This window comes from Centroberyx affinis, unplaced genomic scaffold (assembly GCF_046629955.1).
Source record: "Centroberyx affinis isolate AG114_WGS23_722 - 3 ecotype Tasmania unplaced genomic scaffold, CSIRO-AGI_Caff_v1 ptg001550l_1, whole genome shotgun sequence".
Lineage (NCBI taxonomy): Eukaryota > Metazoa > Chordata > Actinopteri > Beryciformes > Berycidae > Centroberyx > Centroberyx affinis.
In genome coordinates this window covers 168,398-240,486 of record NW_027280005.1, presented here as the reverse complement: position 1 = coordinate 240,486, position 72,089 = coordinate 168,398, and the positions used below count along the sequence as shown (strand labels likewise).

Here is a 72,089-nt window from a genome sequence, read left to right as displayed (position 1 = left end):
CCGAAGGAAAACAGAGGTGTGAGGCAGAGGGATGTTAAACAAACAGAGTGCATGAAGAGAAAGAGAGTTTCTGTGGGGAGCAACAGCAAAATGTAATGAGAGCGACATCCATAATAAACCACAAAGCATTCTTCTAGAACAACCATTGCTGCCACAGAGAATAATATGTAGCCTTTCTATCTTTGTGGTTAACAGACAAACATTCATAAACACATTCTCTTTAATGAGCCTCTGCAATTTGACTGGTAGATTTTGCCCTCTCAAAAAGCCTAGACCTAATGTGCCTCCATTTGGGGTGCAATGCAAGTGTAGAGGCCTTGCAAAGATAGTTTTACAAGGCATTTGGGAGAGGCAGTGGGAGAGATTAATTAACTGCCCTATGTGTGTGTGCATGTGCATGCTTGTGCGTAAATCCCGTCTTAGCTGTTGCTTAGTGCTTCATTGTAGGACAAGCCATGGACTCCTGCCAAACCTAAACCCTTCCTTCATTTAATGAAGGAAGACAATAGGCCTTGTTTTCACTGTGCTCCTTTAACATCTCGGCCCTATTCCTATTGCTCCTCACAGACACACACACACACACACACACACACACACACACGCACACACACACACACTCAATAAAATGGGTTGTGGCAGGAAGTGCACACTTCGACAAAATGAACAATCTTGAAGCATCCAGGGGGCCCAATGTGTCATGACATGCAATTAGCAATAAATCTGAGGGCAATTTGAATCTCATCCAGAATTGCACCATTTATAGATGAACAGGGATACCCTAGGTCATGCTACTGAGAAGAATGCAACTCATGTGTGTAACATTAAGATCATTGTGTAAGCTACCCCAGCAAAAGGGTCTAGGAAGGTGGTGGAAGGTAAATGCATGATTCTCACGATGTATGCATATGCTCAGAAAAAAACAGAGACGAAAGGAACAATAGAACATCCATTACAAAGGTCCAAGGTGGACGGGTACTTGGCATTCCTCATGGGCTCAATCAGTTCGTTGACCAGAGGCACGGGGTATACGTCGAAGGTTTGAAACTGCATTCAACTTTGAGAAGTTGACGGTGACCCTTAATCTTGAATGTTTTTGGGCACTAGCAACACAGGGCTGCACCACTGGGCTGCATCACTGTGAAAGGGTCCAATGACTCCCATGGGTAGCAAATCCTCCACCTGCTCCTTGAGTGCAGGCATGAGTTTAGCTAGAACCCTAGAAGAGGTTTCCCTGATGGGTTGCTGTAGAGAGAGGAGACAGATTTCATGCTTGATAAGGTCTATACAACAAGGCATGAAACATCAGGACTTCAGCCAAGGAGGGGAAATTCTGCTCTTGCAGCAATTCCTTATCGACAACAATGTATGCCCACTACTGCTCTGATGAAACTCTTTCAAGAAGTGCACATGAAAAACGTGCTTTTTCCGTTGTATCAGGCAAGTGCCATTCATAGATCACAGGACCCACTTTCTTGGTAATTTCAAATGGCAATATGTAATGTGTTCCTCCTTGTGGTATTCTGGACACCTCAACAGTTTCTAGATGTCTGACAGCTGTCTTGCTCGAAGGCAACACTGGGCAGTCTGCCTTGAAATGCCCTAGCTGACCACACTCTTGTATCACTTGAGGAGTTTCTGAACTCCTAGACATTGGTACATTCCAGGGCAGAAGGGGTTTGCCTGTCAGAAGTCCTAGCCCTAAGCCCATTCCCACGAACAGTCGTGCCAGAGGATGGGATGATGAACTGGGTTTGGTGCTATGGTATCTTTTGGAGTTGAACCCCGCGGCAAGAAAGGCTTCAGACATTTCTGGTGTGCAGAGCCCAGGGTTTAGAATTCCTCAAGAGCTGTTCCAAGCCAACTGCATCTCATATCTGCTTGTTTTCTCTTTGTGGTGCATCCTCTTGTCATACAAGTCCTTGAGGTGAGCCTGCAACTCTTTGATGTTTCTTAATTCCCCACCAGGGAACTGAAGCTAAACCTTGTGTGTCATTCTTTTACCCACTCAGTTAACATGAAATGCACTGATGGAAAATGCAACAAACATTGCTAAATACAAACAGACCGAGGATAGAATGTGTAGCAGATTAACTGAAGAGAGGTAACAGAACAAAACCAAACATGTTTTGCATGAGAGGGTTTTGTCTGTGACTGCCCATTTACTGGTCACTATATATTAACTATATGTATCTCACAAACTCAAATAATAAAAATGTTTTTTAATGTTTTATGTGTATGTATGTTCTATGTGTATTTTTCAAAAAAGTTTGTGGGATTGTAACTTGTATTATCTTCAGCAGGCATAAGCACATCCCAATTATTCCATGGAAAATGGAAACAAAAGTGACATTAAGCTGTCCGATTAAATTAACCAAATTAGCTTTAAATAAATTAGCTTTATCCAATTAGGTGATAACTTTTTGAACCAATGATGAATGAAATTAAATGATGAGGTACAATTTAACTGTTCTGTAAATATAAAGGGGCAGATGCTAACAGCCAGCCAATTGATTAGATTAGATGAAACTTCAGTGACTTCCATGGGGAAATTAGTTTATTCTGTGCAGCTGCAGGGAATAGCATATGCAAGTACAAATCGGCTGTTTAATCTTAGTGATTTACCACTATAGACACTTAGAAACACACACACACACACAAAAATTCAACACATAAACAGATACCAACTCTATGACCCTAAGCCTGTTAGGGGAATGCATTATTTAAGTTAGAATATAGTCTTGTTTGCTCTGCTTCCTCAGCCTCTCTCCAAAGCAAACATACTATACTTTGGCACACACACTCAAACAATGCACTTACATCAGCACTTTCACCCCCTCATGAAAAAAACATAAAAACATGGCCACAAAATAATCTCGCAAACCCACTATTAAAACAAATGCTTATATACTGCAAACAAAGAGAAACAGCCTCTCTACTGCCTCATCCCCTGTGGCAGTTATCTGTGTGGCAATCAATTATTGATGATAAATGCAATGTAATGTAAACTCAAAAAAATCAGCATCATCAGCCTTCTGTTGAATCAAGGACATTTATACTGATGAAGGGTCAGGCAAAAGACCTCTAGACGTGGATCTTATGGATGCTGACTCTCTGCCAGGACCGTGGGCTAAATTAAAGGCAGCTTCCATGCAAACAACAAGACCAGGGGCTAAAGTAGTGACAGCTCCCCCACTGAGCATCACTCAGTCAGGGGCAGCTGTTGCACAAGTCCCCCTGGCTGACCCCCATGACATCAAGCTACAGCCAGCGTTTTTTCCTCTCGTGGGCTGCGGGATTGAATGTCAGCATCCATTTATTACACCCTCCTCTCCATCATCATCTTTCTCCCTCCCTGCTGTTCTCGTCTCACCTGATTGTTTTCGAGTGACAGAAAGGTTGCTTCTATTTTTGAGGGATGAATGAAGGGAGGGAGAGAGAGGGAGCGAGGGAGGATTGTGGGTAAGCGTATTTTGCTTATCTACTGCAGTCTCATGTGATCTGAAGTGGTCTGATCAGACTTGTAGAAGAAATTCTATTAAACAACTCTCCTTTTAATGTGGTTTCTGAGTCCCATTAAGCAACGGAATAGCGACCAAATGTGTACTTTAGAATCTTTTTCATGTAACACTTTCATAGTATCTGCTTCCTCTCTAGCCCACCCAAGGGTTTCCTGAGTGATGTCATATGGTGGATAAATAAACAGTGCCTTTGTCATCAGGCAAGGCTACCAGTCAGTCAGTGAGGTCAGTTTTGCCTTGACTAACCTCTGCTCATTGTTTAAGAAACGAGGACTTCTGGAATCATGGCATCATATGGCAGATCCTGTTTCAGCACTTATGAGAGCAGAACTGACTCCATTTCGTCGTTGTTCTTAAAGGAACAGTTCACCACAAAACAAAAATGAACTGTCATCATCAAACTTTATTGTACAACCACCAAACAAGCGAGTTCTATCTCAGCCTTCTCCTAAACAATTGAAGTGAATGGGGTCTGGATGTTTAAAGTCCAAAAAGGACAAATCTAATTTCTCTAAAAACTCCTGCAGCATAATACATTCAAATGACCGCACAGTGAGTCCAAAAGGCCTACATTTACTTCATTATGCAGTGTTATTCAAGGTAGAGGAAACAGAAACTTCTTCTTCATGTGTAGTATGGCAACCACTGCACTGCCCCCAACCTCTCCTATTGGCTGGCAGGTTGTAAACAAGACCATTTCCTTGTTTCAGAAGAAGAAGAAGTTACTGTTTCCTCTACCTCAAATAAAGCTACATAATGAAGTGAACCTAGGCCTTTTGGACTCACAGTGCAATTGTTTTGCTACAAAACACTTAGATTATGCTTCATGTCTTGTTTGGAGAAATTTGATGCCTTGTTGGAAAGCTACCACCTTACATCTCAATGATGCTGGATTGGAACTTTGGACCCTATCAAACTCGCTCAAATGACTTGCTTATGCTTAAGGTCCCTCGAGCACGGTCTAAATTTGGAAAGTCAGCCTTTTATTTTAGTGCCCCTAATTCTTGGAATGACCTTCAACACACACTAAAAATACTCTACTAACCTATGGACAATTTAAAACCATGATCACAAACCTCCCTGCCTCAATGTGTAACTGTTTTAACTGATTTTCTTTATTCTCATCTATGTCTTGTCCTATTTATTTTTAACTTTTAACTTGTCTGTAACTCGATATCATTGTAAATCAGGGCAACCTCAATGGTTCTTCGAGTTTAAATAAAGGTTTGAATGAATGGTCATCTCATGCGCATTTTGGAACCAAACCAATACTGTTCACTTCAAGTGTTACAGAAAACTGAGATGGAACCTCAATGGAGTTTCCACTGACATTGGGTTAAGTAGATAATGACAGAATCATCTTGGGGTGAACTATTCCTTTAATATGAGGCATTGTTGAGCAAATCTAGTTTAACCTACTAATATGCATTATTGATTAGAGTAACTGGGTGATAAAACTACGCTTCCTGTGACCCAGCGCCTGTTCTTACCAGGGGCACAGTTGTCCACCAGGGCTCCCAGGGCCTTGCCATCCCTCCAGTCCCGGTGGAAGTTGTTGATCGGAAGCTGGGGCACCTTGTTCTGGATCCAGCCGAGCAGACGCTGCTTGGGGGTGAGCTTCTTCGCGTCCTCGTCGTCCTCATCCTCCCACATGGGCATGGAGATGGAGTAGTGGAGGATGAGGGTCCAGATCAGACCCAGGATGAGCTTCAGGTTCCCATCCACAATGGCTTTAGAGTCTGGGGAAGAGGAGAGGGGAAGGGGTTAAGCGTTTAGCCAGAGAGACAGAAAGCTACTGCTGGAGCCAGTATGGGTGCTTTAAGTTTGTCTAGGTTAGTTTTGTTGTTTTGGATCCTAACACCCCCAAACCATTGGGAGAAGTTGAATTGCACTAGTGGTGATTCACACAATTAGTCATAAATATGCACAGCTGCACAGGTTTGATGTTGTTTGGATAGCAGGAGAGTAAATGGTTCTTACTGCAAGTGAGCACACACACATTTATGTAAAACAACAAACTGAGATTTATCAAGAAAGAAATCAAGTTCCCAGGCGCCACAAGATCATCCATCAGTCATCGGGCTCCTGTTCTGTATGGAAAGACCCAAGACCTCATTCACCACTGTGGCTAACTGTCTCGCCTATTGGACCTTTTGAACTTACTGTATGTTAACAGTTAATGCCAGACTCGCACAGATCTCGCCTGCTAACATTTTGCTTGTGTCTCAACGTTCTGTACCCCAAGTGAACTAGAGCAGCGGTTCTCAACGTGGGGTCCGGGGACCACCAGGGGTCCTTGAGGGGGGTTCCGGGGGGTCCCCAGCAAATTGATGGATTGTTAAACTTCACCATTATTTCATTTACAAGAAGTTAACACAATTAGAGAATGCAGAAGAATGACTGTTTTGATCATAGTTTCTCTGTTATCTCTCTACCTACAATAGAGATAGTCATGGAATTCTGGACAAAATCATATCTAACAATAAAAATATTCTCAGATTTGGGTCAGAGAGAAAATATATCATCAAATTGGGGTGCGTGGCCCTAATGTTTACTAAATTAGGGGTCCTTGATATGAAAAAGTTTGAGAATCACTTAACTAGAGCAGCCTTAGCCTTCACTTATTAAGGGAAACCAGTGTGCTTTAAAGCCAGAGCAGAGCTGTGGGATCAGGTCTTCAGCCCCAGTCTGCCTGGCACAACCTCACACATCTGTATTTACTCTGCTGTTGCTGCCCCCCCCACCCCCCACCCCCCACCCCCACCCCCCGGCCGGCCCTGCTGCTTGTGATCAGTGTGGCAAAAGTACAAGATTGAAAACACACACAGACAGCTCACACACAATCACTCACAGCGTTGAGTGCTTCATTCATCTTCTACTCATGATCACACTGTTTACCCTCCATAGTCTGCACACAATCTCTCTCTCTCACACATACACACACACATGCAGATCATTGCGTCCGGTCTGTATGGATTTGCTTGGCCTCCATTTTGGTAAGTGTGGGGTTTACATCAAGTGTTTTGTGTCTGTTCCCTGATTGTGTGCATCTAACACAGTTTAAAGCAGTCATTCTCAACTTTTTTTATATCAAGGACCCCTCATGTAGTCCACATTAGGCCCACGGACCCCCATTTGAGCCAACTAATATTTTTATTGTTAGATACGATCTTGTCCAGAATTCCATGACTATCTGTATTGTAGGTAGAGAGATAACAGTGGAACTATGATCAAAACAGTCTATATTTCTTCTACCTTCTCTAATTGTGGTAACTTCTTGTAAATTAAACATGAAGTTTGATAATTCATCATGCTTGCTGGGGACCACTGGAACCCCCTCAAGGACCCCTGGTGGTCCCCGGACCCCACGCTGAGAACCACTGGTTTAAAGTATGTGTATTGTAAGTGGTTTTAAAATAGTGCTCAGCCTGCAATTGAACCCAGGCTGCATTAGCATGATTCTCAACCTTTTTTATATCAAGGACCCCAAATGTAGTACATATTAGACCCCCATTTGATGAGATTTTGTCTCTCGGACTCAAATCTGGGAATATTTTTATTGTCAGATATGATTTTGTCCAGAATTCCATGACTATCTGTATTGTAGGTAGAGAGATAACAGAGAAACTATGATCAGAATAGTCATTTTTCTACATTCTCTAATTGGGTTAACTTCTTGTAAATGAAATAATGCTGAAGTTTAACAATTCATCAATTTGCTGGGGACCCCCTGGAACCGCCTCAAGGACCCCTGGTGGTCCCCGGACCCCACGCTGAGAACCACTGGTTTAAAGTATGTGTATTGTAAGTGGTTTTAAAATAGTGCTCAACCTGCAATTGAACCCAGGCTGCATTAGCATGTCGTAAACTCAGCTGTTCTTTGCTAATTAGCTAAACTTAAAGCTGCACTAGGCAAATCACAAACATGAGCGTACTGAGTGCAGTTTACTGACGTCACCTTACAGGATTTCTGGGTATTGAAGTCCTTAAAATTCAAATGTACTGTATTCAACTAGGGCTGGGCGATATGGTTGAAATCAATATCATGATAATCATAAGGATTTTTCTCAATATCAGTATATATCACGATATGGTTCATGTATGCAAAATCATGTTAAATAATCAAATGAATGTTCATCTCATTGAACCGAATGGTAATGTTAGGTGTGATGTCAAACAAAACAGAAATATTCAAATAATAATTCTACCATACCTCATTTTATGAGAGTTTTTATGTAAAATTTGCTTGTCATCATCAATTTAGACAGCAGAAATGTGTGTCACGATATCAAAATATCTTCATATCACCACGATATGATTCCACTGAAAGACAATAAACGATAATATTGAATTATCGCCCAGCCCTATATTCAACTAATTTGATTTCAATTGATAGAGGTTTTTTTATCACGCTCCAGGCTCAAAGCTAAAGCAGTCTAAGGAGCCGCTCAGCAGTGCATTGCGAGTTCTCTTGTTCTGTGATCATACATGATGTCGTGGCGCAATTTCAATAAATCATATAAGCTGGTTTCCCAACTCCTCTGTTTTGCTCAAGTGTGCCTTGGCACCAGAAAGGCCGGGAACCGCTCGCCAAGAGAGCTCGGCTTCAGATGTCAAGAGAGACTTTCTCCCACAGAGCTGTAACGCGAGGTATCCATTGAGCCGGACAGCAAAGTAGAACTGCAGCAGCACTACAGGATGATGTCATTCAACCCTAGGTCTCTGGAATGAGGTCAGTTTAAATAAGAAACACACACACACACATACACACTCACACACCTCAATCTTCGCCAAACCTCTGCAACATGACCCTACACTGCCAATCCTGTTTCCCTATGTCTCCTATCTATTTTTTTTCTCTTCCTTTCTTCTCTCCCCAACACTGGATCTGGGTTGTTATGTTTTCACCATATGGAACAGTGATATCCTTAATCGGAACGCTCAGAACACGCGTGATGAAAACCTCATGTTCTCCCTATGAGGCATGTTACAGGAATACATTGTGTTTTTTTTGGTAGATTGTCCCGTTGGTCAACTTGCGGTTAAGTGATGGAGACATAGACACCAAAGTCATCCATGTGTTCCCGGTAGGTCGTTGGCTCCGGTGCCCCATGCTGACACAGCAACACACACACTTGTCCCACACATGGATCGGACAATGGATGCAGTAAGAGACAGCATTATTCAGTTATATACTATTGGTTTACACATTATAGAGTCAGTGGTGTAAGACTGCATCAGAGTAGTGGTCAGTCCGTGTGAGTGTGTGTGTGTGTGTGTGTGTGTGTATGTATGAGTGAGAGAGAGAGAGAGAGAGAGAGAGAGAGAGAGAGAGAGAGAGAGACTTAGACTTGTTCATGTGTTAACGCACATTTGCACACCATTTATATTGTAAATTCCCATATCTGCTTTCTTCAGACTCCCGCATCCCCCTCATTGTTACATACATACATTTTTGTTACACTACATATATCTATATCTATAACTATATTTCATATTTTGTCCTATTTTTCATATAAATATTACGCTCTCATTTCTTCTTTACCTTAATAAGTGCTACTCCTTTTTTTCCCACACCTTATTAATGCTGTAATCCAAACTTTTTCTCATATTACATTACATTCATATTAACATGTTGTTAAAATTTTTGGATGGATATGTTAATATAATAATAATAATAAACTTTATTTATAGAGCACTTTTCATACAAACGATGCAGTTCAAAGTGCTTTACATAAAAAAAATGCTTGATATTAAAAGAAATACAAATTGAACACATACAAATTAAAACAAAGCAAATGGAAAGGAGTAGCAATAAATAGATCAGTAGATGGTAAAAGGGACAGTAAAAACAGAAACTGGTAAAAACGATATAATATGTAAAAAAAAAAAAAAAAAAAGTAAAATGACTTCAATTAAAAGCCAAGTTAAATAAACAGGTTTTTAGCTGTCGTTTAAAAATGTTCACTGAGCTTGAATCTCTTATGGCTTTAGGTATGGTATTCCATAATTTTTGAGCATAGTTAAAAAAGGCTGCGCTGCCTATATTTACTATATTCTTGTTAATATTCTATTTTTTGTTTTATATTACATTTTTCCTTGCTGTATTCTGTTACTATTCGCTGCTGCAATAACCCGATTTTTATCTCACCCAGGCTCAGGTAATTCAAATTCATTCATCCGGACACAGCTGACCACTCCAGGCAGCAGACCTGCACACTTCCCACTTGCCAAACCATAATTGACTGAAGGAGTTGCTTCCTCGCGCTCAGCTTCACGCTGACCTCAGACAGCACAAACAAACCGCTTTCAAACAACAGCCCATGTTAATAACCATGGGGTCCTGGAATTCAGTTTGGATCAAACACAGCAGGCGGGCGTGGAGGAAGGCAAGTCAGCCTAGAACAACAAACAGCGATGGAGTGACGGCTTGGGAACCAGGAACCACTCCAAGACAGGGAGACAGGATTTCAAACAGAATCAGAAAGAGAGAAAGAGTGGATACATGGAAATAGTGGATATAATGACTTGGTGTGAAGTTCTGATATCAGTTTTTAAAGGCCAATATCAATATTTTTAAACTGATAGCTGATATTTTGTGCTGACATTCCATATCTTTAACTGGATTTTTCATGCCAAAAAATCATGTATATTAGGCCTTTAAATGAAGAATTATTTTACAAAAATATTATTGAACAATCAAATTAATATATAAAAAAAAAACAACTTAATGTCAGGATTTTCAGGATGAACCATACTGACAGGCCAATATCTGATATTTAATAAAAGTTCAATGTCAGCCCAATATAGCAGTCTAACCCTTGTTTCTATCATACACATCTATACACCTAGCCACTCTCTATACATATGTATGGCCTTCTGCAGACCTATTTATATAAACGCACACACATTTTGCACATCATGTATGTTTACTGTAAATTAATGTTTTTCTTCATATTCCCATATCCTTCTCATTGTTATACTATATTGCATATATTTTGATATTTTTGCATTGCATTCATTCTCTGTAGCATACTCTGATAATGCTGTAATCCATACTTTCCCCTCTTACTTTTCATTCATTGGCTAAATTTTAGTTCATATTTAGCTTTTCTTGGCTGTATCTTATTACCATTTGCTGCTGCAGTGGCCCAATTTCCCCATGGGGATCATTAAAGTTTCATCTTAACAGGACCAATAGCAGTGACTTTCATCTTCCTCGAAGGGGCCAGAAACAGGTAGAGCAGAGTAGAGAAGCTGGGTGTTTCTGACATTAAAGGATACATCTTTTTCCACACACTGCGAGTCAAAATGTCCATCTGAGTTTGAAAGCTTAGTCGACTCTCTCCGGGTTCCGCGGCACACGTCTCTGACCTCGGGATTGCCTGGTGAGCAGATAAGAAGAACCTCCCACGCTGATGTTAACCATGCTGTACCGCTCTGTGCTAGGCTCTGATCAACACACCCTGCCAAGAAAGACTACAACACACACACACACACCCCACCTCTGGAGACATCTGGAGTCTCTCAGTCTGTCAAAAGCTTTTCAAGGACTTCTTACATTCATCCATCTACAGCTTTTCATTGTTCCCCACAATGAAATCGTCTATGGATCGGTGCCCGTCAGTTTGTTTGTTTGTTCATTTGTCAAGGAGACACTGCTGATCACATTTTGACGCTACTTTGACAGGAGATGATGCATCTCACCGCTGCCTTCAGCCAATTTCAAAATGACACTGATGGACATACCTGTCAGCATTGGGCTTTGAAAATAAGGGAGATTTTCCGGGACCCTCACCCGACCATAATTTTTTCATTATGAAAGGGATTTCCTCTCTCGGTTCCAGAGATCTACCAACTAGCATGCTGGTTGACATTTTTTTTCCCACCGTGACCAATACTAAACTCGCCCTAAACCTTGCAAAACGCATGGTTGTTTCCCAACATACTTCTGGTCAGGAATGGATACTTTTTTTTTTGCTTTTTTTTTGCTGGCGTCTGCTTCAGGGACGGCCTGGGACAAGAAAATGGCCCTGGACTTTTTGACCCAGACCAGCCCACATCCAGCCTGCAAATATTCCACTATCCCCATCCCATTGATGCATACATGAATACAGCAAGACTTAGTGTCACTACTTATACGGTATATATAAATTAGTAAATTAGTTTGTCGCTAGCAGACCATCACTGTGAGGAGACCATAACATTGAGCATTTAGTGCATCATGATAAAGGGCTATATTTGAAAAGGCAATATAATCTATATCAATACAGATGAAATCAGTCAGGGATTGCCATTGCCATTTTTAGCACTTTAATTTGGTAACTTTCAACAACTACATTGTTCGTTCTTAATCTATATGTCACACGCAGTATCTCGGACACCGCTAAGCTGATTTTGAAGAAACTTGCGAAAATGATGCATCTCACCACTGCGTTCAGCCAATTTCAAAATGATGCAGATTGACCCAAAGGGAGTGTTACATTGTTTGTTCATTCACCTCTGTCTCATGCACAATATATCACATACCACAAATCGGACTTTGACAAAACTTTGGGGAATGATGCATCTCACCACTTTCTGACATTTTCTAAATTGTTCTGATTATCCCAAGGTGGGGGAAACGCTACAATTACAGCTAAAAAAAAAGGTGACTTCTTAATCTATGTCACACACAATAACTCAGGCACCGCTATGCAGATTTTGAAGACACTTGCGAAAATTATGCATCTCACCACTGCGTTTTGACATTTTCAAAAACATGCTGATTGACCTAAGGGGGCTGCTACATTATTTGTTCATTCACCTATGTGTCATGCGCAATGTATCACATACCACAAATCGGATTTTGACAAAACTCTGGGGAATGATGCATCTCACCACTTTCTGACATTTTCTAAAAATCTGATTAACCCAAGGGAGTACAATTACAGGTCAAAACAAGGTTTGTTTCTAATTGGCCCAGAAGGGGTCTACTTCATTCGCGGGGGACAGCATGTTTACCGATGCCTTGCTCTTCAAAAATTCTTTCCCTCCCTCATCATCCTTCTGGTACTTTCTCGAACTCCGTCAGCTCCCTCTTCCTCTTTCCTGCTCTCCCACCAACTCCGTTCTCCCTCCATCTTTTCCGCTTTCTACTCCACAGTCCCATAAAGCCCTGCTTTCAAAACGTCACACATTACACATTTTCTCCAGTCACCCTGAGGGACAGAGGCATGGAGGGGGGGGGGGGGGGTGACGATGAAGGGAGCTTGTTTTCCAAAGACAATGCGGCCTTTCTATCCGGAGGCCATTGTTTTGCCCCGCCGTCTTGTAGCGAGGCGACCTTTAAGTTTCTCGTTTGGGTCGGTTGTTTGTTTGGTAACCCTGGGCGACTGGCGAATGTCACCCGTCCGCTGTAACCGTCAGTGGGTGTCGGACCCTAATGGGTGAACAGCATTCACAGGACGTGCTGTGTTCAAACAAACCTCTTGTTGTGGAGCTGAGAGGGTGTCTGGCAGAACACCAGCTCCCATTCTTTCTTCAACAGCTCTCTCTCTCTCTCTCTCTCTCTCTCTCTGCTTTCCACTGCCTGTCTTGCTTCTGACTGTTGAAGTGGATAATGTCTGTGTTGCTACAATAATGGTCTTATACAACTGGCATGCTATCAACAAGTTATAGCCCGCTAAGTATTTTTAAATCTTTGTTGACTGAGCTCCATACTCTTTTCCCGCAACACCCTGCTTGACATTCATACAGCTTCACACAGTCATACTTCATACTGGGAGCTGCCCAGGATAACCACAGTCGTCTACTGGTGACCACTTGACAGTAGTTAAGGGAGAGTGTACACATTCACTTTCCTCATCCACATTTTTCCAGCTGGTCTGGGGATTCAAACTGGCAACCTTTCAGTCACAAGCCCTCTTCTTTAACCAAGGCTACCACCACACCAGACTGCACAGGAAGGATCAAATAATTTTCAAGCATTCTCATAACCTTGTCTAAACCGCATATAACCTCTTCAAACACATACATGGTCATGTTAACTTCACTCATTTCTTACATGTGTAAAGTGTAACAGCAGAACTCCTGGATTTGACTGGATTAGCCCGGTCTAGGCACACATAGAGTCATTTAGTCATTTAGTATCTTGCCCTGTGTAATGAGGGTCTTGCACCATTAGGTGGCTATTGTCTTGTCATGCCACATCTTTGTATGTATTTACAACAAACAAATGCAGCATATGACACATTTACAACTCTCCGTAAAATTCACAAAACTGCATTTTTTTTTCCCAAATATGTAAATAATGATGCCAATTCAGTAAAAGTTTGCTTGTGGTAAATGTGTACAAAGTCAGTCAACAGCCAATCAAACTGGTGTGCTTTCTTCCTTGTTTCCCTACCAGCAGGTGCAAAATGGTTGGTTCCAGCCATTCAAAGCTTCCCAGTTCATACTTTTCTTTGAAAGACTACAGGAATAAATGTGCAAAAAATGCTTGGAAAACGGTTAAATCCATCTTATTTTCTGTTTATTTTTGATGAATGCTAATTAGCACTTGCCAACTAGCTATGTTAAACCGTTAAAACGGTACACAACATTACCGGCAATACCAGAGCAGCAAGAACACATGAGGACTCCATGAGGAAACCACGCATTCTGTAGCAACTCCTGTTTCCTGCCGACTGGGGGAGGATTAGATATAAAACATATTTGCAGACTAGCACTTTGTAATCACTGGACATCGGGTTTTCCTGTAGTGTAAGTGTTTGTGTGTGTGTCCTTGTCTATGTGTGCTTCTCCCCTTACACTCATGTCAACATGAATAAAGGAAAGGACAAAGTGAATAATAGACATTTGAGCCAAGAAAAGGAAAATGTGATTCCATGATTGTATCCACAACAGGGAAAGGACAATGGAAAAACAACGGGTAGTGTGTGTGAACTAGAGTTTCACACCCACACACACACACATATGTTCCACAGGATTTCCCAAAGTCAGCGCAAGCATGTCCAAATATGAAAACACACATGCGCGCACACACACACACACGCACATACACACATACACACCTACTGTACACACACTACAGCTGGAGGCAATTTCAAACAGTTGCTAAAGTGAGATCGCACACACGCGCCCACACACACACACACACACATAACTCTGTTTTTAACAGCAAAAGCAGGATGATTAGTGACTGTAGTGACTCATAATGTAACAACTACTGGATAATGTAAAATGCTCCTGTAAATTAGTCAAAACGTAATAAAAACCTGTTAATGTAATAACTTGCCAGATAATGTAATAACATCTTTAGACTTCAGATTTGTCACAACTTATAATGTAACAACTTATAATAACAATAAAACGGAATAAAACGTCCCTCTAAAACCTGACATTACATTTTTTTTGTATCATATATTGTTTTTACATTTTTATTATGCTTTCAAACAATTTAGAGGGAAATTTTATTACAATTTGACAAGTTATTACTATTATCTGACAGTTATAACAGTTAGTTGCTGCAGTCACAAATCAGACAAAGCCTGAACTCCAAGAGAAGACACACACACTTGAATAGTTCATTCATATACACATTATTTCAAAATATACAGACATAGTACATCTCCCATTAGCCATTCTGCTTTGCTCCATACACACACACACATACGTGCACACACACACACACACACACACACACACAGATGCAGGCCAGCTGACGACCTGTTGCCTCCCAAAGACGCACACAATAAGTGAATAGGTGGCAGCAGCAGCTGGATAAATGTGTGTGTGTTGTTTATCCTGACCAGCCATGAGAGTGTATGGCTTTAAAATACCCGTGGCTATTTAAAGAACAGGGGATCACACACACACACACTAACACACACATGCGCGCATCACCTGTGACCTATAAAAGACTTAAGAGTGCAGTTCCAGCCAACAGCTGGAGGGGTCAATATCCTCGAGAGAGTGACAGACACTGACACACACACATGCACACACACACACACACACACACACACACACACACGCACACACACACACACACACACACACACACACACACACACACACACACAGACACACACACATCACCTGTGACTTATCAAAGTCATGTCATAAAAACAATCTCTGAATCTAATGTAAGAATTGTGCATATATTTAAAATACAGTTATGATCGCAATATGTTTCAAGGAAAGTGTTATCAATTGATTTAGTATTGAATTGTATACCTGTCTACACTGCACTGTGAGTAAAAAAGCCAAAAAAGCTATTCTTATATAGTGCATTTTCTAACTGGGATCATTTCTAGTAAATTAAATTATAGTGAAATTAAATATTCCTGGGGACCCCCGGAACCCCCTCAAGGACCCCTGGAACCCTCTCAAGGACCCCCGGAACCCCCTCAAGAACTTATGGAACCCCCTCAAGGACCCATTGAACCCCCTCAAGGACTCATGGAACCCCCTCAAGGACCCATTGAACCCCCTCAAGAAGCCATGGAATCCCTCAAGGACCCATAACCCCTGAAACCCCCTCAAGCCCTCAAGGACCCGTGGAACCCTTCAAGGATGCCCTGGAACACCTTCAAGGACCCCGGGGACCCCCTCAAGACCCCCTAAAACACCCTTAAGGACCGGTGGAACCCCTCAAGGACCCATGGAACCGCCTCACAGAGCCCTAAAATCCATCAAGCCCTCAAGGACCCATTGAACCCCCTCAAGGACCCATGGAACCCCCTCAAGCACTCATGGAACCCCCTCAAGGACCCATTGAACCCCCTCAAGGAGCCATGGAACCCCTCAAGGACCCATAACCCCTAAAACCCCCTCAAGCCCTCAAGGACCCATGGAACCCTTCAAGGACCCCCCTGGAACACCTTCAAGGACCCCTGGGACCCCCTCAAGACCCCCTAAAACACCCTTAAGGACCCGTGGAACCCCTCAAGGATCCTCTGGAACCCCCTTAAGGTCCCCTGATGATCCCCGGACCCCACTTTGAGAGCCACTACTCAAATCCCTGACTCCCCCTCAGGACGCTGAGTGTTTGCCCTGACGCCGACTCCAAAGTAAATGCTATATAACACTTAGCAATAATCCTGTCACAGAGAGATTTTAACTCTCTTTCTGGGGCCAAAGCACTCCCAACCCGCCCGCAGGAAACCAGAAGTGTGTCTAAAACAGCCGCGGTACCGACACAAAAGCGGAGTGGAAAAACAGATCGCTGTCTTTCCTGCTTTTCTTCGGTCTGATTTAGCGGCAGAGACTCGTCACCTGTCTGGCCACAGAGGGAAGAGATTTGATTCTTGAAGGTTTAGCCAAAGTCAGCAGTGGCTTCAAAACAGAGTGACAGCGTGGTAGACATTTGTATGTAGACTTGGAGGGAGAAAAGGGAACAGGTCGCCCTCAACTTTAGGAAAAGGATGATTTGTCACCCTCTGATTATTTCTGCCTCAAATGCATGTAATCTATTTTTACTGCGTTTTTAGTTGATTTCCAAAGGACATCAGAGACTCTTCCTCACTCTCCACATTCATAAAATCCCTTAAAACACACAAAAAAAACTTAAAACTGCTTTTAATCTCTAACTTTCTTTCGGCCCCCTGGTCTTTTAATTTTAACTTTCTTGTCTTTCTCCCTATCTGAAATGTTCTATACTCTGTCTTATTCATTGATATTGTCTGTTATGTGTTGCGTATCTCCTTTACTATGTAAAGTGTCTGTGAGTATTTAGAAAAGCACTATACAAATAAAATGTATTATTATTATTATTATCATTGATTTGAGTTGTACCAAAGCACATTCTGTGATCGACTTTGGACACAAGCACAAACACCCCTTCCCCTTTAAAAATTGAGCCCTTCCCCTTTAAAGGCAACAGTTTACTTGAAGTGCACTGTGATGCATTACAAATTATGTATTTAATTATAAGCCCATTAGAAGCACAGATAAACGTTTCTTGCAGTAAAATTGTGAGACAAACATCAGAAAATTACAAATTTAACATCACGTCATTAACTACACTGTTGCCCCATAAAGTATTCAACCCACTTAATATTTTGCACATTGTGTTTAATACATCATGCTCTGATTATAACAATTATCATGCACTCACAAGGTGCTTATGAAGTGCTTATGATGCGTTATGCGTACGTGGTATGTGTGTGTGTGTGTGTGTGTGTGTGTGTGTGTGTTCGGTGGTGTGTTAGAACAGTGACCCTCCCATGCAGTGTCAGCTGCCATCACAGTTGCTCATAGGCATTTCCAGCCAACAGCTGGAGGGGTCAACAAATCCTAGAGAGGGTGACAGACAGTGACACACACACATACACACATACACACACACACACACGCTGTCTTCTCGACCATTCGCCCCTCCACTCCTCCCTTTGACTCCCACACACAGGCAGCATTGTCTCGCCCCTCCCTGCCACCCCCCACCCCCCTCCATGCGGTCTGGCCTGGACCGGCGGCCATGACGGTTTCTGCAGCAACGCGTTCAGCCGACAGCGACTAAACGAGCAAACTGAATCATGCTATTAGCCTCGCGCTCCTTTGACCGCTTTGTGAGAGCCAAACACACAGTAATGCTGGAAGAGATGAGCTGCTAGGTCAGCAGTGTGACAGTCAGCAGACAGTAGAGCGGGTAAACACACACACACACACACACACACACATACACACACAAACACACACACACATCCACTGGCTATGTTTACATGCAGGGAGAATCTAGCTCATCACCCTGTTACTCAAGTTAAGCCTGGTTCACACTACAAGACGTTTCTGCTTGCCGTCATTCACAAACATTTCCCATTTGTCCAGAACAGTTTGATGTAAATATAATTACAAAATAGCCGTTTTATCATTTCTTGCTTCATGGTAGAGAAGCTACAGTTTACATTTATATTACAAATGTATTTTGAAGCGACATTAGTGTATTGCAACAATAACATTGATGAAGAATTTTGTATGAGACTTTTTTCACTTAATTTGTAATTGCAGACTTATGTGGATTGATCCAGGCATGTTGGTATTTTATACCAATTTTATATGAGATTTGGTCCTCCAAATAAATAGCAGCTCATCAAGAGTGGAGCAAGTGGAGTTGGGAATCTCTACAGATGTAGGCTATCTACGTCAATGGGAGTTGTTAAACATGACTTCTATTCTTTTTTTCTTCCTTCTTGAGCTAAATCCCAATTGGCTGTTGCCAGAATCACTGCCAGATTTCAGTCTTGGACCACCTCAGCGAGACTTGACCAAACGAATCAAACACGCTGGAAAAAATCTTGTCTGGTCTGGAGTTGTCGGGAATGTTGAATCTATTCTCACCACAGGAGAATCTGACTGACTGTCAGGCCCAAGTTGGGATGGCTTAGAGTCAACGTAAAAAAATCGTCTAGTGTGACATGGCGTTAACCTGATTTTGGATGTTGCATGTTAACATCATTACTTGGTTAGAATAACCTGGTTTAGCTCATTCTTTCATTCACTCTGATTATGAGAAGCCTGGTTGACTTTCTCCCATATCAAACAGTTTATTTTGGCATGAAACATCTTTGTGGTTATAGCAACTTATAATGTAACAACTTGTCAAAATGTAATAAAATATCCCTCTAAACGGGTTGAAAATAAAAAAAAAACCTTTTAGCGTAAAACGTAATGTAACGGTTATTACTGTCATACGGGGTATAACACATTTTTAGAGATGATGTTATAATAATACTGACTAATGCAATAACACAAATGTAATAGCTCAAGGTATGTTAATAGTCAATATTATTACATCATCAGTTCAACATATGTTACACCCTTTATAAAGTAATAATCACCAGATAATGTTATAATGTGATGTTATAACATTTTTGACCCATTTAGAGGGACATTTTGCATTTTGACAAGTTATTACATTATCCTGTTGCTACACTCCTTCCAGCTTTGTTTTTTACATGGTTTTTACACGGCATTATGGGTACATTTTGATGTCAACAAACAACATGGCAGCAAGCAGTACTACTATTACTATTACCTATTACTATTATCATTTCTTTCCCTTGTATTAGCAGTAAGCTACTACTGCTCAGTCAAAGAGGGAGGGAGAATATTCTGTTAACTGGTTTATTCATGGTAACAGAGACTCAATCACTGGGTATCAAAGGTTCATGTAAACAGATTAACTTGAATAAGACCTTAACCAGAGTATGAATAATAGCCGGGTTACTCTCTGCATGTAAACATAGTCAGTGACTAAGAGAAAGAGAGAGAGAAACAGAGGGGGAGACTCAGGCAGCCACTCACTCCAGCCACATTACATACAGTGACATAACGCATTACAACATAAAGATCAGATCTTAGGAATTCATCAGCCGTTCATCCAGGAAACATTTTGAGGTCGTTAGAATGTGTCGTTAGAGGGGGAATAGGAGGGACCATTAAACACCGCACCTCTGCAACAGGAAACACATGGCAGCCCTTAGGCCTGGTGTGTGTGTGTGTGTGTGTGTGTCGTTGCTCGCGTCCACACATGCATGCGTGTGTCCATGTGCTTTTTTTTCTAGGTCACTTGCGTTTACAGGCCCTTAAACGAAATATATTTTGAGTGGCAAAGCTTCATTCATTCAAACACCCCCCATCCCCCCACCCCCTCCCCTCCCCCCCCCTCCCTCCCCACCACCCAGACCTAACAGCTATTCATCAGAGGCAAGCAAAGTCTGTCAGCTCTTCAGAAAGCACAGTGGGACACCAGCTGACAGGAGCAACAGATGGAGCGAGAGGGTTTCCAATATCAACTCCCTCTACACTTCCCCACAACTCGAAGCCAGCTGTTTTGGAAAGCTTCAAAGGAAGCGGGACTATGGGGCGAATATGGGACATGAATTACTGAACAACTATTACGTGGACTGATGGAATACGTGATTTCCCTGCGTCTCTCGGAGGGGTTTGATGACAGTAGGACAAAAGAGAGAGAACGCTCATAACTAAAACATAAGCCGCAGCGCTTAGTCACCACTAATAAACAAGGCAACGGTAAACATGTCGTCTCCCACGAATGATGCAGTCCCCCTCTGGGCGAATGTAAGAAACATGCCGCCTCGTTTTTTGGCCTGGAATTGTAGCGCCCGCGTTGGACCAATCAGTGTCACTTTGACAACACCATAACCCAGAGGTGAGATGCATCATTCCCCCAGGTTTCATCAAAATCCGATCAATGTCTGAGATATCGCGTGCAAAGGAATGAACGAGAGCGATCCTCCTGCAACTGTAGCGCCCCGCTTGGGTCAATCACTGTAATTTTGGAAATGCTGCAACCCAGTGGTGAGATGCATCATTCGCCCAAGTTTCATCAAAATCCGATCAGAGGTGTCTGCGATATCACGTGTGACGAATGAACAAACAAACAAATGAATAAAGATTGGTCCATCTGCAACTGTAGCACCCCCTTAGGCCAATCAGTGTACTTTAATGCTGCAACCCAGTGGTGAGATGCATCATTCGCCCAAGTTTCATCAAAATCTGGTCAATGTCTGAGATATCATGTGTGACAGATGAACATACAAACAAACGAATGAATAGAGACCGGTCCATCTGCAACTGTAGCGCCCCCTTGGGCCAATCAGTGTAAGTTAATGCTGCAACCCAGTGGTGAGATGCATCATTCGGCCCAAGTTTCGTCAAAATCCAGTCAGCGGTGTCTGAGATATCAAGTGAGGAACAAATAAACAACTGAATGAACAAATGAATAAATGAACAAACAAACTGACAAACGAATAGAGGCCGATCCATTGCCTTTCCCCCTGATTTCATTGCGTGGGACAGCTGATGACAGCTACTGCGCCTGATACCAGCTACCCAGAATGAATTTTGACATGCGGTTCAGTTCTGGGATGCAGCAAAGGCTGTTTAGACAAGGCTAGCGGACTGCCATCAAAGCCGGGACGTCTTATCTTTACTTGAGCTGCATCCTGCGTAAACAAAGACAGGCAGCTACAAAGCAGAAAGCGACAGCTAACCCAATGCCCTCATTAAAAGTGAGCGAGACGAAAACCAGAGGGAAAAGGGGGAGGACGAGAGAGAGAGATAAAGTAAGAAGAGCAAGACCCTTCCAGTAAAAGATCACAAAGTGTCTCCTGTCAGCTATTGGCACAGCAGCTATTGGCCATACTCTGGTTAAAGTCTTATTCAGGTTTAGATGTCGACTTGAGGTTTACTTCAAACTGTATCTATAATGAGTCTGAGTATTTGCTGATGCTGAAAACAAAAAATGAAAGCAGTAAGATGTTTCCGTGCCACAATAACCAGTTTAATATGGGACTAAGCCAGGCATCTTAACCAGGTTTCTCATCATCACAGTATGAACTTATTAACCCAGTTATGATGTTTACATGCGTCGACCCAAAACCAGGTTACTGGGGTTAAGAAGGGACTTCCCCATGTATGGAGACGCAGCCAGTGATGTCACCTTTCACACTGTCCAGATGGAAGTGACTCATTTTTGATGTAACACACACATACACGCACACACGCAAGCGCATACTTCTACATCCCCTCCTCCAGACAACCGTCGCCAGGTCAGCTTAACTCCATCTCCGGTTCCACTTACCACGGAGCCACCATGAACCTGACCCCATGACCTTTGACCTCTGAGCCCCATAGGCTGCTCTAGTCTATGTTGTACCACAGTATTCATCACTCCTCTGCTATGACCGCCCACAGTGACCAGTCACTCTCCGATCCGCTCGGGCCAGCACCTACTGTGCTGTCTCTGAAGTCCAAAAACCTTATTCCCTGAACATGTAACACACAGGTTGTAACTTAACATAAACTCCTAGATGACCTTTGCTTTTTTTTATATATATACGGGTGTTATGGACAAAAGGACACTATTATATTTAACACTAGAAAGACCAAGGGATTTGGGGGTTAAGAGAAGGCCAGCAAGGTTTATACAGATAGCGTGTCTAGAAAAGTCATACAGGGACATTTTGAAAGCTGAGATATTTCAGCTGTAAGATTCAAAACATCTGGCATATACTACTTGTCCAGATAATAGTTGTTCAGTAATACATGTCCAAAACTTCTTGATTTGATTGAAATGCAAGGGTGCTATGAAGAGCAGGACGGGACGCATCCATTGTCCTGTTTCTCTCCATCTCCATCTCCATATCCATCCATTCCTCCATACCATAACGCTACGTCACCTTCTCATCATTAATAACCAGTGTCTAAGGCTGTCCTGAGGCCCCGCATGGATTCCCCCCCCCCCCCCCCCCCCCCCGATACCCCGTTTCCTCCAGGAACCATGAAGTCATCCCATCTGTCCGGAGCTGAGAAGGAGGGGCGGGGGGGGGGAACTGGAAAATCTGGCAACCCTCCTGATGCCCCGGAGACTCCGGTAACAGCATTTGTGCAAGGGTAATTTGGAAAGAGCAACAAACTAATAGGTATGCGGTGCGCGGTAAAGACTGTCGAGGGAGCGGATAAGAGAGAGCGCTGAAGACACTATCATCCATTTTACCTATAAGAATGAATGCCAGACTCTGTGACTCAGCAAAACAAACCGGAAATGACAGTTCATAGCGATGAATGACTGGACCCAAAAGAGCTTGAGCTTGTTTAACACCTTTAGAATCAATCAAACATGGTATATGTACAGTATGTCATTCTTGTTTCTGTTTGTCCAGCCTCACTCCCTCTCCTGATAAATATGTCCAGGTACTTGGCCTGACCATGTTCGTGGTTCTGGTAGTAATAAAGTTTAACAAGGATAGCTGTTTGGAACATTTAACCTGCGGAAATGCCTGTTTAGCCCTTGCATGTCAATCCACACACTTTAAAAAATCAGAGACAATTCACCTTATTCACCCTGCAAACGTATTTACATCATACCTGGAAGGCAGTGAAGCAGATCTAAACAGAGGCAAACACAACTGGTCTTTGGAAAATAACAGTTATCCTTCAATATCGTTTAGAGGTGAGCAGAGCTGGAGAATCTAAGATTGAAGGAACACCCATGATGTTCATAACATTAACCGATGTTAGGTATAACATAATAGATAATGTCAGCTACTTCATATTATTAACGATTTTATTTCCATCCCAAAAAAGTTGAATTTTTCTTAATTATTAGCATTAACAGCAGGGATAGGAGGATACGATTTGATATGTGATATGGGATTCACAATTCAATACAACCACGATACGATGTAATAAATAAAAGTTCAGTGACAACAAAGTCTGACGGTGCAGAATGATTGTTTCTGAGCCACAAATTGTTCTAGCGATGCCATTGGCTCGCTAGAATGTAAACAACAATTTAAAAATGTCATTACAAAGAGCAAATAATATATTTTGGATGAAGAGCTTGCGAAATTGTGATGGGCAAGTCATCTCATCTGTGATTACTACAACAGAATAAAATGGAACTGATATCACTATTCATTTTTTCCCCCCACATTTTCACATTGCAATATATTGAATTTCAATTAATTAATTAACAGCGTTTATCTTTACTATTAGTAATATGCTAACATCAAGCTGCATTTCCTTTGTGGCACTTCTTCGACAGTCAAATTGTTTATGTTATGCTGCCTTCAAGTACTCCTAAGTAGTTAGTACTTATGAGTTCAGAAGTTTAAAGTACGACTTGCTATGCATTCAAGTGATTTTGTTTTTTAGCAATGGAAAATCAAGAGCAGAGAAAGAATGCCTCCTGTTCCCTCCAAGCTCAAGCATTTACACCTCATTCTGAATCTGAAACTAGAGAAAGCATGAGTAATGAGAAATAGTCTCAGTCAAGACGTAGGCCTTTCCCTTCTCACTGTGCACACAGCAACACTAAACACCAGGCTCAGTAATGATGGGACATTTTCAACTATGTAGGTGCTGAAAGCCTTTTTCCTCAGTTTATAGCAGTTCAGTTTACATCGACACGTGTGCTGAAAACTGAAAGTGCGGGGGGACGTCCAGTATAAAGAAACAGATTCATAAAGAAATACCGCAGGGGTAGAGGTGTTTTGATTGAAGTCATGCTGTGGCAAATGACTGGTCACTCTGCTTTGTCGCTGCTGGGGGGGAGTGGTGTGTATGTGTGTGTGTGGTAGGGTTCGACTGATACAGGTTTTTGAAGGCTGATACTGATTCCGATACTTTTACATTAAATAGCCAATAGCTAATATGTTGTGTTAATATTCAATAGCTTTAAAAAATCCCTAAAAATTGCAAGTATTTAGTGTTTCCCTCAGACTTTTATTCTTGGCAGGAGAGAATAAAAATAAAAATAACTCATGCATTCTTGTGTGGAATCTTATCAAAATATCGCACTAGAATCATTCAGGTTAAGGACAACCATTGCAATATTGATCTAATCCTACATGATATCCATCATATCAGAGGTGGACGATGCTGACTGTCTGGTGCCTGATTTTTAATAAAAGGCCAATATCGGCCTGATATATTGGCAATATATCGGTAAACTGATATATCGGCAATATATTGGCAAACTGATACATCGGCAATATATCGACAAACTGATACATCGGCAAACTGATATATCGGCAATATATTGTCAAACTGCTTTATCGACAACATATCTCCAAACTGATATATTGGCAAACTGATACATCGGCAAACTGATATATTGCCAATATATCGGCAAACTGATATATATCGGCAAACTGATATATCGGCAATGTATCTGCAAACTGACATATCGGCAAACTGATATATCGCCAAACTGATATATCGCCAAACTGATATCTGCAATATATTGGCAAACTGATATATCGGTCTAACCCAGTGTGTAGTGCATGTGCGTGTGCGTACAGAGAGGGGGTCCTGGCATTGCTCGAACATTCTTCTGTGCTGACTGCCTACGACACATGGTAATAATTAGGTATACTGCTAGAGAGAGAGAGAGAGAGAGGGAGAGAGAGAGAAGGAGGGGGGGCGCAGCTTGTGGAGAGCGAGTGGAAGAAGGATCCAGAATATTGGTCCATCGAGACTCACATATTTCAAAGACTGGAGAAGTTGCTTTGGAGAGGTCGTTACATTGCTTCGCTGTGTCATTACACAGATAATGTTTAGCGCTCGCATGGGAGAGTGACCTTCAAACTGACAGTCTCGCTCGACCCCCATCCTCTCTCTCTCTCTCTCTCTCTCTCTCTCTCTCTCTGTCTCCTGCTGGTTTTGTCCCTCACAATGAAATTCCATTCGTTCCTTCATCCGTTTGTTCGGTTGTCCGTCGATCACACGCAATATCTCAGACACTGCTGAATGTTTTTTGACGAAACTTGGGGGAATGATGCATCTCACCACCATACTCTGGTATATTAAATATTACACTGATTGGCCTAAGGGGGCGCTACAGTTACAGGTCAAACCCAGGTGAAATATTTGTTAGAGAACTGCATCACCTTATTCTTCTTTTCTTTGCCATTGCTCTCCACCACATAACAGCCACTGCTGAGGCCCTTTGCACAACCACAGACATTTAGCCCCTGAGTAGTGATCCAGGAAAATGGGTGCTAAAACACACACATACACACACACACACATTACCACCGGAGCATAACCTGGAGATTCATCAACTTTCCTCTGTTAAAATCACAGCCGCGGTGCGAGCCAAAAAAGCGGCGAATGTGAGCCGTAAGAAAATGCCAAGATCACTCGGTTTGCTGTTTCCCTCATCACTGAGTCAGGCGGATGGAGAGACAGGAAGAGAGAGAGACAGAGAGAGGGAGAGGAGACGATGCAGCATCCTATTGTTACTGTCAATCTCGTGACACAGTTGTTTCAGCTGCTGCTCCGGTCCAGCAGGACAGGAATGATATGATCCTACCAGAGAAAACTGACGGACAGGGGACTGACTCTTAGTATTTGACTTATTATTGTTGAATTACTGTTATTACTATTACTGATGTTGTTGTTGTATGTTGACTCACCCACAGTACCTCTGAGTACCACCTGTCTATACTGTTGGATAGGTTCAGGCATGGAGTTTCAGGATTCAGGTACCCACTTGCAGGTACATTCTACGCAAGATTCCCCAAACTTTATGTCTTTGTTGCTGTGTCATATAGCACTTCCTGTACCGCAGCAGTCTCTAAACCAGTGGCTCTCAAAGTAGGGTCCAGGGACCCCCAGAGGTCCTTGAGGGGGTTCCAGTGGGTCCCACAGCAACACAAGGAATAGTTCAATTTCACTATAATTTAATTGACAAGAAATTATCCTGGTCAGAGAATAACTATAGTAATTACAGGTTTTGCTCTCATCACTATTACCTCCCCCACCTATGGTATAGACAGTTATACAAAATCTTCCCATATGCATCCCAGGGACAAAATCATAATGGGGGTGCATGGGGTCTAATGTGTGTCTCTGTGGGGGTCCGGGACATGAAAACATTCGAGAACCCCGGGTCTAAACCCTCTCCAGTTCCCCGACACGTCTCTTCCTCCTCACTCCCCTAAGCATTTTGCTAATGGTTTACCCCCCTACTCTCTCTCTCCCTCTGTTCCACAGCCACTCCAGGCCTTTGGGGTCTATTTTAAGCAGCTGTTAGCGGAGGGAGACCAGAGCTCAGCTGTCTTGCCATCAATCAGCCCCACCAGCCCGACCCCCTCCCCCCCACCCTCACCCACCCAGCCACCCACCCAAGTCCTCCCCCATCCCCACGTCTGGACCGGCCCCTACATGTGTACATGTAATTACACTAGTAGTTCAATTGCAGTTTGCAGCGGCTTAGTGGTAGTTCAAGTAGATTTGGATAGTATTTTTAGTAGTTTATTTTCTTTTTTTGTCATTTTGAGGTACTGCAAAGACTTTAAAGCCCCACACTATATCCCACACTGCCACTACTCATCAAGAACCCTAACCCTAACCCTAGTTGTTACTGTCCTGTAATGCAAGTGCCATGAAACGCCTGTGACTTGGGGAAGGGGAGGCCGGGGCGGCGAGTGACGTACGGGACGATGAAGGGGAATCGGAGAGAGAGCGTACGGAAACTCTAGCCTGGCTTTCCCCTGGCAGAGCGCGGAGATTGGAAAGAACGTGACCATGTGTTAAACGTTCACTTCCAACTCTCACTTCGCCTACTTCCTGGATCAGCGCTGTGTGTGTGTTTAAGTGTGTGTGTGTTTTCCTGTTCCTCTGTTATTCGACACTCTGCCACAGACAGACGTCGCCCTTCTGGAAGGATCCGCTCTCATCAGCCTGGGTTACCAACCTGCGCTGCCCTCACCACTTCACCCCATTTGTTTGGAAAAGACTTCAGCCAGTGTTAGTTAACCCTACAAGAACTACAGTCCTACCTTCCTCTACCCTAACTACAAGAATTACAGAGGAGCCATGAAAAAAAAAAGTGTAATATTTGTTGTTTTGACAAATGGACCATGTTGTAAAATGATGTATTTCCTTCATATTTCCACCATTTCTGTAGACCTCTGTCACATCTATGCTACTTGATTTATTTTATTCTGCTGTAGCTCAAGATTTATGAACAAACATGACAGATTTGTAAAGAGACTATAAAATGACATCCAAGCAATATTTGCAGCTTACAATGGACACCGACAGGCTGAATTTATGCTCTGAACACACAAAAATGAAACAAATGCAAACAAAGGCAAACTAATGACTAGGGTTATAATGATGATCACAGCATTTCTTTCAGTTAAAAGGTGTCTCAAACCAATCTTGTGTATAGATTTGCCTATTGTCTGATTGTATATTTTGTTTCCTTAGTTATATGTTATTGTCATTTGTCAATATGATTCTTAATTAACCATAGATTGAGTATTTCACTACAGCGGAGGTCTTCAAGAGCCAAATTCAGTCAGAGCAACCAGAAAGTGCAACACTCCTCTAGCTGCTATGAAATTTCGAAATTTCAATTTCAAATCAACCCTGTTCTTTATTGAGCAGTATATAATTAATAAAACAAAATATAAGTTGTTTTAATGTGAAAATTTAACTTAAACTACAACGTCACACCTTAGCTGTGATTGTAATCTCCTATAATCCTCTTCATATCCAACTGAGTTTGAGAGAGGTGAACTTACTTCTAGGTTCTTTGTCTTGGACTGTTGCCATATAGTTATCTATATTGTGATATCTTTTTATGATTGTAAGACAACACATACACTAGCATTTTATAACAAAACACATTGTGGTATAAGCCGTGTTTCTATGTATTTATGTAATGTGCTATATGTCTGCTAACAGTTCAGTTCCTAATGTTAGCTAACAAGCTAAGTAGCTTAACGTTACTGTTTTTTCCATAGAAGAGATGATGGCAGCTGCTCAACGGGAGCTAGAGAGTTGAAATCACTTTCAAAACTGATAGTTAAGAAGGTCTATGTCATCACCACAGTTTCACTGTGGGACTGTAGAGAATCTGTACTATTGTAGGAGGAAAGTCCAACTTAGCCACCAACTCAGTGCTGAGTTAGCAAGGAAAAAGGACCACAGCTAGCGGAAGAAAGGGATTGAAGTCAACCAAAGTGCTTCAATGGACAACTGAGACCTTCCTCTTCACAAATAAGTCAGAAAATGAGTAAAAATAGATTAGCTTGAAGGTGCGCGAGGCAAAAGTAAATATGGCAACACCATGCCGTAAAGGGTTGTTGAGTTATTTCCAATTCTAATATCACTTCTACCCATGGATTTCATATTTACTATTGTAGTGTAGAATAAGACTCATTGTGTCCATCAATTCTGATATGTCTTTAAGTGATTAAAGTGATTATCCTTAAGTAAAAGTACATGTAAAACTAGAATATGCAGCATTGATTTGTCTCCACAAAAATGCACTTACTGCACATAAGTGGTAGCAAATCATTCAGTAGATTATTGATCCATATTGATTTTGTTATACTGTTACAGTCCCACTATTTCCTTATTGATTGGAAATTGGAACTCGTGACTGCAGCATCTCTCCATGTGTTTACAGGCTAATATTCCACCTAATCATCCAACTGACAACAGACATGCGACCGACATGAAAGCAACATAATGGAGAGGTGATGAGATGGGATGAGTATGTACACACACCCACACACATACGGACATCAGTGGCATGGGGTTCAGAGAGGCTGCAATGTGAAGACTCTGCTGATAACAAGATCAAACGTTGCATTTAAGTCATATGGGAAATGGGAATAACCATATGAGCAACAACTTGGAAATGTTCACACGAGACTGACTCCATGATTGAAGTTTTCTGTAGACTTTGGATGCTCCTAATCAGCTTTTTCACACATAACACACATTTTTTCTGTTCTGATCACAAAATGACTTATGTGTCATTCTGCTGGTTTTGGCTGAAATGAGTATATCATTCCCTACACCTGACTATCAGAGTCCATCACCAAAAGCCTCACAAACCGAGTTCCCAAGTTAGTATTTGCCATCTGAAAGCTGAGGTGAACAGTATTTTCTTGCTTGTATCTATCAGCTTTCCCACATGATGTGAATGCAGCAACAGAATCAGAATATAAAATACAAATGTCAGTTCAACATAGTCAATAATAAACAGGTAGAAACAAACAGATGAGGACAAACAATATAAGACTGTCTGATTATTTTTAAGTCATGCCTCATACTGAATAAGTTATTTGATTACTGACTGATTGCCAATGCCTGTCTATTGCCTGTTCCTATTGTCACTGTTATTTTGACCCTTGTTGTGCTGCTGATGCAGGAATTCACTACTGATGATTTTTTGTAATTAACACTATATAAACACAACCCATTAAAGGACCCTATCCTCAAATGACCTAGATCAATTTGACACTATTTACTATTATCTATGCTTTGAATTTATGTTATTAATATTGATATTGGCCTAAAAAGTTGGGTAAACTTTCTGCAAATAGAAAAGTGGGTCAACTGAGTAGTTCACCACTACAACCAACAAGTGTTTTGAATTCAATTAAAGACACGACCATGAGACCAGCATTATTTCCTCTAAAAATGAAAGTATCAGTGTTCCATATACTCTCCAATCACTCTGTTCTGATTAAATGACACAACAAAACTTTGGTCAAAGTTCATCATCAAGAGACTGACAGGATCCCATGAAGTTTTCCTCCCAAAGTCAACACAAACTTCAGGGACAAAACAGCACCCCGATTTCATTATCATAAATCCAAATGGGCTTCATCTGACATCATCCTCTGTAATACAGTTGTATGAATTCCAAGAGTCTCTTAGAACATGGTAAAGAGCGCCAGATATAATTATGCGGGAAATTGTGTTATATCTGTTCACTGATTCATCCTTCCATCCCAAATCACATTAGCAGCACTGGGAAAACCCATTTTTAAACTGCTGCCATTGATTCATGCAGTCAGAAAGTCAGCAATCCATTAACTCATGTACAAACTGGAATCTGTCCCTTCCCTCTAAGATCACCAAGCTGTTTACACACAAGGAGGTTTAAACTTGAGGTTGCATTGGGTCTCTATTGGCAGAACCAGGTCTAATGGGTCTATGTATTGCATGGAGCAGCGCCATGAGACTCTTCCCAGACTAATAATATAGTAATATAGATGACTTCACCTACTGCTTGCATAGCACTCTGCTTCAGATAAATGAACTATAAAACTTTTGAGAAACCTTACTGCAATCTCTACATGTTGTTTTTCAGCCAGGCGCATGACCGTACCTGAATTGTTTATGAAAGTATATTTAAAGTATATTTCATGTATTGTACGCAGTTGAATCTCTGCCTCTCACTCGGCTCACACACGCCCTCTAACCATTCGCTCATAGTGTCCGTGCAGAGTTGGGCAAAATAACTTTTTTTTATCGCTGCCTGTTCCGGGAAATGCGGTGCGTAATGTTTGCGTAAAGTGTCCAAACACGGTGCACCGTTGCGCCACTTACCTATCGATACCAGTTTTATGTGTTCCCGCTCCAGGAATTCCAACGCGACGGACACATTTTCCAGCTTCATCTGTCTGAAGTTGGGTCTGGCGTGATACTTTCTGTACATTTTCTTCTGGCTGAGAACCTCCAGCAGCCCGATCAGCTTGAGCCCGTCGCTCAGGTCTTTCTGCAGGTCGTTGATCCGCTTGTTGATGCACTTGAGATGCTCGTTGCACCACCTGGTGAAGGTGTTCTGTTGGATCTTCTTCCAGGGCGCATCCTCGGCCAGGTCCTTCTCGGTGGCCGGCATCTCCTCCTCTTCCTCCCCGTTGTTGGTGCCCTGGTAGTACTGCGGCTGCGGCTGCAGCTGCTGCTCGTAGTAACTGTTATTGCTCATCATGTCGCCGCTTCCCGTGCCCCCTTTTATACCACAATCAGTGGGACGAAAAGAAAGGAAGAGAGAGAGAGAGAGAGAGAGAGAGAGAGAGAGAGAAAAGAAAAAAAAACGTGTTGCGGGGCAGTGCCAAGCCCGCTGGGAGTGACAAACTTCAACGAGGAGAGAAGTGAATAAGAAAAGATGGGAAAGTTGTGCGGCTACCAAACTTGCGCGGCGGGGTGAAGCGGTGAAACCATGCGCTCCGGTTAGTGTCCTGGCCAATGAAGGAATCAGTTTATCCTTTCTTCTGGGCGGCTCATCGGCTCGTTTGCTGGTAAAAGTAGTAGTAGTAGAAGAAAAGTGGTTTTCCCCGGACAGACGCCTTGGTCCGGGATGACAGATGCGCGCTCTAGCAGCGCCTTGGAGGCCTGGTGAGGACGGGGACACTGGGTGGATAAATGAAGCTCCGGGCCAGGCTGGGGTTTAAAAAGCTCGGCGTCACTCTCCTGGACTCCCAGGAATGCCCCTGTCATGACCATATACAACTACAGCGGGGGTATTCTCTAATCCTACGGAGATAGGGAGGCCGGTGCCCATTGGGTAACACCGGAGCAGGGGGGCGGTGACTGGCCTGACCCGGGGCTCCGGAGCACAGTGACACCTCCGCTTATTTTTAGGCTCTCCAAAGTGGGAGAGCTGGGCCGGTTGTAAAACGGTCCCATGAAGCCGGTAATAATCGGTCTACGAGAGAGAAAACATGACCTCATCTCTGGATGTCCAATCAGAATATCCAGTATTTTATCAATGTTGTTAATCAGAGAAATACTCACCTAATATTGTGTTGTGTACAAATATAATGGTCAGCTTAATACAAATCACACGACTGTTTATTGATGGGATTGGCCAATATATGAGATGAACATAATTGATACACATTTATCTCTCTAAACTTCAAAATGTTTGATATTTAAAATAATTGTCTAATATCATTACTACTAAAGATAAAGTTGAGATAAGGTAAGAGTTTTAAAGGAATATATCTGGGCTAGAATTGCCAAATTGTAACCTTAAATGAAATCTTGTGGCTTCAAAATGCAAAAAGATAATGTGCATGATGGAAAAAATCATCCCATTTGAACACCTTGAAGTCAAAAACTACATATAATTACTCTTATTCCAGAAAATCTGACACCCTAAATTACATACTAAAGATTTTTAAAATTTCACTCGCCTCGAGAATTTGACCCTAATGCCACACAGTGCCCCCCTAATTAATAGAATTTCCCCATTACAGAATCTTGACCTGATAGGCCTGTTTGAATTGGAGGGTGGGCTCCCTGTTATATACATATATATATATATACAGTGAAAGCTATAAAGATAGGCTCTGAATCAGGGCGATGAACAGAAAAAGAAAGGAGATGATTCAGAGGAGTGCCTATACTAAGTTTCCATTTTGTTATATTGACAATATTTGTTTGATGTTTTTTTCCAATTTAATTTTGAATATACATATTGAATATTGAATATACATTTTTCTCTAGGATTTTTCTTTTCTTTTGTGATGGGCTAACGTCAATAAATTTCTACCTTGATTTGACAAAGCTCTTGTCCTGGACATTGTTTGGTCTGACCAAAAGACTGCCAGACTACCACTCACCCCGACTGATAACGAGAGCAAGACATCTTGAATTGTTAAAATTAAATTATAATAATTGTAATATAATTATATCATAAATAATAGTCTACATCATCACCAATATGCTAGCACTGATGGTGTTGTTTTGAGCGCCACCTAGTGGATCGCTCTCTATGTCTTTTAAAAGTGCAGGCTCTTCTCAGCGGTGGCCTTTTCTCTTGGTGGATCTAGCAGAGCTGGAACTGGTGGAGCACCATCCAGGCTGGACTCGGACGACCTCTGCTGACTCTGCTTTCACCATGAATCCAGCCAGTGGGGAGGAACACCACCCCCCACCCCCTCCATTCACTGGCTTTCGTCTCCATTTGTATTCCACGCTGTCTTCACCCCTTTGTCTTCTTGCACGTTGGGGCAAAAGATCTTGGTGACAGTGTCTGGGCACAGAGAGCTCTCCAGGTTGGTGGTCTCCAAGCCCGCAATCAGCCACTCATTGACTGGAACAACCAAACAGAGAGCTGGGAATATATTCAACACACCTACTGAATTAAGTTTAAACCACATGGGGATACATACACTGAAGGTACACAATAGTAGAGACATCTTCCTGAGTTTTTAAGTCTGTTTTTTAATCTTAGTCTTTTTATTCCTTTGTCATTTGTTTTCAATTGACCTACGCACCAAAAGAACTTCTTGCAACTTTGAATGGTACAGCTTCTTTTTCTGTGATGTTCAACAGTCCTAGGCTACAGGAGCCTTGTTTCTGGTGGGATTCAGGGCGAATGGTGAGAAGTCATTCATGATGTATGGGGGAGTCCTGGACATCAGAGAGCCCAAACATCATAAGGCAGAAAGGCAATAAGGCTTCTAGTCCGCTGGTCTTTACCATCTCTGTTCCAGATGACCTCAGGCCCAGAGGAGCATGAGGACCAGAGATCAATGGAGATCAGAAGACAGAGAGGACACGCTATGCAGCTGATATTACCTTTACATACAGTACATGCCTTATTAGTCCAGGTGAAATAGACCAGAAATAGGCTCATATTTGTGTAAAAGCAACAAGACTGTAAAGAAGACATCAATTAATTTGTATCATAGATATCATATCATATATTATTGAATGTATCGTTGAATTTGCCATTATATGATGACCAGTTTTTCTTAGTACTGTACCATTGTTTAAGTGAGAGTGCACTGTAATTGCAAGGACTGTCATAAAGACTGTGTGGTAGCACTTTATGGACAGCAGGGGATCAGAGCACGTGCACACACACACACACACACACACACACACCACATACGAGTCTGAAAATATACCCATCTTACCCCCTCTTGTGGGTGATCTCACATTTCTGTCATCAAGTGAGGAAAAACATGTTACTGAGCTCTCAGATACACAGCTAGGGAAGGACTCCTATAGTGAGGAACTAAATTTACTGAACTACTACTTGGATGATGCTAATAAACTATGGTTATACCCCTCAGGTGTTCTGAGTATGATTCATAGTGGAAATGTGTGTATCCAGTCCTTTGATCAGTGACCTCCTTCATAATAATAATAATAACTCGTACAAGAATAACCTGCAACTCATGCGAGGATTGTATTACTACAGTTAAGAATAATTGCGCTCTAACACACTAAACTTAAGGTGTGAGCGGCTGTTTTAAATCGGTCAGGATGTTCATTTAATGGCAGGAGTTCTCAAACATTTTCATGTCACACATATCTCCAAATAGACACATATTGGAATAGAAATCCCAGGGAGCCATATGAGAAGATTGTCGTTGTCGATTCAGTATTGATTTGTAGAACTGTCTACGCCAGTGGTTCTCAACGTGGGGTCCGGGGACCACCAGGGGTCCTTGAGGGTGTTCCAGGGGGTCCCCAGCAAATTGATCAATTGTCAAACTTCAGCATTATTTTGTTTACGAGAAGTGAACACAATTAGAGAATGGAGAAGAATTACTATTTTGATCATAGTTTCACTGTTATCTCTCTAGATAGTTATGGAATTCTGGACAAAATCATATCTAACAATAAAAATATGATCATATTTGGGTTTGAGAGACAAAATCTCATCAATTGGGGGTCCATGGCCCTAATGTGGACTAAATAAGCGGTCCTTGATATATGAAAAAGGTTGAGAATCACTGGTCTACACTGTATGTGGGGGGATAACAGTGGTGGGAGTGAAATCTGACTGCAATAGTCATTCTTATACATTCCACGATTGGGATGATTGATAGTGAATTGAATTGCAACCGTATTTCCAATGCAATTGTGTTGTTACCATCGGTAAAGTGTGCCAGTCCTATCCTGTAATGTGTCTGTATGAGAGGCTTTGACACTGAGCCCTCCATCTATATATATTCATGCAGATAAAAGCAGTGAAGGAGAGAGGGACAGACTGAGGAGGAGACCATGCAGCATCTGAGCATCTTTCCCTAGACAGTGTCCACAGAAGCTCTGGGCTGCAACAACCTGCCACTTCTTAAGGCTGGGGACACACTACAGGATTATCGGGCTGACTAACACCAGATTTGTCCATCACAGACCGATCTGATCACACCTCAAACATATCGTGTGATATTTATGAACCGACATTTGCATGGGTCCTGAGGGGAGGTGAGTGGGAATCACAGACCACAGAGGAACCTGCATGCTGATTGGCTAGAGCAAAAAAGAGAAAAGCTCAGAAAAGTAAATCAGGGAGCTGAGATAGCAAAAAGAGTTCATTAACCCCTTGCATCCTGAGTTTCCCCTGAAATTTCCTCTAGCTTCAAAGTTCGAAAATGTATTTATTTATTTATTTTCAAACTGTATGACAATGTCCAACCTGGTCTCTTTTCGGTTAGGGTTAGGCTTATATTGAATGAAATATTCAAACCCAAGTCACCATATTTTTATGGCTGCACCATTACATCAAATGGAAAAAATCTAGATGATTGTGCTCCATTTTATACACATTTCTGTGCAATTGAGCATGACACATTTGGTGTCTTTGGAAACCTCGGGACCTTGACTAGAATTTAAAATAAAGTCCTGTGGGTATGAACAATGCCTGGTTGCGAAAAAATGTGTTTGTAATGATAGTCCCGCATGCAGGACCGGCAGGGTAGACGTGGTTTTACAGTTTTTCTCGATCGCTTACACACTTTAACTGGGCCTATTAAGTAAACGTCCCAAACCATGACGCCATCTACCAAAAGACAGACCCATTTCCCAAAACTATAAACACTATTCCCCTGTTTCCAGACATGATTCACATTTTGTTGAACTTTTCGTGAAAAGCTCTACATTTGGAAAGCACTGGCATTCAATATCGTTAACTCAAGTCATCACAGCTTGAACCCAATTAACACACAATTACCCAGGTGCAAACACTAAGAGTCAAAATTGCTCACACACCAATCAGAACCTCAGGATAGATAGATAGATAGATAGATAGATAGATAGATAGATAGATAGATAGATAGATAGATAGATAGATAAAAGGGCCATGGGATGACCCAGACCAGAGACAGGATGCTGAGGCAGAGTAAATGTGATTTCTTTCTTTATGTACAATTTTTTTTTTTTGTCATTGGTTTATATTGGTAAATACATGGAAATTATTTTACTATATTCTACGTTCTTTGTTTGGGGAAATGGAGCATAATTTCAAGAAATGTGTCTTGGCAATCAGGAAAAACTGTAATCTAGAATAATGCTTAGACAGAAGGGAACCCGCAGAGTGAATGCTATACAGATTACTGGAAAGTCCATTTGCTTCAGCATTTGAAGTCTTTGCTCTGGTTTTTGTGTCTTTGTTTCATGTTTATTCTGTCAATGCCACATAATGAAAATATTGAAACTGGATGATTTGCAATTGATTTGGATCATTTGGGATCAGAGACCACCAACAGCAAATGAGAGCCCAGTTTACAGTGAGGCGGAAGTGTTATATCAGAACGTTATATTACACTGCATACCTATTTAAAGCCCTTGAAATGTAAAGTTTCTACCTTCTTCTGTAAGTATCTTTTCTTAGTGTTTTTTAGCGCATGTTAATGCATATTAAGACATGCTGGATGACGCAAATTCCTGTGAGATTCAAGGTCCTGGCGTTGGGAGTCAGCAGGATAATCTCAGCTATATGATTAAGTGTGCGATATTCCGTCTTTGCCTAATTGTCTGGTGTGAGGAGATTTACAACTGAGAGACAAAAACATCTGTGAAATCCATCGTTATGGGTGTGATGCAATGCGTTTTCAAAATCGGTGAGAGAAAGTATTCAACCCACTTGACTTTTTCCACATTTTGTGGTGTTCCAGCCTCTGTTCAGAATGGACTAAATTAGGAAATGTTCTTGCTGATCTACACACAATAACCCATAATGTAATAATCAAAGTTGATATTTTTATTTACAATTTCTTTCCAAATGCAACACCACAAAATGCGAAAAAGTCAAAGTAAGAGTGCCGTACATACACACACATATGCACATAAACAAACCCGCAGATACATCATACATATGAAAAAAACACATTTCGCATACAGTATTAACACATACAAGGGACATGAAAGGCAAGGATAAACTACTTTAATTTCTCTGTTCATTTACAAAATGTACAGACCTGTTTAACAAAATCGTCACAAAATAAAAGCCCAGAGAGACGTTAGCGTGGTGCTGAGAATGCAGAAACATCAGAAGTACTGTTCGGTACAGTCCTTTAGAGAAGTAGAGAACAGACACACACACACACAGAAACACACAGAAGAACAACTTTTTAGCATATGCGTCATTTCAAACAATAGCAATAACAGCGAGCAGCAGCCGGGTGACATGCCAGTCTCCTTGACATATCCCGAAAGTTTGGAAGTCTAAGTGAAAGCAGAGTTCATATACATTCCCTGACAGTGACTGCTACAGTGTTTGAAGTGCAACGGAAAAGCCAATACAGATATGCCACAAATATGCAACCATTATAGAATAGAATAGAAGAGCAATCTGAGGTGGAATTTGTGGATTTAACTACAGAATGGTAATAAAACAGTCTATTTGCAAAAGAAACTTATGGAAGAGTTTGATTACAGTACACATGCATGCTTCCACTTATTCAGTGTGCATTGTCTAACTCTAATGCTGCTACAGTTGACTGAAACTACCCGTCTATTTGCATGCAACATCACTAATTCTCATTCTCTAAATCTAACATGCAACACGTCGGTCTATACAAGTAGCTACCCTTCGTCAAGACACTACTATATCTACTGCTACATTGTTTTGCAAACATCTCAGAAATGCTTAAAAACTACAGTCATCAGCTATATGCAAACAATTCAAAAATAACCAATGACTGAAATTTGAACTCTATGCTATTTACAATACAGTACAAATCATACCACACGTCGGTACAAAATACGTAAGTACAGATATATGTACATAATCACATCAGCATGCATTGCCCTTCCGGGAAGGTTTTGTATTTTTACTGACATGGAAAAAAGACAGAAGACTTAAGAACTGGCTGGTTACTGTCACTTGAAATGAGCACGAAACGCAGATTACGTGTTGCGGACACGAATAATGCGATGATTACGTTCCTCCACTAAGAATTATTATTTTTATTATATGACATTATATATTATATGGATTATATGACAATAGCATGATTTTGGACATGCTATTTTCTCCTGTTCGTTATGTGAAATGGTTAGCTCACGGTTAAGTTTAGGCAAGTAAAACAAGTTCAGTTGAGGTTAGAGTTACAATTTGGTTAGGGTTCGGGTAAAGGTTTTGGTCATGGTAAAATTAGAAAATAAAAACTTCCACTCTGTCTCCTCCACCTAATCCTTTCCTGGTGGAGAAACGGATTTCACTTTATTCGCATCTTAAGACATGGTGCTCATTTCGCAAAATTTCAGACTAGAGACTAGACTGGAATTTCAGGTTAGCTGAAGTGATTCAAGTCACAAATGAAATTAAATAACCATGTTTTTACACACATATATCAACATGTCAACACATAGGGTACAGTATACGGAGACTGCAATAGTGCACAGAAAAGTGTTAAACACGGGGCACCAATAAAGCACTTCAGAGCTTCGGCTCAACTAAACCTCCACAGAATAGATGTCAATCATTTCACATTGTATGGTACGAGCGAAACACCTCCTTCTATTTCTATAAAGCCACATTACCCAAAACATCAAACATGGTGTGACATTAAATACAGTATCTCTCTCTAGTTGTCCGTCAACAATAATCTAATCAAAGAAAGTACATTTCTAACAGCTAGATTCATGTCATGTCATGCAAAAAACTACACAATAACATGCTTTTTCTCATTTGTAACAATACAGAACCTGTCATAGTATGTAATGTGTGCAGCTCACATACTAAACAGTGTCCTGGTATTACGACAGATACTGTAATAAGGTCAAATACCCACAGTGTTAAATACAGTAATACAGTAATAAATAGGTTAATCATCAAAATAATAATAATATTCTAATTCAAATTCCTACAGTTTGTTAGGAAAGGCCTGCTTCCTCACCTTATTGTCACTTCAGAAGGCTTGGACACAGTTCATGACCACACAAATGTTCTCATTCAATGCATTGTGTATTTCAGATAGTGTGTCCATACATGACTAGTAGGCTAATGTGAAAGATTTTTTTGTCTTTGTGTGGCTGTTTACACTCCACCATGCCAAAGCTTGAGGAACAATCGGGAGAATTTTACTCAGAAACGGAGGTGGTAGGAAAAGGTTCGACTTATTGTCATTCTCGATAGCGTCGTATTGCTGGTGCTTGTAAACAAGCTGGAATGTCTTTTATTTTGAAGCTCACAATGATTTGATAAAGGTCCCATGCATCCCTGGAAATCAGGGCAAGCAGGCAACAGTGGGTTTTAATTATGTTATTAGCTAGTTAATTGTGCAAGTTGTGTAACCGACTCTAAATGCCTCATGCCAACCCAATCGCGATCACTGTCATTTGAGAATCACAGTCACTACTGAGTACAAGCCAAACAAGGACAAAGAGTTAACAGACAAGGGGAAGAGACTCCTACGTCTTATTTTATTCTATGATTATTTGGTCACCATATTGATTGCATTCACTTAAAAACCCATAAAGCATTCTCCCATAAAACATAAACATGAATTACACCAGAATCCACTGAAAACTAAAACTTGTCTATGTACAAAAATATCCCTCTGAATCTTAAAGCAACTCTGGCACAGTCGTGAGCTTGAACCAGACACAGTGAAATCAGTCATCACGAACAATCTCTAACTGGAAATTATTTTGCCTAACAAATACCTTTCTGCATTTATAAAAGTGTTATTTAGTAGTAGCATACTCGTGTAGTACTATAAACATACAAATACAGTGAAAGAGCTGAGAAAGGAGGTGGAAATTTAAGGGTTAAAAATCACAGACATTTACAACACTTGAATCTGATCCGTAAAGGGCTAGGTAGTTAAAATATAGCTGACTGAATGAATTTTGTCGGGTTTTTTTTTTTTTTTTTGCTTTGACATCACTCAACCCATGCTACAAAATGAACTGTATCTGTTAAATAAAGTTAATTGTAAGCTGAGGACACACAAGCGTGCAGGACATGGTAATAGAGCAGTAAGCGGGACTGAAGCAGAGTGTATTAAGAATAAGGCTAAGCAAGCATTTACCATGGCATTTGGGGTAACTTTATCTGCTACCATTATTTCTCTAAACAAACCATTCTCTCCATCATCGGTGTGACTCAATGAGTGCAAAATATCGTTAATTTAAAGAGGAAGAATAAGGCAAAGCATTTGTCAATAAGCTAATCCAGTGGTTCTCGACTTTGTGCCATCATGACCCAAGAGCCTGCAGGTTTTCATTCCAACCAAACTCTACAGTAGCTGATTTCACTAATTATTTTCTCCTCTCTGTTTGAAAGTGTGCAAATCAATCATCTGACATTAGCTGGTTTAGCGTTTGGTTGGAATAGAGAGGTGACATTCCCGCCATTTGCTGTGTAGTCCAAAATCCCTATGGAAAATATGAATGGGATTTGCAAGAAACACCAAAAATAAAGTGTATGCTACACAGAGGCTTACTGGCTATAGGCCTACATTTTGTTCAATGAAATAAAAATACATTAATATAATTTGTGAATTTTCATCATTCTATTACTTGTAATATTGATTTTTGCTAGCGAAATGCTAATCGTTTTTTTAGAGTCTGTAGCTCGCAACAACCAACAACTGGAATAAAACTAGCTAACTAGTTAACTAAAGAGAACAAGGCAACTAGAACTAACAACTATAATAACTATTCAATGGGACATTATGAAAATCTTAATAATTTGATTGTACAACACAGTCAGGAAGAGACGAGAGGTAAAGGAAGTTGCTCATGACTTCCTTCGCGCTGTTGTAGTCTGCTTTCCCTGATGATTAGCATTTCGTTAGCATAACCTGATATTAAAACTAGCTAAAAGATCAAAATTCACAAAGCCGATGCTACAGGATGTATTTTAACCCCAAGAACAAAACATCATATATCTCGTGGGTATGCTTTTTTTTTCTTTTCCGAAAAGACCATTTATATTTTCCATAGGGTTGGACTACACACCCAATGGCAGAGATGCTAAGCTATGGCATAAAAAATGAAAACTTCCGCTAACAGCCTCGACAAAAACCTGCAGACACTTGGGTCACAAAGGCAAAAGGTTGCCACAGAGCTAACCAATCAATCAACTGAACTGCAATGATGACCTGCAAGATTGTGCAGAGCAAGAGCAAAGAGAGTCTTTGTGTTCAACTTTGTATATCCAACCATCTTATTGCCTTTCCCTCTGGCTCACTATCACTGATGTGTGTAGTGTATAGGTGGAAAATTTTACTGTGTGATGCCGTCCACTAAACAGGGGAACGCGACAAGCAGACACCGGGACAGCGACGGCATGGAGCCACATGTGTGTATGGGGTGGCACTGGATGGGCGATGGCAATCCCAGAGTTCTCGGGGTCACTGTGAGGTCACTTCCTGTGTAGTCCTCAGGCCTTGATGAGGCTGGGGACAACCAGAACTACTATGGCTGCCATGGCAACCGCCGCCAACAGGTTCCAGCCTTCAGTGTCACTCTCCTGAGAAAGAGGGTATAGTTATGTTAGTAGGGTTGCATGGGGCTGCATGGAGTTACATTTCACACACATACACACACAAACATACACACACACACACACACACACACACACACACAGCTCCCCGCAGCTCAGGAATTTTGGCACTTTCATTGACCCTACACAGGTTTCAGACACTAGAACTGTGTCATTTTATCGCAGCATTTCTGTGTGTGTGTGTGTGTGTGTGTGTGTGTGTGTGTGTGCGTGGGTGTGTGTGTGTGTGATTTTAGCTGTGACGCCATCTTGGAACTCGCCCAGTAAGTGTGAACTTTGATAATGCTGACAGCCTCCCAGCCACACTCAAACACACCGTCACCACACAGGCCTCATGACTGAGTCACCAAAATGGAGGCCTCACACACTCATCAACCTCACACACTCGTCAGCCTCACTCACATCAACCTCACACACACACCACCACTTGGCAAACACTTGAATAGGCTGCCCAAATCCCCCAAACCAAAGATCTTTAACATAGCTCTGTGTTTAGCTAAACAGCTGTCAGCTACACTCAGCTGGGGTTGTGAGGAAGTCGGTATGATATGTTCCACTCAGAAGTCTGAAATTCCCAGCTGGTAGGTGGTAATTACAACCTCCGTGCATTCCAGTGGTCCAGCTCGGAAAAACCAGAGGAGAAACATGGAGATTTAATTTGCCCAATGTAAAATACTGTTCCTCATGCAACAGCTAAATCAATGATATTTGGCAACGATAGCTAGCTAGAACGTTAACAGAGAACATTAGTGCAACTTTATATTTTCAATTTACAATTTTTAGTAGAAAGAATCCAGCACACTGTTCTTGCAACATATCACCTTAATACTTTGTCGCAAGAACAGTGTGCAGGATTCTTTCTACTAAGAACTGTTAACCTTCATCTGAGGCACCTGCACAAAGAAGTTTTTGGAGGTGCAAATATCTTTATAAGTAAATTTATATGTTTAACCATTGACAACACGGGTATTTTGATGGATTTAAGGTCATGCAATGCTGAAAATTGAACTTTAGTGTATTTTGATGATTATACCCTGCTAGAAAATCCAGCTAGCTGGTAGTTGGTCACCAGCTTGACCAGCTCATGACCAGCTTGTCCAGCTCATAGGTTCCAAGATAGTCGTAGCTGGTTTTTACATCAGGGTAAGCATTTTTAAAGTAATGCTAGGTAGAGCCGCCGTGTCTGCATCTTGTAATTCCGATTTGTACGGCTGTTCAACTGCATTTAGGAAGTGAGAATTTCTGACTTTCAGAAATCTCTGGAAAGCAGCATGAGTCTCAAGCCTCATCAGACATGAGACTCACCCCAGTTGGCTGCATTTGGGCGAGGGAGTGAGTCAATCTAAGGCCAAGTTCTTTAAGTGTCTGGCGGGGTTGCGGACTGGCTACTGCTCTGCCTCTGGACCCTGACAGTGGTGTTGAAATCAGAACTGGGTCATCCATCCTGGCACAAGCCACAATCTCTGCACAATCCCAATGGAGATATTAATGGAGCCTCACGTCACTGTCTTCCCCTGGACACTTGAATAAAAGCAGCCTTTGAGAACATATATGGGAAACAGACAAGCCAGTGTTTTGTTCTTCTTTTTTGCCTTTTTTCTCATGGCTATCAAATCACAAGTGAAGAGGTTGTTTAGCACTTACTTCCAAGTCTTTATCATAGAGGCATGACTAAGCCATTCTTCACAGTGGAGTCACACTGTGTATGATGATGTATTTGGAAACTACTGTGAGTCTATGACTTATTTCACTGTCCGCCTCAATTAGCTTACAAATTGGGTGGAGGAAAAAGCTGATGGCTTTAGGCAAAAAAATCTAATTATTATTATTATTGGGGGTTTTTTCTGGTCAAATATTTCTGCAACCCACCGCTACCATTTTGTTTCCACCCCATTTGGTGCCAGCATCACTGAGGTGGGACGTTTTCCTTGCTGTTATGGTTTTGTTGAAGAGCATTCGTGTGAGATGTGTGATGGTGACATTGTTCTTGGCAAGAAATATTACACTGGCAGAACATATCTAATACAAATGGTATTGGAGACATGATTTTCGTCTTCAATTCATGTATCAGGGTTCCCATCGTGGCCCTGATGTAAAATTCCATGACTTTCCATGACAAAGTCAGAGCATTTCCATGTTCTTCCTTCCAGACTTGTAAATGTTGTTTTTTTTAATGGGGTGAACAGTCTGGTTTCCACTCCAGTTGGGCTGAAAAACCATCTAATGAAATGAGTGTTGAAATGAGTGTGAAACAAGGTGGAAAATACATTCTGCTATATTCTTTGTAAAATTCCCTGATATTTCCTGACTTCCCCAGAGACTTTATCAAATCCCCTGACTTTCCCTGTCTGGAATACACCTCTCCAGATATTCCATGATCAGTGGGATCCCTGATTTAGTCTGAAAATCCTGTATGCAGAGACGACTACATTCAGGGAATTCGTTTGGATACAACCTCATTATTCAGCCACTCTTGGACACTGTAAGAAGCAGAGTGTCTGGTACAGAAGGAAGGTCGTGGCCATACCTGGTCCCTTCTAGGATGCCAGCTCCTCCCACCAGCACCAAATCAAGGCCACTATTACAATCATTCCTATGAAGGGGATGGAGAGAACAGGGGGCTCAGACGGAGGAGTGCAGTTCTGGGGAGAAGACAAAAGGAGTGTAGGGGGATGGAGAGAGGAGGGTGGTAAGAGAAAACAAAATAATAAAATCATAATAATAATCCGAGAACGTGTGAGAGAGAAAGGCAGGCATGGAGCAACCAAAAACAAACGTGTGAGGGATGCGGAAAAAACAGATAGAGAAATAGACAGATTGATAGAGATAGGTAGACAGGCAGGTTGAGCATCAAAAACCATCAAATTTGTAGAGAATTTGATATAGTCCATTGTGTTAGTTTCATGTGCAACGAAGATGATGGTGATTAGATTACAACAGAACATGACAATGAAGGGAAGGGAAGAAACAGAAAGAGCAAGCAATTAGAGAACGACATCAAAGATGGTTAAAGACAAGATGGAGAGCTTTAATAGCAGTTTATCACAGCTCCAGATCTGTAGTCAAAGTCTCCATCTTGTCATTTAAAGATCTCTGCCTACACTTTGAAGTGCTGCCTTTCCAATCGATAGCGTCCCGCACAGAGGGAACCCTGGCCGTTGTCAGCAGCACTGCAGTGTGGGTTCCAGGCTGTGGGCTTTGGGTTTAGCCACAAGGTAAATTACAACTATGGAGGACAAGGACGTAAGTGAATGACATGATAGTGAGGCTGGGCAAGCAGAACCCAATCCAAACCCTTACATTTGGATCGGTCTGCCTTTGAGGAGATGTTGAATACACAATACATTATCAGCCAAATAGGTGGACCCTGCATGTCAGTATGCATCACTATGTTTCTTATCTTTTTAGGTTGACAATTTGGAGTAAAGCTCTGATTCAGCACTTCCTGTTGCAATGGCCTCAGCCAGGAAGAGGAAGCAGTAATTTGAGAAGAAACAGAACAGACAGATGACTGCTGGACGAAAACAAACTGCCCTGTAGCAACACATGTTGGGAAGAAGCCAAGCTCAGAACAGCTCACAGAAAACGCTTAGTAACCGGCTACATCAGCAGAGCTGCAGTTGTCACAACCAGTAAGCAAGGAGACCAATGAGACATCTAGAGAGTGTTTTGACCAAGCTGTTATTGACCCACATGCACACAGTACGAACAGACAGACTTCATGGTGGAAAGAAAAATGAATTTGTAGTATATCGTCATTCAAGAAGTGCTGTATTAGTAGTATATCATGGGGAAATAGGCGTGTGTATTTTGCTTTGCACTTACCTTGAAGTTTTTAATTTCTTCATCCCCCCACCCCACCATGCCACCTCTTCAGACGAGGAACCATTGTTGACTCTTAGGTTGTACATTCCAAAGATTTTACCCCTAAGCCCTACTTCCTATTTAGGCACCTGTACAGTTACCTGACACTCAGCCTACTCAACATGCCAACTTGACCAATTCTGGAGTCTAATAAGATAACACACCCTCTGGTGGCCATATTGGAGGTCTTCATCACTATCACTACAAGTGATGAGGACCTCCAATATGGTCGCCAGAGGCTGATTTGCCCAGTAGCTAACATTACATGGGCAGTAGTTTAGTAGGTAGTAGTTGAATGTTAATGTTAACATTAGTTGCTTTGCTATATTAGCTTGTTGGTTATTAGCTAGCTAACGAAGCCTAACACAAATTTGTTCACATTAAGTGGGCTGACTTTTCTCAAGCTACACTGCAGAGTGCTTTGGAGTCGGGCTAAAGGAGCTAGCGCCAAAGACAAGACAGTTTACTATTTCATAGAGACCATTCACTTTTACTTGTAGTGTTACTTAACAGACCAACACCCACATCTCGACTATCTTTTTCAGATATCTCTTTTTATTTGCAAGCAGTTAATTCTCCAAAGAACCTTGATGCCACCAGTCCTGGTTGCTGGGAGATTTGTGACACAACTGCAAGCCTCTATATCCCTGCAAAGGGGTCATGGTCTTCCATTCTTCAAAATTTCAGGCACAATAAAATCTGCCCTGGTGATTTGCTCCCCCCTACAGGTGATTAGGATGAACAACCATGGCCACATTTTGGTAAAAATGAAAATGGCTGAGGGTGTTAAGCTCTCACCAGCTTCTGTACATCTCAGGTGCAAAGAAGTTTGAACTTACAAAGTTACCATGTCATGTAAACTTGGGTAACGCTCTTTTTGCGGGTCCCCTTGCAGTGACAGAAATCAGCCCTATGGATCAGAACCTCACTGAATCTGGAGAAGAAGGTTTAGCAGGGACCTGCTGCTGGACTGTTATGCAGGACTGCCCTGCTCTCCCAAGCACTTGAGCCCATGGCCTTTGACCTCTCACCTGTGACTTCCTGCCCACCAGATTCTCTAGCTCCACCTTGCAGCACTGCAGTTCCTGTTCAAGCGCCTCCCTCTCTTGCTGGCTACTGTCATACAGCTCCTGCAGCTCCGCCAGCTCTCCCTTCAACCCCTCACACTGACAGAAAGGAAGAAAGAAAGAAAGAAAGAAAGAAAGAAAGAAAGAAAGAAAGACTTATTCAGCAAATGTAAAAAAAAACCCAAAATGTACGCTTCTCGCGAGTGCAAAAACATTTTTGCAATATTATTGAAATTTTATCCAATTTCATTGCTTCTATTCGAATGATATCAAATAAGAGAAGCTTATTCGATATATCATAATTCACAAAAAATACTTGGATGGAAACCCAGCTACTGACTATTTGGTGATTTTCAGCTCTGCACCATCTCATTTTCGTGTTCTGTTGAAGTTGCTGTTCTGCTACCTCTCTCTGTACTTGCTGGGCCTTCTCTTCTGCTTGTCTGAGCTGGACCTTCAGGGAGCTGAGCTCGGAGCTGGTGCCATCGTTGGAGATGTTCTCCTGGATGGAGGCATCATCGGCCAGCTGCCTGCCCTGGTGTTCAGGCTGGGACTGGGACAGGGTTATGTAACCATCAGCCTTCACTGGTTCCTCCTCAACCAGCTGTCCTTCCTGCTCTGCTTCCCCTTCCACTCTCAAGGCCAGGTACACATCATCGCAGCTGTTACCCAAAGGGACACATTAGATAACAAGTAATGTATAGAATAGGTGATTAGTTAGACTTTGTCTGTGTGTGTGTGCATGCTTTGTATTCTTGTTCTGGTGTTGTTATAACCCGCAGTGCAGCACTTAATTCATTGCTGATTCACTCTCAGCATCATTTATTCAGAGAACGGAACAGGGACAGAACAGCCCAGTCCAGCCATAACTCAAAGTGAGTATTATTTGACTCAGTTTTGCCTCAAGGTTCAGTAGCAACATTTAAAACAGCTTAAAATGTTTAAGCAATGGCAGCTTTGCAAAGTAATTAAGGTTAAAAACATTGGGGGATTGTACAAAGTTGTGAAACAGGAGAATGTCTAAAGAGAGTGGAAAGGGGGAGTTTAAATTTTGAATGCATCATTATGTTAACATTGCATTTATTTTATTATTATCCAACTACATGCAAACTGCCCACACACAAATGTTGATTTTTTTAGCCATCAATATTTCATTGTCAAATTAACTGCAAACAAATGATACCATGGAGACGATTGGTGGCCTCTATCTCACACCAGTGGTATTGTCTGTTCTACTGTTTCTCAAAATTAAGACTACATTTCCCATAAACCCTGTTGCTTCCTGTTGGTACTTCCTGTTGGTCAACGGGTTTCTCTGTCTTTACTGAGGGGAATAAACAACTTTCACTCCTTCCACCATTGCCAGAAACTAATAGCGCCATTTGCACGGGAAGAACAGCGCCCTCTCCCTGTTATGCCGTAAAGCAATACAGCGAATTTCCCGTCAAATGTGACACAATTTGTGGTACACAATGTAAACCGAGGCTAGTAGAGGCTGCCAATCTTCTCAGCATTAGTCTTGTTTGTTTACAGTAATTACACTCAAAATGAATGTGGTAATAATTCATTGATGTTAAAATGCTACACATAGCACCTTTAAATGGAAAAACTAGAGACAGAAGCGCACTATGTGATGATTCCTCACATGCATTTTTTCAATTCAATTTTCAGCAAAAGAGAACTTGCATAACATTGTGATTCAACCTAACACCTGGAAGTTGATGGGAAGACAAATTACTGCTATTAGCTGTGATGAGTGTGGAAAGAAATGTCTATTGTGGGGTTGAATGGGGAATTTCTTGCCGGCATCAGTCTGACATCTGACTCCTGAATTCTAGTGTCTGTGTGTGTGGGTATGCCAGGTATGAAATAAGGTTCTTTCATACAGCCAACCCTCCCACACTCTTCTGGAGTAAACAAAGAAGCCTTAGTGTGCAAGTTCAAGACTGGCCATTATCTAAGACTTGTTAAGTCAAGGTATCAGTCTGCAGCCTTTGTTTAACCACTCACCCAACTTGTTGCTGCTGTAGCTGCTGTAGTTTGCAGCTCAACTCTTTGTTGTCATTTGTCAGCGACTGACACTCATCTGCCAGCGAACGGCACTCCTCCTTCAACTGGCTCATATCACCTGCCCACCCACACACACACACACACACACACACACACACACAGACACAGACACACACACACACACACTACGTTGTTAACAGGCAATCAACAGGTTTGTAGTATACAGTGATTCACCCTGTCTTTAACCTCCAAATCAACTACAGAAAACGACCCCAAAACACAAGGCACTATGGGTATAAAGTAGGGCTGAACAATTAATCAAAATTTTATCGAAATCGCAATATGGCCTACTGCAATTTTCAAATCGCAGGAGGCGCAATATTTGTTAAAGGCGAAATGTGTGTCGAAATACCATTTTAAATTAAATATTGTCGTGCTGCAGAGATGTCCTGGCCTACACATCATATTCTACAGACTTAAGAAAACATCTTGAAAAATCACACCATAATCATTTTAATACGTTTTTCAATGAAAATGAGAATAATGATGTAAAAATGATCATTCCCTCTAATATCGCAAATCATATCGCAATTGCAATATCAGTCAAAATAATCGCAATTAGATACTTTTTCAAAATCGTTCAGCCCTAGTATAAAGAGATGGAGGTTGACACCTGATAGCCAGCAGTTCCTCCTGTAGGAAAAGCCTTTGGACTGCATCTCATATTCAGCTATTTCTTCATGTGTTCTTAACTGGTAAGAACACCAGACAAGGGAAATTACAGCAAAGAGTGCAAACAAGTCCGTCATGCTTAGCTAAAGTTATAGGGACTGGAATGAGATTTGTTTTGACTCGCCCTCTGCCAAAATGTCTAACCTGGCGGGATGACAGGTTACCAAAAGTCTGTCCAATAAACAAAACTGCACAATAAATTAGATAGCTGTGAGTCCATGTGACTTTTGTTTACAAGCCCTGGTTTGCTTGTAACTGGGCAGTGTGAACCCAAATAAACCAAATACAAAAATGCAACAAATTCAGCTTTTCAACTATGGTTCAGACCAAAGAAAACCCACTATAGATGTGATCACAGCCTAAGTCTAAGAGTGAGGTACCAGGTATATAATATCTGTTATCCACCACATCTTTCTGTTGCTCGCACTCACTCTCATTTGCTTATGGGCACAGCGATTAATCTCATTATACCGCTGAGCTCCGCATGCAAAATAGGCCAGTTGTTTTTCAGCTTAATTAGCATTACATTCACATAGATGAGGGGCTGTGCTGTTACAAATGAGAACATAGAGACTGGGAGTCCTATGTGCCTGTTTTTTTCTGATGGTAGACTTTTCAATAACTTATTGTCTTTCAGAGTAACTCATCGTAACATGAGCAAAGACCGATCTCATCCCAGTTTTGCTCTTTAGACTGTGTTGCTCGTCAGGCTGGGAATCAAACCACTCCATCAGCCTCCGGGAGTCTGGCCTACCTCTCTTCTCTCTCCTAGGGTAGTTGAGTAATGAGGGCAAAGCCTGAAACCAGAAGACCTATCACTCCCCATGAGGTAAGCATGCCCCAACCAATGATTTCTCATCGTAATTATACACCAAGCACTTTCAAATGGACATGTATTCTACAGAGATGGAAGGTCCTCACTGCTTGGGAATCAAAGAGAATACAAACAGTTCTAGCAGTTAGCTCAGCTGTGATCACGTCCTACCAAAAACAGTATTATATTACTCCCTCAATGCATGACTTTGCATATAACAACCAGGCAGGGACTTTAAATAGTAATTCGGTCCTTTCACAACAGTCAAACTGCGATTTAATGTGTTTTGGCATGTGGTCTCTGAGGTGTACATGAAAACAGGGGGGGTAATTTCAGACCTGGCAACCCCGCAGCTGCAAAATGAGTCCCCAATCTCTCATATATACCAATTTACACTCTCCTGCTAAGAAGCCTGGGTTGCCAACTGGTCCCATTTGACAAACTGTACAAGGTATAGAGTTTCTGCCAGGGCCGTAGACAAGACCACCTCAGTCGAGTCCAAGTCAATTCCCTAATCAGGTGCAAAGTGGGTCAAAAACAAATCGAGTCCGATTCAAGACCAAGACTAAAACAAGCAATAAACAGTGTACATGTCTTTCCAGAGTTTCTTAAGGATCAACAGAGATGGAGATCTATCTGCAGGAGCTTTGTACTAACCCTTCAACATCTAAGTAATCAATGCAGAAGAGCCATTACATACAATACACAGGTGCAATCCCTTAAAGTGTTTGTGGTGCTGGGGAGAAAATAAATGAAGGTGGACCAGGAGGAAAACACAGCTTTAAATTTTTTTAGGTATTCAATTCAGTTCAAATCATTGGGGAAATTCGGTTTGCAAAACAGCACAACAAGAAAAAAAGACACATCAGAGTTGGAAATGCATCATTCCATAGAGAGTAAATAAGTGCAAAAAGAGCAAAGAGTTAAGTGTTAAAATAGCAAGAGAGTCTTCATTACATCCAAGGCTACCATACCATGCAACCATGCAAAAAGAGAAGACAGATTCATTAAAACTTCTGTAGAAAAAAGGGTCATCATAATAAAACATTAAAAGAATTCATTTCCCTCAGAAAGAAGAGACATTGCACATTTTTTTTTAATGGCGTCTACATTAGATTCAAAACGCAATTTGCTGTCTGGAACGGTACCAAGATATTTTGTAGTTTTCCACCAGCTCCAATCTATCAGTTAGAAAATCCACTATCCAGCCAATGGTGTTAAAATGAGGTTTAAAATGACGGAGAGGCTTCTGTGCCAGGAGGTGTGGCAGGATAGCGTTAAATGCAGAGGAAAAACGGATGAATAAAAGCCTAGCAGTGGCCTCGGGGCCCTGAAGATGCATTAACAGCGAGTTAAGCACGGTTAGGGCCACGTCCTCCACACCCCTGCCAGCCCGGTATGCAAATTACAGAGGATCCAGTAATTCCTCCACTTGCCCTAAGACTTCCTCCCTGATTAGCTTTTCAAATGATTTCATGACTAAGGATGGAAGAGCCGCTGGCCTGAGGTCATTTCACACCCTGGGAGTTTTATAGTGGAGTGTTTCCGTATCTGTTTCCATATCTGCCATATCTGCAGCTGAGGAGATTGCATAAAGATAGAATGAACCCTAACCCAAGACAGGCAGGAAAAAGTTGAGTCGAACATCCAATAGTGGCTGAAACCAATGTCAAAATAGCTAAGACTAAGAAAACTTGTTAATTAGTCAATTTATGCAAAAAAAAATTACAAAAGATGTATTTTCTTGTTTTTTTATACCAAAATCTCATTACCTTTACTTCCTGGAAAACTTTATCATTTACCAGGAGGCAAATTCCAACCAATAAAACATCACAGATTTTTGAACAGTCCCGCCTCTCCACCCCTCCCATCCAATAAAACTGCCTTTCTCTCCCTAACTCATATCCCATTGGTTTGCACTTTTGAATGATGCCTCCCTGCATTATGTCCCATCCCAACATCCTGTTTCAACAGGAAATACATCACATTAAGAAAGCAAGATGCTCTCAAAATGTGGTTTCACTGTGACTTTAATGCCCCTTTAAAATGCAAAGTTATAATTTTTATTCAAGTTTTTGAGTCACTCCATCATCAGTGTGAAGATCATGAGTTTTAAGAAGACTTTTTCATCCATTTGTGAGTGCGAGTCCCCTTTGCATCCAAGATATCATTGGATTTTTGGGCCCATTTTTGCATCTCCAGTCAGAACAATCAGCGCAGATTCACTTTGTGCCATTTAAAGGAATAGTTCACCCAAAAATGAAAATTCTGTCATCATCTGCTCACCCTCATGCCAAATGAAACACAGGTGAAATGTGTTAGTCCATATAACACACAGGGAGGTTGCCAGCACAACTTGGTAGCAGCCTTCTCCAAAACAACTGAAGTCAATGGGGACCTGTTCTTTAGAGTTCCAAAACAAAAACAGCCAAACAATCACACTGTGAATAGAAAGACCTATACACCATTATTTGTTGCAAATCAATCAGCTGTAGTTCAGATTTGCACTAAATGATGGTGTAAATATACTGTAGGTCTTTTTGGAACTCTGAAGAACTGGTCCCCACTGACTTCAGTTGTTGAGAAGGCTGCTATGGAGTTGTGCTGGCAGCCTCCCTGTGTGTTATATGGACAAACTTCACCTGTGTTTCAACTGGCATGAGGGGGAGGAGATGATGACAGAATTTTCATTTTTGGGTGAACTATTCCTTTAAACTGCTCTCCAGCCCCCGGTCTGACCCCCTTACCCTCAGGGTCCGTGTCCCTGCGCTGGCTCTTCATGCTGATCTCGGCCTTCAGCGTGGTGATCTCCAGCTCGTACTCCTGGGCCGTGGCGTGGAGGCGCTGCAGCTCGGCCCGCAGGCGACACAGCTCCTCCTGCAGGGAGGCGATGTCGTTCTCCCTCTCCGCCGCCGCCTCCTCCGCCGCCTGCTGGAGCACCAGCACCTCCTCCTGCGCCGAGCGCAGCTCCTCCTGCACCTCGCCCAGCTCGCTCTCCTTCTCCTCCTCCAGGCTGTCCATCTCCTCCTGCACGGACCGGAGCTGGGCTGGGGAGAGGGGAGGGGAGAGGAGGGAAGAGGGAGAGGGGAGGGGGGAGGGGAGGAGAGGAGAGGAGAGGAGAGATTTGAGGAGAGCAGAGAAGAAGATAAGAGAAAAAATAGGGTGTAAATAGAGTCGAATCAAGTAGAAGAGAAGAGAGTGGAAGGAAAGAGAATAGTAGAATAGTCAAAGAGAAATGTTGAATAAATTAGAAAAGAAGAATATAGTAGAAGAGAGTAGAAGAGAAGAGAAGAGATTTGAGGAGAGAAGAGAAGAAGATAAGAGAAGAAAATAGGGTGTAAACAGAGTTGAATCGAGTAGAAGAGAAGAGAGTGGAAGGAAAGAGAATAGTACAATAGTCAGAGAAGAGTTGAATAAATTAGAAGAGAAGAGAAGAGAAGAGAAGAGAAGAGAAGAGAAGAGAAGAGAAGAGAAGAGAAGAGAAGAGAAGAGAAATGTAACCTTACATCTCAGATCCAGACAAACGACACATGATGTTTGCATTTACTCTTTACTCAATTCAATTCAATTCAGAGAGCTTTATTTGCATGGTAAGACATTTTACATTGCCAAAACAGTTACATAACAACAGCAAATTAAAAAAAATTATATATAAGGACAACTACACATTGATAATACAACAATATAAGAAAAAGTAATCGTCAAGGTTGTACCAGTCAGATGTTACAATGACCCTTTTATTATTCTTTCTTCTTCTTTATTCCTTTATTCTAGGTTTTTACATACTACCCCAAGTTAAAGGTGCAGCAAGTATGACTTTTACTTTTATGGCTTTTAGCAGAAAATAACTATAATATATCTGCGGGGATTGATAAGATTACTTGGCCAAGTGCTGACATTTCTGGCTTTCAAAACTGGCATCACAACACAGCTACAAAGACTGAAAAGCCTTGTTCTCAAGCCAAAAAAAGGAAATGACAAAGCAGTATTGGTATTTCATTAATTAGCATGGTGATGGATTACCTCTGTTTGTATTGGATCTCTGCTCTAATTAGCTGGCTTACTATTCTTTATTGTGAAAATGTAAGCTGCCAGAGACTTATATATATGTTGTTGTAATTCCCATTGGTGGCCAACAGAGGCTGATAAAAGTCATAGTTTATTTAATGTCCCTTTAACATTCCTTCCACTTTTCAGCCCAATAGTGTACTTTGGTTTGGGTTGAAGGTTGAGTTTTAACTTTATTTTTATTATTATTATTCAGTGGGTTTTATTTTCCATCTTATGTTATGATTATTATCAAGTGGGTTTTATTCTCCATCTTATTTTACATTAATTATGGCATTCTATCCCTGTTTTTATGCTCATTCTATGTCTATTTTCATGTGAAGCTATGTATTCTATTCTCATCTTTATCTTATTTTCGCTATTATTGTCAAGTTTTATGTGAAGCACTTGGTGCATGTAATTTCTTTGTCGTAAAGCACTTTGAGCTGCATTTCTTGTATGAAAGGTGCTATACAAATAAAGTTTATTACTGTTATTATTATTCTTGTTAACATTGTGATGAAGCCAGACGGGCTTATTTGGATTTTAGTTTCTGGCAGGCAGCTTAGAAACACAGTCAACATTCCTGCACTTCATTACCTCCGCCAAGGAGGTTATGTTTTCGGTGCCGTTTGTTTGTTTGTCTGTTTGTTTGTTTGTCTGTTAGCAGGATTACGGAAAAACTACTGGCCCGATTTTCATGAAACTTGGTGGAAGGGTGTAGCATGGGCCAAGGAAGAACCCATTCAATTTTGGAGCGGATCCGGATCTGACTCACAAACAAGCAATAATACAATTAGTGGTATTTTAGTGGTATTAGTGGTATTTTTTGCAGTCAAGTGATTTTGTATCATATGACACTGCAGATATGATAGATATGGTCATTTTTAGAAGGCAGTCTGAACTACTTTTTCTAGGCAACTTTAATGGACAAAACGATAGCAGCTTCCCCAACACTGGAGACTACAGATCCTCTACTCCTCCCCCTCAGCTCCTCTGATCACATCTTTAATGAAAGGACTCCATCAGCTCCAGTTCACTCAGTCAGACGTGAGTCCATTACTGGGGATGACAAATCTTTTCATCCTCACTAAAAACAACAAAAACCACCTGGCTGTGAGCCTTGGGATGGATGAAATATTGTCTGGCTGCCTGTAAGAGAACACTACCGGTCCTTTGGCAGAGCAGTGAAGAGTTTAATGCAACTATTTCTATTAGTTTCTCAAAGTAATGTCTTCTCCACTGTCATCAGGCTCCACAGAGAGAGATAGAAAACGGCAGGTCATTAATCCGTAAACATTATTCTGCACAGCAACAGCGGTATTTCATGAGATGTGGGGGAGAAATATAATCGCATTACACTCATTTGTCACAAGCAGATGCGCTAATGAAATGGTTTCAGCTGAGGTGTGTGTGTGTGTGTGTGTGTGTGTTTACCTTGCAGCCTCTGAATCTGTCTGGTGAAGCTCTCGGCCTGGTGGGCGCTGGCCAGGCGCTCGTCCTCCAGCAGACCTGGGAGCAGAGAAGGAGAAGGAATCAGGATGGATTGGAGGAGAATTAGGCTGAGGTCACACTGTTCGTTTTCGTTGGTCTAAACCAGTGGAAAAGTTGACTTTATTGCATTTTTGTGTTTGGTTCATTTAGGTTCACACTGCCCAATTACAAGAGAACGAGGGCTTGTAAACATAAGTCACATGGACTCTCAGCTCATTTAATCGTTTTGGTTTTGGTAGCCTGTCATCCTGCCAGTATAGAGATTTTGGCGGTGGGGGGAGTCAAAACAAATTCACAAAACCTTTTTTCTTAGCTTTAGTCTTTAGAAAAAAAATAGGGAAAAATGCTATTTAAAAACAGTTCTTATATATTTTCTTAACTTTCTTCTTATGTGTCTTCCTAAGAAAAGACTTAGGAATAAATGGTATTCTTGAAGTGAAAGTTCTCAAATTTGTTCTTGATTTTTTTCTTAACTTGAAGACGGCCCTTCACCTGTCTTAAAACTCCTACAGTGAAAAGGTAAGCCTCTAATATCATATATTTAAACACATTTTAGACAAGTAGGTTATAGTTCAAAGTCTTCATAGGTTCCCCTACACCTAACATTAAGATGAACATTTATTGTAAAGCTTTATTTGGTGTAGGCCAGGTAGGCCTCTGTCTCATGTTTACTGAAAATAAACTAGCAAATTTTACCAACAGCAACCAATGTTTAAATCTTTGCTCTAGTTGCTCTAAATAGGTTTTTCCCCAATTGTTTTGTAGATGGAAGCACTTTGGGTTGCCTCCTAGCCTTGTCTCCTAGCCTCCTAGCCTTGTCTCCTAGCCTCAATGGCAGTAAGCCTAAAGTTTATTAACCAGAATTAATTCAGGCCCTATTTTGAGAAGTTCTTAAGTAGGAAAATTAAAGAAATTTGTAAGAAATTAGACTGTTAATAAAAAAATATTGAGGAATTGCACTTAAGAGCCTTCTTAAGAACTTCCTCTTATGTCATTTCTTAAGATCTATCTTAAGAACACATTGGTGAATCCGGCCCCTGATTCCAGTCCCTGTAACTTTAGCTAAGCATGATGGACTTGTCTGCGCTCTTTGCTGTAATTTCCCTTCTCTGGTCTTCATACCAGTTAAGAACACATGAAGAAACAGCTGCATATGAGCATCAGTCCAGACTGCGGTTTGCCCTCGCTTCATTTTATGCTCGGCTTTCCAAGACATGAGGAACTGCTGGCTATCAGGTGTCAACATCCGCCTCCTCATACCCATAAAACCTTGTGTTTTGGGCTTGTTTCCTGTAGTTTGGACTACGTTCTCACTCCACTCCACAGTTCTATTGGAAGAGGACAGAGACTCACATTTCAGGCGGCTTGGTGTCATTATTTAAACAGCCTTTGTCACTTTAGAAAGTTAGTTTGGAACTTTGGAATCAATGCCAACAATCTGGATTAAGTTTGTACAATGGACATTCTGACACATTTACGGTGCCGTGGAGCTGTTTGTCTTACATTAAAGTAGTATAAGATTAGATGAAACTTTAATCAACCCCATGGGGAGATTAGCAATAGGATACAGCGAAGAAAAACAGAATATTTAAATAAGAGTAGAGCAAATGGGAGGGATATATAAACATACTCAAATGACAATTTCAACTTTAACAAACACATTCATTAGAAATGGATGGATGAACACATGAAAAAAGCAGTGTGTGCAAAATAGCAGCAGTAGTAGCAGCAGAGCTTACTGAGACAAAAATATTGAATATTGAAATTGAAATGTGCTGTATGAAATAAGCAGAAATGCTAAAACTATTTATTATGCAATAAAGACGGTTTATAGTAAAGACAATGTATCAAAATTACAACATGCAGACATGATGTGCAAAAATGTGCAATGTATTCACATTAGCTGGTAACGGAAGGTCACACATTGACGGAAAGTGTCTAGGTGTGTAGATTTGTATTAACTGCATACCTTCCAAATATATTTACAATTTACAGATGTAGATAATATGTAGAGAATGTGCAGATTTGGATATGTGCATAATGAGCTGTTCACATGATCACAAACCCCCAGATGGAGGAACTACAGTATATGTGCAGGAAAGGAGAAGTCTGTTTTCATCCATATTATAATTAGCACATATTTGTGGATGGATATGAAAGCACTGTGGATGTTGAGATTTGGATATGTGCATTATGAGCTGTTCACATGATCACAAACCCCAAATAGAGGGACTATACAGTATGTGCAGAAAAAGTGATGTCTGTTTTCATCATCCCTATGATAACCAGAGCATATTTGTGGATGGATATGAAAGCATTATGGATGTTCAGATTTGGATATGTGCATTATGAGCTGTTCACATGATCACAAACCCCAAATAGAGGAACTATACAGTATGTGCAGAAAAAGTGATGTCTGTTTTCATCATCCCTATGATAACCAGAGCATATTTGTGGATGGATATGGAAGCATTATGGATGTTCAGATTTGGATATGTGCATTATGAGTTGTTCACATGATCACAAATGCCAGATGGAGGAACTATATGTGCAGAAAAAAGTAATGTCTGTTTTCATCATCCCTATGATAACCAGAGCATATTTGTGGATGGCTATGAAAGCATTATGGATGTTCAGATTTGGATATATGCATTATGAGCTGTTCACATGATCACAAAACCCAGATGGAGGAACTATAGGTGCAGAAAAAGTGCCACACTGATGTCTGTTTTCATTATCCCTATTATAATCAGAACATATTTGTGATGGATGTGAAAGCCCAACCCCAACCGTGGACAGCTGACCAGCAGCTTGTCAATGCAACTCATTAGCATACACACACACACACACACACACACACACACGATGGCACCGACCCTGCAGCTCCAGGAAGCTCTCCTCGTGTCTCTGGGAAACCTCCCTGGTCTCCTCCAGCTCCAGCAGCAGCTGCAGCACCTGGGCCCTCAGCTCCTCCAGCTCCTCCTCTTCCTCTTCCTCCTCCTCCTCTGCCGTTCCCCCTCTTTCTTCTTCTTCTCCTCCTCCTCTCTCCACCTCCTCCTCCTCCTCCTCCCCCTTCTCCTCTTTCACCTCCTTCTCCTTCCCCTCCTCCTGCTGGCCCTTCTCTCCGTTGCCCACCGCCACCTCCTTCTCCTCCCTCTCGTAGTTCTCCTCCATGGACTCCCTCTCCTTGGCCGTCAGAGCGTCTCCCCCCATGCCGGGCTTCTCCACCTTCAGGTCGCACATGTCATCTGGGGGAAAGAGAGAGAGAGAGAGAAGCAGACAGACAGAGAGAGAGAGAGAGAGGAAGCAGACAGACAGAGAGAGAGAGAGAGAGAGAGAGAGAGAGAGAGAGAGAGTAAGACCTCACTAACACTGGGGATATGATATCACAAAAACACAATGATCCCAATACCCGCCAAACAGCTGATGAGGGCCCCATTAAATCTCATGATAAAGGAAAAATTCACCATAAAACACTTTAACACTGTTAAAAAGCAGCTTCTGGATCAGCATTTCTGGGTCCATTTTGCTGTTTGGTGGACAATACAGTTTATATGCCAATACGCCCAACTTTGATTGAAAGCAACAAGTTCACGGCCACGGTATTGAAAAGCATTCTGGGAAACATAGGAAATCAAAGTAGAAGTAGACAAGGGTCATCAAAAAACAACTCCTGTTCTCAATTTTCTTTCTTTCTCTGTTATTGTTATGATTAATATATATATATATATCATATATATATATATATATATATATATATATATATATATATATGATATATATGATGCCTAAGACTGTGCAAAAGTCTTAGGCACCCCAGATTTTTTATATACATTTCTTAGATGTTTATTTGTTTTCTGCATTAGTGTGTCAGTAGACTGCTGTTTATTGTAAATTTTTGATATTCAGAAACTTTTCATTTAATTAGTTTTGAAAGCATCTTTGCATTATGGATATCTTTGACATATGCCTAAGACTTTTGCACAGTACTGTATATATATATATATATATATATATAGATAGATAGATAGATAGATAGATAGATAGATAGATAGATAGATAGATAGATAGATAGATAGATAGATAGATAGATAGATAGATAGATAGATTTTTATTATTATTTATATGTTTATTTATTTATTTTAATTTTTTGTCGCGTGTATGAATGTAAGGATGTACGTGATGTGTTGTCTATGTTTTCAAAAGTGTGAAATTTCAATAAATATATTGTTTAAAAAAAAAAAAAATCCTGGAATGCATTGAACACCACAGATATCTAACAGTAGAAGAGGATCTAAAGGGGAGTTTTCCTTTAACAGCGTTGCACATTTACACATTTCATATATACACACATTAGGCCCACGCTGTTGTTTAGTATTGAATTGTCTACATTGTACGTGCTGAGATAATAGTGGTGAGAAATGAAACCTAGGATTACAATAGTCATTCTTGAACATTTTCTACTGGGTAATTCCTAGTGAATTATAGTGAAATTAAATCATTCCTCAATTTTCCTCAAATCCTGCAGGAACCCCTCCAGCGCCCCACTTTAAAAACACTGTCCAATGGCTCCATCTAGTGGCCATCATGGAGAACAGACAGGGTTTCCCAGCTCTCCTATCCTCACTATGAGCATGAAGATTCGATAATGACAAGACAGGTTTATTTTTCTCTTTCTCTTTTCACAGAAATACATACTTACACCTTTAATGCACACATCCAAATCTTCACATCACTTTTCATACTGCACAAATTTCCCTCTTTTGGGAATATTCTCATATCGTACATATTTTTGTATCAATAAGCTCCACCGCTACTACTGCTGCCATCCTGCACGCCCTCTTCATGCTGTAATCCATATCTTTTCACGTGTTGCTGAAATTATCCGTTGCGCTTGTTGACATGACTCTTGTTTTGTGATATTCCTTTTAATATTCTATTTATGCCGCGGCCATTTGCTGCTGCAACGACCCAATTTCCCTCTGAGAATTATTAAAATTTCATCTTATCTTCTGATGAGGCAGAGGAGTCACATTTAAACAAACACAGTGAGGATAACGTCAAACAATGAACTGTTATAGATATTGATGATCGTTCTATTGTACTTATCAAGCCAAATAATTCATCATCCCAATATGAATATGATGAGGTATGAATGCAATAACTGCTATATCCTATAAAGTCAGTGGAGAAGACAGACCAGCAGATCTTCCCATCATTCCTCCTGCTGTCGTCCTTCATTCCTGTCTGTCGTCATCGTCTAAAAATAGATCCTTCTCCCCTTCCTCCTCGCTCTCTTTACCTCTTCTCTTCACCTCCCCCCTCCGCTCTTCACCTCTCTCTCTCCCCCTAAACACATACGCTAGCCGTCCCTTTTCCTGTCATCCTCATTGTCATCTTACGATCCTCATCTTCGGCTTCGTACTCCCCGTCCTCCTCGTTCCTAAACCTCACACTCCTTCTCTTTCGTTTCCTGTCTGTCGTTTTCCCCCTCCACCAACCCCCACATTCTCATATTTCCTCCCTTTTTCCTGTCTCATATCCTTCCATCACTGTAGGTACAATTCGTCTGTTACTGTAAGTACATGCATTTACATCATGAAGGACAGGTTCAAGCCACGTTAGAGCTCACTAATTCATTGGCTAATTAATCTCTCTCTCTCTCTCTCTCTCTCTCTGTGAGTGCAGGTGTGCCTTTTACGCCTTGTGTGTTTTTATTCCTGTGATTGAGGGAGGCGTGAATCACACAGCACAAACAGTAATTAACAGGGGAGAATCACACGCGGGGTCTGTAAAGATCGTGAAAATGAAAACACCTGTAAGTGCCAAGAAACCTCAACTAAAGACATCTAAAGCTGAATTTAAGCCTTGAATTTAGCCTTGATAATCACATTCAAGACATTTGAAGACTTTTTCCAGGACCTGCAGGTACACTGACGCAAGTCAAGCGGACTGGAAACTCAAAATAGCCCATAGGTATGAATGTGTCTGTCTGTGTTAGCTGCCTTGCACCTAATAGACAAACTGATAGAAACAGTTTGCACAGTGCAAACAAACCACCTTCCACAGGCAGTGATAGTGATTGTTTGTGGCTCTGATGTCAGATGAATCGCAATGGTCTAAATGTGATTAGAATGAATTTCTAGTTCAGGCTGGATCACTTTAATGATACAGAAAATATACATATACTTCTCTCTACATGTCTAGACACTCTAGTAGGCCCATAATCATAATTTTTTATTTTTTTTATTTAGCCTTTATTTAACCAGGTTTGTCCCATTGAGATCAAGGATCTCTTTTACAAGGGAGACCTGGCCAAGAATAGCAGCAACACAGAGTTTCAACAAATAATAACACATAGAAAACACATAGATTTGAGTAACATTAAAATGATCAGATAGAACATTTGCACACTGGTTTCAATAGATTTCACCATAGCTTTAAAATCATTCAGGGTTACTAAGTTTTGAAGTTTAATAATAATAATGTCATTATTATGTATTGCATATATATCAATATTTTTTTAAATTGTATGAGTCTCCATCTTTTCATAATGCACGGATCTCACATATAAGTCATGTAAGTCAATACTACTGCTGCTATATTTGCACACCCTGTCAATACTGGAATCCATACTTTTTTTTTTTTTGCACATTTCATTAGAAGGTCAGTCTTCTCACTTCAGATAAGGCTACTCACCTACAATCACTCAACAGTGTAAAGTTTGCCAATCTCCCACACAAAACTGCCAGACTTCATATCATTTACTATACTTAGCATTTAGCTTTAGAGCTGCTCCAAGTTCCCTTTTTTCACTTTTGACCCAATGCTAGTCGCCTACTATCACTCAACATAGGGTATGCTAAAGTGTTAGCATGAAGCACAGGAGCCAATGATCTTCCCGGGGACACATGGATGATTTTGGTGTCTAAGTTCTCATTACTTAACAGGTACATTACATTTGGTGTATCCCTTAAAGGAATGCACACAGCACAATGGCAGAGCACTGCAGATGGCGTACCACAGGGAGTATACTCGGGTCCTGTTCTATTTTTGCCCCGACCCACCAGCTCCTCCTGTTCCCTCTGTTGTCTTTAAAATGACCGCAGAATGTGGCTTAGGCCTGAGGATGCAACAGAGTAAAAAGTAATTTCCTGCTTTTTTTTTTTTTTTTTTTTTTTTTTTTACTGTGTACTGTGTGTGTGTATGTGTGTATTCTTGTACTTCCATCTTTGTGAGAATCAAAAGTTTTAGACCGTCGGAGTGACAACATTTTGGTTCGCACTTCCTCTAGAGCAGTGGTTCTCAACGTGGGGTCCGGGGACCACCAGGGGTCCTTGAGGGGGTTCCAGGGGGGTCCCCAGCAAATTGATGAATTGTTAAACTCCACCATTATATCATGTACAAGAAGTTAACACAGTCACAGAATGTAGAAGAATGACTATCATAGTTTCACTGTTATCTTTGCCTACAACACAGATAGTCATAGAATTCTGGACAAAATCATATCTAACAATAAAAATATTCTCAGATTTGGGTCCGAGAGACAAATGGGGGTCCATGGCCCTAATGTGTACTAACTTGGGACCCCTAATTCAGTCCACATTAGGGCCACAGACCCCCATTTGATGAGATTTTGTCTCTTGGACCCAAATCTGAGAATATTTTTATTGTCAGATATGATTTTGTCCAGAACTCCATGACTATCTGTATTGTAGGTAGAGAGATGACAGTGAAACTAGGATCAGAACAGTCTTTCTTCTACATTCTCTAATTGTGTTAACTTGTAAATGAAATAATGGAGAAGTTTAGCAATTCATCAATTTGCTGGGGACCCCCTGGAACCCCCTCAAGGACCCCTGGTGGTCCCCGGACCCCACGTCGAGAACCACTGCTCTAGAGGCTATTTTAAGATTAGGACTTGGGTTTTAGGTTAAGATTAGAATTAGGACTAGGTTTAGGTTAGGGTAAGGGTTAAGGTTAAGATTAAGATTTTAATTGGGGGTTAGGGAATGAATGTAGTGAATGAACGGTCCTCATAAGGACAGAAGTGCAAGGATGTGTTAGACTTCCCTGATGCAAGCCTGAAAGTAGCTCTAGCTCATTAAAGCTGACACCAGAACAATCCCCATCATCACAGCAGCATAACTGGGGGCTCTGCCACTGACTGCGACCAATTTACTTGTTAATCTATCTCAATCAATATCATCTAGACGTGAATGAGTGGGGGGGGGGGGAGAGAGAGAGAGAGAGAGAGAGAAAGCTAGCAGCTATTTCTGTCATTCAGAGGCTGTTAGCAACAGCCAGACAGATTGGGCTAACAGAGCCCTATAGGGGACAGAACACTGAGGTAAACAACACACACACACACACACACACACACACACACACACACACACACACACACACACACACACACACACAGAGTTTGTAGATAAGGTAAGACGAGTGCCAATTTTCCGCTGCGATTTCAGGAAGATGAGCCCTGTAATTGATTTAAACCTTGTCATTGAGTACCGGAGACATTTTCACCTTCCATCCTTCCTTCCTCCTCCTCCTCCTCCTCCTCCTCCTCCCTCTATAGTGACCGCTGCAGGCCAGCATCCTTCAGGTCTGCGCCTTTCAACCTCCTGATTGGCTGGGTGTCTTGGCACGCAGCCAATCCAAGCCTCCCGTCGTTATTATCTTACTGGCTGAAGCAGCAATCGTTGTTAGGGGGGGGGGGGGGTCGTTCAGTCGTCACTCCGTCATCATCCTCACTGTCCGTCCCTCACTATCTGTAATTCCCTCTCTCCCTCTTTCTTCAGCCTCAATCTCCTCCCCCCCCTTTCCTCTTTATTTGCACTCGACACCTCTCACTTTTTTGCTTCTGTAGGCTTCCCTTTTGTCATCTTTCTCCGCCTGTCTCAGTCTTGCTTATTAGACACAAGGGTTTTGAACCTGCAGAGCGAGACCTGGACTCCCCAAGTGCGGTGGTTCTCAACGTGGGGGTCCGGGGACCACCAGGGGTCCTTGAGGGCATTCCGGGAGGTCCCCAGCAAATTGATAAACTTCATTATTTTGTCATTTTAGAATGACTGTTTTGATCATAGTTTCACTGTTATCTCTCTACCTACAGTACAGATAGTCATGGGATTCTGGACAAAATAAATAAATAACAATAAAAAATATTCTCAGATTTGGGTCGGAGAGACAAAATCTCCGTGGCCCTAATGTGGACTAAATTAGGGGTCCTTGATATGAAAAAGGTTGAGAACCACTGCCCCAGTGATCCGAACAGCTGCCTGCCATTAGCATCTTTTGTCCATGTGTCCAATCGCAGCAGCTGCTCACATGGAGGGGGGGGGGGGGGGGGGGGGCGGGGTTTCATGACTCACTCGTCGGCCGCTGCGTCTGAAAGCCGCGCCTCGGTTGCCATGGCCACCGCATGCGAGATGAGTGACACTCTTTCTACAGCATATCGGTTAGGGATGTAGCAGGTCAGTAGGTTTTTTCTCTGTAATTATCCAAAAAATTTAAATTCCAACGACACACTAACATTAGTATCTGAAAGACAGTGGGGAATGTAATCTCCATGACTACAGGTTAGGCCTCAGATTGGAATCAGATTAGAAAGGGAGTTCAGTCTTTGTGCAGGATCATCACCTTGTTGCCACTTCTTACTTGACTCACTTAAAGCAAGGTGAAATGCCTCTGGTGTTCCTAGGGTGACATCAGCAGTATAACGGATTTGCTAATTATTTGAATGTGCGATGAGATTGTGACATATGATGATAAGGGATTTGAATGGTAGAAGGACTTGGACATGGACACACACACACACACACACATTACCTCAACATTTACATTTACATTTTAGGCATGTAGCTGATGCTTTATCCAGAGTTACGTACAATGAGTTCAACAGTAGAATGAACTTAAATTCTTAGATAGTCAAAATTGAAATTGATTAATATTTTAAATGAGTGCAAAGGTCAGCTCATATTCCTGTGACCAAACAGCCATCATGTAGTGCAAAGTGCTGGAAAAACGAATAGAATAAGAGTTTGGCAAAAAACAGAATTTTCATAGACCTAAAGTAACACACCTAAGCAAACTCTCCCTCTCTCTCTCTCTCTCTCTCTCACACACACACACACACCACATGAGACACATTCAAATTCCCTCAAGTGTATCTGATGAGGACGTGATGACATTGAAGATGCGGGTTGAATACTGAGGGCCGCGGCACACTCCTCCCTCTCTTTCTTTATCTCCAGCTCTCTCTCTCTCTCTCTCTCTCCCGCCCTCCATTTCCGATCTATCATAAATCCATCCGGCCAACACACTGGCGGTTTTACCACTCCCCAGGTGAACGTTACTTCAGCGCACACCTACGCGCCTGTAAACACTCACACACACGCGCACAAATCAATGGTGGCCTTGATGAGAAGAAGCCATAGATCCAGGGGCAGAGAGAAAAAGGAAACAGAGCTGGAATATCAATGGCTCAGTATCAGCACCCCGAACACCACATCCCTCCATCCTCAGCATCCTCTCCTCCACACTCCCCGTTTCCTCCCTGTGATGCATCTCATCCGTTTATACTCAAGACATAATGAGTGCGCAGTGCTGGGGAAGCTACTTTGAAAGTCTAATTGTACAAGCTCCCAATTACCTCACTTTGGAAGAAGTGGAACTACAGAAGCATAGTTTTGTTAACTAAAGTTACTTAGAAAAAGGAGTTTAAGCTGCTTTGCAAAAGAAATGTGCATATCTACATCTGCAATGACATATAATACAAATCACATGACTGCGAATGGTAACTTTCTGTTGTATATACTTAAAATATTTAAAATTAAAATAAAGGAATACAAAAGGGAGGTTTAATGAACATGAGAGGTACAGATAAAAACAATAAAAAGAAAAGAAAAGGATTGAATAATACAATCCCTTCTTTTCTTGCAAAGACAAAAACAGCAGTGGTGTGTCCAGGCCATTTTGACTGGGGTGGCCGAGGTGGGGCACAGACTCAAGCAAGGGTGGCACTGAGTGCGGCATTTAGGAAGGATGTAGGCAGGTCCCAGGTCAGAATTCTGAATTCCGAGTCAGAATTCTGACTTTAAACTCAGAATTCTGACTTTATTCTCAGAAATCGTTTTGGAAAAAGAAATTAACTGGTTTGATGGTCCCGCCTGTAACATGGCCATCAGCCAGTCATAACTCAGGATTTTGGGGTGGCACCTGGGGTGGCCAATCAGATTTCAGGGGTGGCCAGTGCCACCCCCTAGACACGCCCCTGAAACAGTTGGTAATTGCAGTAATACCTCAAAATGACAAAAAAAAGTGATAAACTACTATACCAAAAGTATCAGAATTTTAATTTAGTTGAACTACCAACCACTAAACTCCTGCAAAATGTAGCTAAACTACTAGTTTAATTACATGTAGAGAAACTACTAACAGCACTGTGAATACATCATGAAAAACAGAGTGAGACAAGGGAAGAGGAGCAGAGAAGGATGCTGGGTTAGAGCGCATACATTCTGAGCAAAAGTTAAAAGGTTAAAAAAAATAGAGGGTGATGCAGGAGTAATAGTGGAGAGAGGTGAGGTGTGATATACCAAAAGCTAAAGCAGACGAGCTTGTGATCACTGGTATTAATGTTTACTCGTGTAGAGTCCCAGTTCAATTTGTTTTACTGGGACTTACAGATCGATTCCAGACAAACAGCATCCTCAGCCCGGCCGCATTCCAGTCACAATGATTAACTGGGAGGTTTGGAAAATACTTAGCATAAAAACACACGTACAGACAGATAGGAACACACACACACAAACAGAGGAAAGTTTCACAAAAATCTATATCTATGACTAATCTGATTTCACACATTGCCCCTGCACTGAGTGGAAATGATGAACAGTGTTTAGGATATGAAATTACTGACTGTTCTTCCTCTCTGTGGTCCTCTCCCCCCGGAGTAACACACTCAACAAAAATGATCCATTAAGAAAAACTTTCATTTATGTTTAAAAAACACTTGTTTTTTTACCCTTTACTAAGCATTGCAAGCATCAGTTGTAACTTTATCATGTCCCACATAATGCTTATTTATATTTTACAAATCATTTGTTAATCATTTGTAAATACCTATCTATGTATAAGTGTTAAATAAATAAATGTATAAATGTTATGACAACAACTAAAATTGAGTACAGCAATCAAAAATCATTGATTTAATTTCTTAAGTAAATGATACTAATGATGAATTTATTACCATATCATTAATTAATTATTAAATAATTTAAATTACATAATTTACTACTGAGTGTACAAGGTAGAAAATGAACTAATCATCAATTAGTTGTTACTTGACCATTCAATAATAATTAATAAATATTAAATAACGATTAATTCACCATTTATGACTAATCGTTATATTGTCCCATAAAGTGTTACCAATGCTTCATTTAATGCAACTTCATAAATGACAATACATAATTAATTAATTTAGATTTACTTAATACAAATTGATGGCACCCATCATTGACCTAACTTCCACAGTTACAAACAGAGACAGGAAGAACACTGTGCATATTGTACACAAACACCGAAATATACTTCAGCATGGTGGCCTCCCACACAGCCACAGAATAATGGCTACCCCAGTAGATAAATTCACACTCTCTCTAAAGAAATAAATACAGAGCTAGCTGTGAGCTCCAATGCGCCAGTTTACACTGCATGAGGACAAAGATCGGAAAACCAACATTAAGCACCTCGTAGACATATACACACACCAAGTAAACACGGGAGTGTGGAGCACTTAGTGTGGAAGATTCACATGAACACACAAGGTCTGGTTGCGCGCAAGCATGAAAGATTTCAAAAACAACAGCTGTTGTGAAGATTTGCTGAATAATGGTGTAAATACAGGCCTTTTCCACCAACTGCGATTGTTTGACTTCAGAACACTGGGATTATGCTGCACAGGAGTACTTTTATGGTCATTTTTTGCTCTTTTTGGAACTCATAAGATCGGTCCCCATGGACTTCAGTTGTTTTGGAGAAGGCTGCTACAAAGTTGTGTTGGCAACCTCCCTGTGTGTTATGTGGACTAACAAACTTCACTTGTGTTTCAGCTGGCATGAGGGTGAAGATAATGACATTTCATTTTTGGGTGAACTATTCCTTTAAGAGTAACCAGGCATCATTAGGATTAATTAACTGTGTGGCATCTGCATAACAATTAAAAGCGATATGGTGCCTGCTTATTATGCGACCGATAAGGAGCGTGTATATTGAGAAGAGAATGGGGCCTAGAAATGAACCTTGGGGTACACCGCAGATAAGTTTAGCAGAGAAGGGTTAGGGTTAGGAAGCTACCTAATGTAGCAGAGAAATGCTGTCAGCGAGATATGATATAAACTTATCAAGAGCCAAGCCATTAATTCCAATATGATTCTTAAGGGGATCAAGTAAAATGTTATGATCCGCTGTATCAAATGGCACACCGAGATCCAGCAGGACTAAGATCAACCAGCATCAGCAGCTAAGTGGAGGACATTGGACATTTTCAGTGCTGGGCCCTGATCTGAAACCAGATTGGAACAGTTTATTGCAAGTCATGTAATTTATTAAATGATTATAAACAACTTATAAACATCTTTAGGACTTTTGACAGAAATGGGAGTTTTGAGATGGGTTGGTAGTCAAAGTTTTTTAAGGAGTGGCTGGACCAGTGCATGTTTAAAATATGATGGAACAGAGCCTGTAGCCAGGGAGCTATTGCTAATGGAGGATATGTGGGCAGATAGTTCCAATTATCTCTTTTAAAAACCTTGTTGGTAGGATATCAACAATATCTAGGAGTTTGTGAAGATATCAGCTCAAAACAACTCAATGATGTTGTAACATTGTGTCCAAACTGTCAGTCTGTTTTTTGGTAATCTATTGAATATTCTGATGTTTAACTAAATAATCGGCTAAAACACTTTTTTTTTAAAAGCTTTACTGAATAAAACAATTAGGCAGCTATAGCTTGTGTAACTGAGCATCAGAAAAATATTATAAAATAAAAATATTATCTTAGTATCTGCTGCACTGAATCAACGTGACCAGCAGTGCATGATAAATACAAAATAAGAAACAAGAAAAAAACACACTTTGACAAAGACAATATGTTACATTAGTTTTTAACAATAAAGAGAGCTATTTTAAGAGAAACAATGTTGCAGTCTTTATGTTATTATTTTTTGACTATCCCAAGAAAAAAACAGATCTTACTGAAAGACATTCAAATTTCAGGGTTTCCAAACTGTTTTTCTGTAGCTGTGGTCAGGGAGGAACCTCCATCATATCGGAGGTGGACTGGTATCCAATATTTAAAAAAAAAACCAATATTGGCTCAACGTATTGGTCTAGCCCTAAGCGAGTGGTGTTGGTGTCGGTCTCTCTCCCCCTCTTTATGAAGGTTTGTGTGAAAGAGAGGCTGACAGGAAAGAGGAAGAGAGAGAGAGTGAGAGTGATGCAGAATGTCGCACTCAGATCAAAAGAGACTGAGATGCAGTGGGTGGAGTAGATCCACCACGACCATCCTTTCTCTCTCTCTCTCTCTCTCTCTCTCCCTCTCCCTCTCTCTGCACTCCCCCCTCTGCATCTCGTCTTTCTCCTCTCTGCCTCTCTGCCTGTTCATGCAGTAGCAGCAGTGGATGATTTGCCAGTCAAATCAGGTAAGGACAGCTCTCCTCTCTCATGCAAAGAAACACGTAGGTGAAAAGGAAACCCACGCCGGCACAAAAATACCAGAAACATCAACTGGGTATGGCAAGGTATAGGCACTCTCCATACCATAGCCTGATAATTGATCTTGTAGTTTTTATCATATAGTATTTATCATATAGTTTTATCATATAGATAGTAAAGCAAGAATGCCCAGAATTCAGGACCAAAGTTCCCTCTAAGCTGATGGTTTGGTGACCTATGTCTAATACATAATATCTTATCAGGCATTGGTCTCTGTTCCACTTCCTTTCTTCTCTGTTCCAGAAGTTTAGCTGATACAAATAGGTTTGGAAGTTTTGGGGGCAAATGATATTCAATGCAGTGACTTTGCCATAGTTTGGGGTGTAGTGTAATGGATTGACGGCCTTGACAGGGAAGAACAGACTTCTTGAACACACACACACACACACAAACTCTCCCTATTTACATGCACAGACTCACCAACAAGCTCAAAGCAGCCTTTTAAGATCACAAAGGATTTTAGCTTTGATCAAAGATGGCAATTTACAAAAGGAGAGAATTCCCAGGGGCTCACATGCTCCATTTCTCCATAGAGATGCTATGGACTCTGTCTGATACACTGTATATACTGCATACACTGCTAAAGTTAACTGAACCTAGCTGCTCAGAAGTTAACTAAAGCCTTGACTCTGAGCTGCTGGCAAAATACCACAAAATATTACACTTAACACACCTGAATATAGTGGCTAAAGCAGTCTGTGTCTTGGCTAATTAACATGTGTAGCACACGAGACTCA

General features: G+C 41.3%; 1 protein-coding gene across 1 annotated transcript; it reads right to left on the bottom strand.

The window, feature by feature from the left end:
- Positions 1-37,885: 37,885 nt before the first annotated feature.
- On the bottom strand, positions 37,886-65,986 carry LOC139650847 (coiled-coil domain-containing protein 136-like). Its single transcript, XM_071527630.1, has 11 exons — positions 65,946-65,986; positions 61,853-61,917; positions 59,936-59,958; positions 59,445-59,679; positions 56,512-56,586; positions 53,775-54,074; positions 49,482-49,599; positions 47,878-48,133; positions 47,436-47,570; positions 45,068-45,182; positions 37,886-42,507 (listed from the first exon to the last, which is right to left on the bottom strand). The coding sequence occupies exons 1-10, from the start codon at positions 65,984-65,986 to the stop codon at positions 45,078-45,080; spliced, it is 1,353 nt and encodes a 450-aa protein (XP_071383731.1). The 3' UTR covers positions 37,886-42,507; positions 45,068-45,077.
- Positions 65,987-72,089: the final 6,103 nt, after the last annotated feature.

Coding starts and splice junctions, on each gene's coding strand:
- LOC139650847 (XM_071527630.1), bottom strand. CDS start 65,986: ATGGCAACCGAGGCGCGGCTTTCAGACGCAGCGGCCGACGA. Junction 61,918..65,945: donor TCAGACGCAGCGGCCGACGA/GTGAGTCATGAA, acceptor GTATGTGTTTAG/GGGGAGAGAGAGAGGTGAAG. Junction 56,587..59,444: donor GAGCTTCCTGGAGCTGCAGG/GTCGGTGCCATC, acceptor CTCTGCTCCCAG/GTCTGCTGGAGGACGAGCGC.